Source organism: Heterocephalus glaber, unplaced genomic scaffold (genome assembly GCF_053883595.1).
Source record: "Heterocephalus glaber isolate CG9 unplaced genomic scaffold, H.glaber_assembly_v1.0 deba00001773, whole genome shotgun sequence".
NCBI lineage: Eukaryota > Metazoa > Chordata > Mammalia > Rodentia > Bathyergidae > Heterocephalus > Heterocephalus glaber.
In genome coordinates, this window is record NW_028258463.1 from 6,626,595 (window position 1) to 6,696,931 (window position 70,337).

At 49.8% G+C, this 70,337-nt stretch overlaps 1 protein-coding gene, 1 long non-coding RNA gene and 2 pseudogenes across 3 annotated transcripts; 1 reads left to right on the plus strand and 3 right to left on the minus strand.

Moving 5' to 3' along the window:
- The first annotated feature begins 5,286 nt into the window (after positions 1 to 5,286).
- Positions 5,287 to 19,829, plus strand: LOC110344843 (uncharacterized). 2 transcript variants are annotated; one of them, XR_002387724.2, is made up of 3 exons: positions 5,293 to 10,096; positions 14,005 to 15,137; positions 17,169 to 19,829. It is a non-coding gene; the product is annotated as an uncharacterized LOC110344843 (long non-coding RNA). The 2 variants fall into 2 exon arrangements; XR_015447695.1 differs by having other exon boundaries at positions 5,287 to 10,096; positions 14,005 to 19,829.
- Positions 19,830 to 22,521: 2,692 nt separating this feature from the next.
- LOC147821025 (glyceraldehyde-3-phosphate dehydrogenase pseudogene) lies at positions 22,522 to 22,854 on the minus strand (annotated as a pseudogene).
- Positions 22,855 to 23,109: 255 nt separating this feature from the next.
- On the minus strand, positions 23,110 to 23,499 carry LOC101703533 (glyceraldehyde-3-phosphate dehydrogenase pseudogene; annotated as a pseudogene).
- A 13,597-nt stretch (positions 23,500 to 37,096) lies between these two features.
- On the minus strand, positions 37,097 to 41,203 carry Tmem92 (transmembrane protein 92). Its single transcript, XM_004859866.3, has 5 exons — positions 41,023 to 41,203; positions 38,723 to 38,748; positions 38,090 to 38,164; positions 37,780 to 37,981; positions 37,097 to 37,643 (listed from the first exon to the last, which is right to left on the minus strand). The coding sequence occupies exons 1-5, from the start codon at positions 41,104 to 41,106 to the stop codon at positions 37,512 to 37,514; spliced, it is 519 nt and encodes a 172-aa protein (XP_004859923.2). The 5' UTR covers positions 41,107 to 41,203; the 3' UTR covers positions 37,097 to 37,511.
- Positions 41,204 to 70,337: the final 29,134 nt, after the last annotated feature.

Sequence of the window (70,337 nt, forward strand, 5' to 3'; positions counted from 1 at the left end):
AAGCGAGAGGTCCTGAGTTTGATTCTGAATACTTAAAGGTGAGCCTGGCGTGGTGGTGCATGCCTGTCATCCCAGCACTCAGGAGGCCGAGGCAACAGGAATGTCACAAGCTTGTGGCCAGTCTGGGCTACATAGTGAGTTTAAGTCCAGCCTGGACTACATAGTGAGACCTTGTCTCAAACAAACAAAACAAACAAACAAAAAGGTCATCATTTCATCACGGACATTTTTCCAGTTTCATTTTATCAGACTTTACTCTGGGTTAATCTATACAGAGGTAATTTCTTTCAGATAGCTACGTGCGTGATGTTTATGATGTTAATATAATGCGCCGGATTTACTACACCGTGATCCTGTCACTGGCCACATGGGCCCTTGCTGGCTCTTTTGACACAGCAGGGACTGCTGCAAGAGTCAGCTTAGTCCGCGGAGCCTGGTGTACCGGTGTCCTGCTTTTCCCATGATGTATCTCTGAGAGGGACGTGTGAGCGTACATTTCAGTTTTAAAAGACGTTCCCAGAAGCCTGCAAAAAAGGTGCCAGCAACTCACAGTCTTTTGAGAATTGAGGAAGTTTCTCTCCCCTAAGCCTCCTCTCAGGTCCTTCAAGCTGGATTTCTCCTCCTTCTTGAGTTTTTGCATCTGACTTCATCCCTGGGGTCCTTGCACCCATCTTCAAGCAATGTATTCAAGAAGAGTCCTCAGGAGGGGTTCATTTTTAAACAACTTCCGTAGCTGAGGTTTTCGGGTGCCTTCACACATGAATGACAATTCTGCTTTTCCTTTCTGTTCTTCCGGAACTGTGTATTTCTGACTGCAGGTCACAGCTCGCTCAATTTAATGGATTGTGACTGCATTTTAAAAACACAGAGTAGGTAGACAAGAATAGGAGACATCAGAGTGTGCTGAACGTGGTTAGAATAGTTACTACCTTATCAGTGTCTGCAGATACAAGGAGGAGGGAGATTTAAAAGTTTTTTATACCCTTTATTTTGTTTAAGAAAATGTACAAGTAGAAAACATACAAGTAGGTTACAAATTAAAATGTATTTCTAGTGATGAACTATATAATGATGAAATAAACTGATATTTATATTTTCGGATATTATGAGACGTCTAAGATCATTTTGATTTAAGGTCTTTGGTTTTTTTTTTTTCTATTTGCCTATAAAACTTTCATCATCCCTGACCCTATTTAAACCTGTTTTTAAAATTATAAAAGAAGCTGGGGTGGTGCATGCCTGTAATCCTAGTACTCTAGGAGGCTGAGGCAGGAGGATCAAAAGTTTAACCCCAGCCCGGGCAATTTAGGAATTTATTGAGAGCTGATTTCAAAATAAAAAATGCCAAGCTGGGGCTGGGGATTTAGCTCAGTGGTTCTGGCACTTGCCTCGAAAAAGCAAGTTCCCAAGTTCGATCCCCAGTACCAAAAAAAAAAAATGCCAAGCTGGGTATGGTGGCACATGCCTGTAATCCCAGCACGTGGGAGGCTGAGGCAGGAGGATCAACACAAGTTCGAGGCCAGCCTGGGCTACATAGTGAGCTCAAGGCCAGCCTGCACTGCAAAGTGAGACCCTGTTTAAAAAAAAAACCAAACAAACCCCAAAATAAAAAAAATTTAAAATGCCTGGGAGAGGTTCATGGCAAAGGCCCTGGGTTCAATCCCCAGTACCACAAAAAATTAGAATAGAATAGAATAGAATAGAACAATATCCAGCAGAACAAAAAGTATAAAAAGAAAAGTAGTCTTCCCCTTCAGTTTACTACTTTAAGAATGTGTGTGTGTTCCAACTTTTCTTTTCTTTAGAATTTTTTTTTAATTTCTGGGAATTGAACTCAGGGCCTTACACATGGTAGGAAAGCACTCCGTCATGGGGTATGTCCCCAGACCTTTCTTAACCTTTGACCTTTGAGAATGACGCCATCACGAATCTACATGTGACCTCTTTTCATTAATGTTGCTCCAAGCCAGAACCTACTCACAGTGTCCAACTGAGAGCTTTGTATCTGAAGTTTTCTTCTTGCATATCTTTGAGTACTGTTTTTCCCGCATCTCTCTCCCCTGCAGGAAATCCCTGTTCTTCCCAGGCTACAGCTCTTGTCTCAGCCCCATCTGTCTCCCTTTCATCTCTTACCCTTGGCTTTGTAAATTTTCTCCTCTCTGTGTCTGCGATTTATGGCTGCATCCTGATTTTGTAAGCGGCCTATCATTGCTTCTGACTCCACCCTCTACTTCTTGGTCTCAGATGTCTTTTTCCTTTATTACCTTTTCTCAAGTCTAAATCTTTTCAGTGTAGAATCTCATTGCTCATTTGAGTCAGGTATTCAGATGCCTTTATAAAACCCATGCTGCAGGAAATCACAACCTTTCACGTGGGAGTGTTTATGTTCCTGGCTGCAGTCTGTCCCTAGGTGCCGTGAGCATTGCCTTGCCCATCCTGGTGCTGGAATCCTGAGCCTTCCGGATGCTGCTGGGGGTACAGTAGTCACCTGCATGATGTCATCTTTCCATGTGACCATGGGTGGCTGAATAGGTTTTGGTCTTTCTCTCCTAGAAGGGTGTTTTCTGGACTGCCTGTGCCTGGCAAGAAGTGGCTGGAAACCTGGTGTCATGGTGCACCTGTCATCCCAGCACTTGGGAGGCTGAGGCAGGAGGATTGCTGCAAGAAAACAGACAAACAAAAAACCCCAAGTGGCTTGGCCCTGCAGGAGGCAATGTGTCAGGGGCTGATCTGGAAGTCTAATTCAGTGTGGACCACTAGGGAGCCCCTTTGTCTAAGGAGCCACTTTCTCTGATTCCTTTGTCAGTGACAAACCTGATAGCTGGATCTCAGCCACCTAATTCTGGCCTGTTGCTCATGTGACCCCACCTTCAGGAGCAGAAGAAAGAAGTAGATACCATTTGTAGGCCAGACTGGCCTTGAACTCTCTACGGAGCTCAGGCTGGCCTAGAACTTGCAGGATCCCCCGGGGATTACAGGAGTGGGGATTATAGGAGTCCACCCCTTGCCGGGCTAGGCCTTCCCTTTTTTCTGATGGCCATTTCAGGGGTGTTTTATTAGGGTAGGAGGAGATCAATACCCAGACAGCCGAGTCTATGGCACCCACGGGCCAGGAATCCACAGCCTCAGGTTAACAATTGTTCCCTACACTGCCCGAACAGGAGGCTGAGGCAGGGAGGCTGGGCGGGAGGGCACAGAGACCCCAGGAAGGTGGCTGGGCCCCCAGGTGCTGAGAGCTCCAGGCTTTGGGCGTCAGTGCCAACTCCACTCCTTGTGCCTCTCAGGCCAGGACCAGGGCACAGCTGGGTGCAGAGCCCCTCACACCAACCTTGCTCAGGAAGTGGATGGGGAGGGGCAGAAGTTTTGTCCCTAAAACTCCCACGTCCTGACATTAAAAGTGCGGGATTTATTGCATGTGTTTGTTACATCCTCTTTTCTGACCTGGACAGTGTATTGGGAGCCCTATTAAGAGGTTGAAATATTAGACAATGTAGCTGGGATGTAGCTCAGTGGCACTGCATCTGGCTGGCAAGAGCAAGGTCCTGAGTTCAATTCCTAGTACCAGAAAAAAAAAAATTAGACAACAAAATAAACAAGACAAATAAGGGACAGAGGCAATTTCAACTGAGCGCAGCTTCTGGTTTTTAAATTTCCACCACAGGGCATTGAGCACTCTGGCAGGAGCGGGGGTCATTTTTTACAGCATGTCCCTTATGTGTTATTTTTTTAAACTTTAAAATTATTGTTTTATTTATTTATTTTGGTTTTTTGAGACAGGATCTCCCTAGGTAGTTAGGGTGGGCTTGAACCTGTGGCAATCGTCTTGCCTCAGCCTCCCGGATGCTGGGATTGCAGGTGTGTGCCTGGACAAAGGACTCATCAGAGCTGTCAGATCGCCTGGGAAAACTTCACCTCTTCCTCTGAGCCCCGCCCAGGAGCATGAGGCCTTCTCTGGTTCTCCACCCATACTCCTCCTCCACCCAGCCTTGAGGCGTTTTACCCTTTGGCTTCCCTGTCCCAGGCTCTCAGCATGATTCCTTCTGGGTTTCCTCTCAGCAGATGTGGAGAGGGTGGCATATGATGGGAGGGTCCTGGATCCCTCCCAGTGAGACATTTGCCAGGCAAACCATTTTTTTGTACTGGGAATCGAACTCAGGACCTTGCACTTGACAGCAGGTGTGGCACCACTGAGCTACATTCCCTGCCCCAAACCATTCTTTCTCCTTCTAAAAGGACTCATTTTAGCTGGGCATGATTGTGCACATCTGCAATCCCAGCATTCTGGGAAGCTGAGGCAGGAGGTTCACAAGCTGGAGCCCAGTCTGAGGGATTTAGTGACTTAGTGAGACCTTGTCTCAAAAAAAAAGGCCCCCAAAATTTAAAAATAAATAAAAAGGTCATCAGTGTAACTCAGTGCAAAGGCCCTGGTTTCTCCATCAATTTTGAAAGATAGTTTTGCAGGGTACATCAATCTGGGTTGGAGGCTGTTTTCTTTTAGGGCTTGGAATATGTCACTCCAAGCTCTTCTTGCCTTGAGGGTTTGTATTGAGAAGTCTGCTGTGATTCTGAAGGGCTTTCCTTTGTATGTGATTTGTTTTTCTCTAACTGCTTCTAGAACTTTGTTCTTCTGTTGAGTTTCTGGAATCTTAACAATTATATGCCTATGTGTAGATTTTTTTTGACCAAGGCTATTTGGAGTCCTATATGCCTCACTTATCTGTATGTCAAGCTCTTTTCCCCTGCTTGGGACGTTTTCTGCCATTACTTCTGTGAAGAGTTTTTTTTATGTCATCTGCACTCTCTCCTGTTTCTTCATTGACTCCAATCAGTCTTATGTTATTCTTCTTTGCATTGTCTAGCAGCTGCTGGATTGATTTCTCGTGTTCCCTTATAATTTTGAAACAATTTTTCTTTTCCTGGTCACTAATTGCAATCTTATCTTCTATATCTGAAATTCTGTCCTCACATTGGCTCATTCTGCTGTGTAGACTTTCAATGGAGTTTTTCATCTCCTTGAAATCTATTTGCATCTGTTTTATGGATTTCATTTGTTTCCTATGTTGGGATTCCATCATGTTCCTCAGATCCTCTATAGATTTATTAATCATGTTTTGCACTAGGAGCACAGTTTCTCCTCTTATCTGAGAAATTATTTCTGATTTCATTTTTTCCAGATCCCCTTTTGTTGCCAGTTCAGTGGGTCCAGGTGGTTGAGTATCAGAGTGTTCCATCTCATTTCCCTTTGGGGTTGCTGTAGGTGATCTGGAAGTCTGGTTTTGAGGCTTATTTATGTGTTTTCTCATTTTGACCGGGGGTGGGGGGTCGGTGCTGTTGGCGCCCACGCGGCTCACTTCTTCTGAGCTGGGAGAGGTGAGACAGGGGCCGGGAGCAGCGGGATGGATGGTGGCCCAGAAGCCCTTTCCTGTGGACCAGGAGCAGTGGGATGGAAGGCAGCCCAGAAGCCCCTTCCTCTGGGCCAGGAGCAGTGGGATGGTGGCTCAGAAGCCCCTACCTCTGGGCAGGGATTCTTTAAATGCCGAGAACTTGATTAGCTCCAGTACAGCAGTCTGGTGGTCCAGTGTCCTCTGCGTCTTTGTAGTGTGGAAACAGGTGGCTGTACAGAGAAGTGGCCAAAGGAGTGTGGGGGGGTCCAGTGGATTGCTGCCGGAGTGCGGGCTGATTCAGTGTTTTCAGTGCGACTGGCGACCTTGGGACCCTGTCCGCAGACCTGCCTGTCTGCAGCGAAGGCCCTGGTTTCTATCTCCAGTACTGCCAGAAAGAAAAAAGATCCTGGGCGTGGTGATGCACACATGTAATCCCAGCACTTGGGAGGCTGAGGCAGGAGAATTGCCACAAGTTCAAGGCCAGCCTGGACTACACAGCGAGACCCCGTCTCAAGAGAAAAAAAAGGTCTTATGCAGCATAACTTTGTTAGATGACTCTGCTAACAAAGTGTCTGTCACTTATCATCTGACCAAACCTGTCTTTTAGATCCTGGACTGACTTGGAGCCTGCAGACAGGGTGGAATTTGAGCCCTTCTCCATGGTGCCCAGACCTCAGGCTGTCACCGGGGGGGAACCTGCTCACCAATGGCAGCACCCTCAAGGACACAGGCCACCTTTGAAGTGTGAGCTTCTGGTTTGGGAAGTTCAAGTGCTGGCTCATTGTTTTCTGGTGAGCTTCTGGGCCAAATGGTCACCGTAGGGACTGAGGGCCATTTTCTTGGCTATTTCTTGAACATGTCATTTTCTTGGTCCTCCACTTCCGCCTCCCAGCATGCATTATTTCTTCTGTTGAAACTGTGGCTCCGTTTGTCTCTGGCCTGGGTGGCACTGCCTTGGCTCCAGCCCTGGGCGGTCCTCAGTGATCACCCTAACTCAACACAGAGTCCCCTGTCTACGCCTTCCTTTTCCCTAACCTTCCCAGGTGTCCCCAGGTCCCTGACCAACCAGCCGAGCCATTGGGCGACCCGAGTTCTGCACACTCCTGCCTGAGGCCCCTTCTACCCTCTCAGTCGATGGGAGACCGAGGGTACCATGTGAGGCAGGGCTGGCTCCCTTCCCTTCCAGCTACAGAGTGGCAGAAGTTGTTGGCAGCTTTTGCCCCCCTGGTTTCCCTCTGCCAGGTGGTTCTAAGTCCTCCTTGTCCCACCCTACGTCAGATATGTGATGGTTAAACTTAGTCAGTGGCCAATGGATGAGCTGATAAATGTACTCTGGGGGTAAATCTGTCAAGATGTTTCTGGCACAATTTAGCATTTGAATCAGGAGACTGAGTGAAAATGAATCAGTCACCAATGCGTGGGGGTGAGCCGGGTGCAGTAATCCCTGGAGAGGTTGAGGCAGGAGGATTGCTGAGAGTTCCAGGCCAGCCTAGGCCACATAGCACAATTCTGTCTTTAAATATATATATATTAAGGGCCGGGGATTTAGCTCAGTGGTTCTGCCGCCTGCCTCACAAGCACAAGGTCCCGAGTTTGATCCCCGGTTCCCCCCCCAAATATACATATCTATTAAAAATTAAAAATCAGAAGATTCAATTTATAAACTGGGAAATGTACCCAGATTTCTGTACAATGATTTTTTTTTTCTTGGTCCACAGTGCTACCCGAATATGGAGCAGGATTTGCTTATGAAAATATTTACAAGTCTGCTGCAGTGTAATTGGCACTTGTTTGAGCACTGCATTCATATTTAATTTTGTATCATTTCTGAACTAATTTATTGGCATATTTTCTGCATTCCACTGAGAGATGTAACATAAATTACATTAATAATAAATGGCATGAGGGCTTTTTATATTTCTTTTCTGAGCTATCATTTAAAGATAATTTTCTATGACAGGGAATTCTAAATGTACTGCTGAAGATAAGACTTCCTTAATGTCTGCTTCAGCAACCAGCAGGAAACCCGATGTGATTTTATTTATATTTATGTCCTGGGTTTTGACACAGTGTGCTTGTTATTGACTTTTGTGAAGGTTGTCACGTCATAGAGTATTTTCAGCCACCCGTGAAAGCACAGGGCATGTGCAGACAAGTATTGGAAGCTAAAGCAAAATGCAAAATCGAGTTTAGCATAGGAAGCAAGAAGTTTTCCTGAGGGAATGGGCAAGGTATATGGACCCCAATTCTTCAGGTGGCCAATCTTTCTGCGGTCTGACTGTCACCTCTTGTCCACAGCCTAAAAACTTTAAATTGAGCCAGATGCGGTAGCACACACCCGGAATCCCAGCACTCTGGGAAGCTGAGGCAGGAGGATCTCAAGTTTAAGCCCAGGCTGGGCAATTTAGTGACTGCCTCAAAATTTTAAAAAAGGTAAAAAAGAGCTGGGGATGTAGCTTAGAAAAAAGAATCAAATCTCCAGCACTGCAAAAACAAAGAGAGAGAGAGAGAGAGAAAGAAGAAGAAGAGAAGAGAAGAGAAAAAAGAAAGGAAGGAAGGAAGAAGGAAGGAAGGAAGGAAGGAAACAGATTCCTGAGCCCCCACAATGCTTCTAGCAGTCAGGATTCTTTTGATTGCAAGTGACAGAAATCCAACCTAGAGGGCCACGGGTGATTGAAAGGACCAGAAATGTCCGTTTTGTTACAAAGCAAGAAGGGATTCTGTCTCCCCTACCCCATCCCCTGGGACCTGATGCCGCCCTGCCTCTCCCCTGCCTGAATCTGCGGGGTCACAGTGGACAGAAAGCAGAACCGGCAGCCCCCCTGCTCAGCCCAGCTCTGCTCCCCACGCCCCACCATCTGCCCTGTGATTCATGCCTGGCTGGATACAAAGTCGGACTCCATTCGCATCTTTGGACTTGAATTCATTCCAAAATCAAAGGTTTTAAGCTTGGCGGCCTCAACGTCAGTTTGGGAAATGAAGGTGATATTTGCCTTTGTCTCCTATCTTCAGAAAAAGAAAAAAAAGTGAGAAGGTTTTAAGAGTTGTCGGGCTAGGGCCGGGGATGTAGCTCAGTGGTTTCACCGCCTGCTGCGTAAGGGCAAGGACCCAAGATCGATTCCTGGCACCAAAAAAAAAAAAGAAAAAGAGTTCCGGGCGACTCCTTACCATGTGGGACTGGGACCCATGCTCTCCCCTTGGGGACAGGCAGGAGAGGCTGCTGGCTTTCTGTTGCCCTCCCTGCATTTTCACACTTGGGGGATGGGGGGTCTGATGGAGTCCATCATCCTCCAGTTCATGGCGTTTCATCACCTGCATCCGCAAAGCCCTCCCTGGCCTAGACTCGCTTCATCACCTCCATCCACGCAGCCCAGCCAGCTCCCACCCCTCGACACCACAGGCACACATTCTATTATATGAATTTTTCTGGTTTTTTGACATAGGATCTCGCTATGTAGCCCAGGCTGCCTTGAGCCCTCAGCAATCCTCCCAAGGCAGGCTGCAGAAGTGCCATCCGGCAGGTGCTCTGGTCTTTCTGCTCAGCCAAAGCGGTCGCTCTGCGCCAGAGGTGTTTGGTGTGGCCAAGGCCAGCATTTGTTTCTCTGCTCTTCCGGGATTGTCCCTGTCCCTTCTGTGAACTCCATGGAAACTGTCACCAGGACCCAGAGGCTCTGGATGCCAGGGCTCAGAATCCCAGCCAAGCTCTGAGTTAGCAGCAGGTGGTAAGGATGCACGGGACCCCATTCAACCCTGAGCCAGAACTGCCCAGGCTGGGTGGCTTGAGGTTCAGAAGCAGAAGCGCTCCAGTGCCTTCTTGGGTGTGAGTCCCGAGGGCTGCTTCTCTGGGGCAGCCTTGAGAAAGGGTAAATTGGCCACATCACAATACCCGTGCAGGGCTAGGGATTGAGTTCAGTGGTGCCACGGCCGCCTTGTAAGCACAAGGTCCCGAGTTTGATCCCGGTACAAAAAAACAAAACAAAACAAAAACCCATGCAGCCAGGCATGGTGGGACATGCTTGTAATCCCAGCACTCAGGAGGCCGAGGCAGGAGGATTGTCAGGAGTCCGAGACCAGCCCAGGATACATAACAAGACCCTGTCTCAAAAAAAGGAAAAGAAAAAGAAAAAAAAGAATGCATTATTTGCTTACTCATTGACTCATGAACAGGGCAATCCCAGACAAAGCCATTCAGGGGCATGAAGGGGCAGCTGGAGGAAACCTTTATAAGTTAGTTATAGGTGTGACAGCAAGATGAAGACAACAATTTACCTTTTTTTAGACAGGGTCTCACTTTGCAGGTCGGGTTGGCCTTGAACTCACTGTGTAGCCCAGGCTGGCCTCCAACTCATGATCCTCCTGCCTCAGCCTCTCGAGTGCTGGGATGACAGGTGTGCGCCACCACGCCTGGCTGAAGCAAGTGGCTCTGACGCAGGCTGGGCCATGTTTAGACAGTGACAAGACAGGGGGAGAACAACTGGGGATCTCAAGAGCAACGGAGCCAAACTACAGGCAGGCGACCAAGGCTGGTCGGTGGGCTTGCAGGAGATTCCTTTGGAGCTGACAAGGGAGAGGCCTGAAGTCTTCCCTCCAGGACCGCTTTTGTCCTTCCAGGAGAGGAGGAAGATGGCGCCTTCGAATTCCGACCGCTCCACCTGCTGGCCACGCCCTCCTCTCCTCCTGAGGCCGGAGCCCAGACGCAATGTAGAAATAAGGTCAGTTCCTAACCCTACATGGGCCTCTCCTTGCACAAGCAAAAGGAAGCCCTCGTGAATGACTCTCTAATCAAAAGCCAGAGCCAGGCGGGTGTGGTGGTGCATGCCTGTCATCCCAGCACTCAGGAGGCTGAGGCAGGAGGGTTGCTGTGCATCTTGAACTACACAGTGAGACCTGTTCTCAAAAAACCAAACAAAAACTAGTATTCCTTGAAGTCTTTGCCTCTTTACTTAACTATAACCTGCACAGCATGCTATTTCAGGCCCCTTCCCCTTTTTGTTGTTTTTTTTGAGACAGGGTCCACCTGACTCAGCCTCCCGAGTACTGGGATTCCAGGCATGCAGAACCAAGGCTAATTTAAGAGTGGTTTCTGGGTAGCTGATGTCTATCGCGACTTTATTGAACCAGGTGATACCAGTTACAGTCTAATCTTTAATTTATTGCTCATCCCCTGGGGAGGCATACAGGCCTGGTGTTCCTCTTTATCCAAGGCCCGGCCTTTGACACGTGCGCCTCCAACCAGTCTGACTGCCTAGTTGTGTGTGTTCTCATCCCTCGAGGGCCTCCCCCTGTCTGACTGCCTAGACTATTTCTCCCTAACTCAGCTGTCTGTCATGTTAGAGAGGATGGACGATTTTGAAGGATGCTCTGCCGTGGGTGAAATGATACCAAATAGCATCGTGTGCTACAGAGAAATGTCCAGAAAGGTGGAATCGATCACCAGGGCAACCTGTGTTGTCATCTCATTTAAGAAACTGCCACAGCCACTTAGCCTTCGGGCACAGGCACTGGATCCAGCGGTGGCCCTCCACCTGGAGGCAAGAGCTGCCAGCAACAAGGTGCCTCTCGCTGGGGCCACAAATGACCACAGCGCTTTTTAGCAGTGATTTACTTTTCAGTACTGGGCACTGAACTCAGGGCTCACGCATGCCAGGCAGGCACTCTATCACTGAGCTCCACCATAGTGCTTTTTGGGTTTTTGTTTGTTTGTTTGTTTTTGGTACTGGGGATTGAACTTGGATCCTTGCACTTGCGAGGCGGGGGAACCACTGAGCGAAATCCCTGGCCCAGTGCTTTTTGTTTTTAAGACTCACTAAGTTACCCAGGCTCCGCTCAAACTTGCCATCCTCCTGCGTCAACCACCTGTGTAACTGGGATTAGAGACATGAGCCACAGCACCCGGTAATAAAACCTCCCTCTCCTCTTTTTTCCAGTGCTGGGATTGAACCCAGGGTCTTCACACTGAGCTATAGGGCCGGGGATTTAGCTCAGTGTTTCTGCTGCCTGCCTCTCGAGCTCAAGGACCCGAGTTTGATCCCTGGTACCAAAAAAACCCAAACAAACAAAACACTGAGCTACATCCCCAACCCTTTAAACATTTTTTTTTCTTTTGAGGTAGGTTCTCAATAAGTTGCTAAGCTGCCCAAGCTGGACTCATTTATTGTTTTTAAGTCAGGGTCTCACTATATAGTTCAGGTTAGCCTTGAACTCACAATGTAGCCAAGGCTGGCCTTGAACTCACAGCAATCCTCCTGCCTCAGCCTCCCAAGGGCTGGAACCACAGGTGAGTACCACCACGCCTGGCTAGGCTCAGACTTTTTGATTCTTCTACCTCCCAGAACGCAGAACTCCAGGCATTTACCACCCACCCAATCGCAGTATTTTAAAACTAAGAATTGTGTGTTGTTTTCTTAGACACAATGCTATTCCACCCTTAATATAGGTCGTGTAAACAAGGCTCTGTGTGCCCTGGGAAACCTGCAAAACTCCTGAGCTCCCAGTTGCCCTGGTCTCCTTCGGCTCAATCATCTCCAGCTCAGAATAATTCTCACACCAGAGGCACACATGGGGGGCCCTGTGGGCTCCTGCATTGTCCTGAATGGAGGATTGGCGTTTGCTCTCTTTTGCAGTTAAGCCTTCCCATGCTGGATAAATCTGACGCAGTTTGGGACTTGAAGGGACAGAGAAAGGAAGGCAGGCGTGGTGAGAGGCTGGCTGGCTTTTCAGGTGGGGAAGAACTGGCCTGGTAGGGTCGGGAGACCTCAGCCTTGCCTCTGTGTCCATGAAGCCCTGGATCAGAGTGTGCCCAGCCCTTGGCAGTAAACTGGAGCCAGCTGGAGCAGGCCCTCCCTACAAGACAGCTCCACTGAGCTGGGCGTAGTAGTGCATGCCTGTCGTCCCAGCACTTGGGAGGCTGAGACAGGAGGATCTCTGTGAGTTCAAGACCAGCCTGGGCTCCATAGTGAGTTCAAGGCCAGCCTGAACTACATAGCCAGATCCTGTCTCAAGGTAAGGGAAACCCATTTGGGACCCCTCCTACCTCCCGGGAGCTATTCCTATACCCACCCCCCAAATTTTCCTACTCTTAACAAGCAAACCAAACCAAACCAACAAACAAAAAAAGCAGATTTAGCAGGGGTTAGATGGGTAACCGTACCCTAAACAGGAAGAGGCATAAGAGGGGAGGAGAAGGTGGGAAGCCATCTGCATTTCTCTGTATTTGTGTACCTGGGAGGTAGCAGCCTCCTAGGCCAAGGCAAATCCCCAACAACCAAAGCTAAAAGGCGCAGTCAGGATCTCGGGTTCCTTGGAGATAAAGGCTGCCTAGAGCTTCCTTCTCAAAGGGCCAGGCCCGAGTCCTGCCGCTCCTGTGGCCTCTGCACTTCTCCTCAGGCTTCCGTTAGTTTGAGCTGGGCTTTGGTTGCTTCCAGCCAAGAGGGATCGCTGTGTGTGGCTGAGCTGAGTGGGGGCCAGGAGCCCTGAGGTGGGGCTGTGGGGGTGACCAGGGCCACGGCGACAGTGTAGATGACTTGTAGGCTTCCTGAGCAGCTCAGCATCTCCGGACCTCTCTTGACATGGTCAGTTTGGAGCTGTTTCGGCCGGCTTCCTACAGACTCTGTGTGTGTGTGTGTGTGTGTGTGTGTGTGTGTGTGTGCGTGTGTGTGCATGCCTGTGATTGGGAAGAACACAGTACAGCTTTTTTTCCTTTCCTTTCCTCTTGTTTTTTCGAAGAGGCCTCGAACTTGTAGGTATCCTCCTTCCTCAGCCTCCCAGGTGGTAGGGATTACAGGTGTGTGCCGCCACAACTGGCCCTTTCTCTCTCTTTTTCTTTCTTTCTTTTTCTTTTCCCAGTACTGGGGATCGAACTCAGGACCTTGTGCTTGCCAGGCATGGTGCCCCTGAGCTACATCACTGGCCCTCTTTCTTTTTTTTCTTCCTGCCTTTCCTTTAAAAACTTTTTTTTTTGTACTTGAAGATTGAACATCAGGGCCTTTGCTCTGAGCTAACTGCCTGGCCCTTTTACAATTTTTATTATGAGACAGTCTTGTTAACCTGCTATGTTGCTCGGGCTGGGCTCAAACTTGCAATTCACCTGCCTCAGCCTCCCAGAGTGCTGGGGTTACAGGCATGGACCACTACACTCTGTTCAATGTTTCTGCAAACCTAAATACTACTCTAAAACATAAAGTCTGCTGGGCATGATGGCGCCCACCTGTTGTCCCAGCACTCAGAGGGCTGAGGCATGAGGCTCACCGTGAGTTCGAGGCCAGCCTGGGGTCCATAGTGAGTTCAAGGCCAGCCTGAACTATATAGCGAGACCCTGTCTCAAAAAAAAAAAGTATTAATTAAAATCAAAGAAAGCAAATTTGTTAATTCAAGGTCTTATTTCTAGTCTCTTCCAATTAAAAATCACACGGCGTGTGATTACAACTGTATTTGCTGCAGGAAAAAGTCATTCAACACAGGGAGATGAATGCTGTTGAGTCCCAGTGTGGGCAGGTGTAAAATCAGTTGCATCGACACAAACTTGAGCTGATCCGGATCCCTGCACGAACATACTAAGGCTCTTCCAAAGTTCGCACTATGCTCATTCTCACAGTTTCAACAATTTCATTGTTTATCCTAGAGAATCGCCAGAGCCTTGGAAAAATAAGCTGTGGCAAGAGCTCAGAGACGCGAATTCCGGCTGGGCTTGTCTCTGGGCGGCCTCCTTCCGCGGGGAGAGTCTGCGCCAAGTAAGTCTCGATCTCAGCAGTGGGAGAGGAATTCAGACACCCCGGGCTCTGTCGGCGGCGCTGCTGCCAGGGACCTCCTGGTGGAGCTGTGGAGTCTGAGGCTCCGGCCACTGTCCCCAGGTCTGTCCCCGGTCCCCACCTCAAGTCCTCTCCACGTCGCTCCTCCAGGGTCCTGCTGCGAGGAAGGCAGCCCCGCTGCTGCCATGGTCCGGAGTGGACCCGTGCCCTCCTTGAGGAAGCCTCCCTCCCACTGCCGCTGTTCCCAGCACCCCACGACCCACTGGTCTTCCTGCCCCAGTCGCCGCGCTTCTTCCCCAAAGATGCTACACACTGGGGTCCCCCCACTCGTGCCTCTTGATGTCCACTCCAGGCCCCGATGCACCCACTGCCCCTCAGTCCGGGAGGACACAGGACGTCCTGGCCCCATCACGGGTTCTGGGGCCCCCAGGGTCTGAGCCCCGGGTCTTCGCTCTTAGAGCTGGGTGAACAGGGTGCTTCCCACTGCAAAGGGAGCATCAGAGTCATGTCTGGATCACAGAACTGCCAGGCACGTCGGGGCAAGCTGTAATCCTAGCTACTCAGGAGGCAGAGGCAGGAGGATCTCAAGTTGGGCAATTTAGCAACTTATTGAGACCTTTCAAAAAAATTTAAAAATTTTAACAAAAGAGCTGGGGATGTAGCGCAGTGGTTGAGTGCCCCTGAGTTCAATACCCAGCACCTAAAAAAATGTCAGTTCTCGGGTGCCTCCCACGGTGCCTGGCAAAAGGCAAGCTCGGCCCAGCTTTTCCTTAGAGAGTGCTGCGGGTCAACACCTTCTCCACCCATGGAGCAGGGAGCCTGCAGGGAACAGCAGCAGGCCATGGGCACTGCACTGGGACGCGCTCAGCCCTTGTGGGCCTTGCCCAGGGACCGCTTGGCTTGAGCCTCTGGAAGCTTCCAGGCATGCGCAGAAGACAGAACCCAGATGAAAGAGAGGCTGAGCGATCTCACTACATCAAAATGGAAAAACGCTGGAAATTGCCAGGTAGGGTGGTGCACATCTATAATCCCAGCCACTTGGGAGACTGAGGCAGGAGGATCACAAGTTTGAGGCCAGCCTGGGAAATTTAGTGAGATTCTGCCTCAAAAATAAAATAAGCCAGGCATGGTGGTATATGCCTGTAATCTCAGCACTTGGGAGGCTGAGGCAGGAGGATCACCACAAATTCGAGGCCAGCTGGGCTACATAGTGAGTTCCAGGCCAGTCTAAACTACATAACAAGACCCTGTCTCAAAAAAACCCAACAAAACAGGGCTAGGGGTTTAGCTCAGTGGCACCACACTTGCCTTGCAAGAGCAAGGTCCTGAGTTTGATCTCTAGTACCCAAGTGCACTCATATTTAAGAAATGACAAAACAAAACAAAACAAAAGGAATTGCAGGGTCAGATAGTAATTCTATGTTTTTGGGGGGTCTTGCTATGTAGTTCAAGCTGGTCTTGAACTCACTATGTAGCCCAGGCTGACCCTGAATTTGTAGAGATCATCCTGCCTCAGCCTCCCCAACACTGTGGTTATAGGCGTGGGCCACCATGCCCAGCCTGAGCTATCTGTAACAGGCATTCTGTCCCCACCCCTTCTGACGACCCAGTGTTGGCAGAGTCCCTGGCTCGTCAGTCGCTCTCAGAGTGTGTTTAGTGGGTGGCTAAATCTCCCTGTGACACCATGCCCTTGGCTGTGTTGGAATAAGACTGTCACGTGGGGCCTCTCTGGAAAGCAGTGAAGTCATCTGGAGGTGTCACACTGGGGTGTGAGGGGCTGAGGAGGCAGGAGGGTGTTCACATACCAGCAGGGCCACCAACAAGGCTGTGGCCATTGCCAAGTGCTTCCAGCCTGCTGGGTCCTGGGATCAGCTCTTCCCAGAGCCCTGGCCAGAAAGCCCTTGTGAGACAGTGTTTTGGGGACGGACTCGATGTCCCAGACATTTGTCCCCCAGCAGTTCCAGGTCAGAACCAGCCCACACCACCAAAGAGAAACCCAAGGGTACCCAAGGGCCCCCCACGTCTTCCCCCGCTGGTTTCTGTCACCAGGCATTTATTAACCACCTGCTGCATGTGCAGGCCCTGCGGGGGACAGAGGTGCCCCGATTTCGCAGCATGTTTAGTCTGATTGCTGAGAAGGGGATGTGTACCTGTTTATCCAAACAGAGATTGAATGCGTTTGTGAGAAGTGACGCCAAAGGAAAAGACACAGAGTGCTGGGGGAATAAGCACCCAGGGGACCCCGCCTAGTTGGTGCCCGCAGAGGCATCCCTGGGGGCTGCCGTTTCTGGAGCCACAGGGCCAGTTGGAGGGAGGTGAGAAGCGCACCTGGACAGGTGGAGGAGGTGGTCAAGGTCCTGAGGCCACTTGGTGGCCTAGGAAGCTGCAGTTGAGTGGATCTGAGGACAGGCCGTGAGCTGAGGCTGAAAGGCACTGGCCTCCAGAGAGCTGGTTGGAGCCTGTGGGCAGGCAGGAAGGGGCTGATCCCCGCTGTCCCCTTACCTGGGTCTCTGCAGTCCCTCTTGCCACCAGGGGGTGGCAGCAGAGGACCAGGAGTCCCAGAGCGGGCCGAGCTGAGTGACAGGCAGACCCCAGTGAGCCTTAACTCCTTTGATGTGCGGATTCAAATTCAGGTGGGATTTAGGCTCCAGCTTTCCCACCAGGAATCTTAGCATCATGCTGTGCTAGAGAAGTCAGGATCCAAAAGAGGTTCGAAACCACCCTGAGCTCTCATCTGGCAACTGCCCTCAGGTGCTGAAATTCCAGTTTCTCCTCCAGTAAAGCAAAAGGAGAATCAGGGACTGCCCGCCGGAGCCGGCTGAGGGTCAGGCTGCTGCTGGGGCTGTGTGTTTGAGTTTTATTCCCTTCACAGCCACGGGTGTCACCCCATTTGACAGATTTGGGGAGGCCACTTGGTAGCCACTGTCCCTCAGCTTAAGCAGCAGGGCAGGGACTCAAAGCCTCAGTCCTTTCCTCTGCCTCCTCTGGGGTCATGGTTTCCATCTTCTTCCTTTCCTTTCCTTTTTCCTTTTCTTAGAAAAAGAAATGGTTTCCAGGATGGTTGTCCAGGCTGCCAACCCAGCAACCACAAGGAGGTTTACCTTAAACCACATTCCAGGTTCAAGAAAGCAGGAAACCTGAGATTCAGAGAAAGACTTCAAGGCCTGTTTGCTTTCCCGGGATGTTTTCCTCCGATCCTGAGCCTCCTGAGTCCCTTGGACACGGCAGGCCAGGCCACACCTCCCAGCTCTACTTCCTCCTGTCCTTAAGGTGCATTTGTCACTGTCCACCTGTCCAGGCGGCCACCCTCCCATCCACTCTACCCTCACTGGGCCTCCCTCACTCTGCCCTGCGTTTCCACTGCACCCCGACTTCTAACGGAGATATAATTTGACACTTCTTGATTTATTCCTATGTGAGCTATATCATTGTTGTTATTATTATTACATTTATTGTCTTGATCGTAGGCTCTGTGATGACACTGTTTTTGCTGTTGTTGTTTTTGGTTTTATGAGACAGGGTTTCACTATGTAGGCCAAGCTAGCCTTGAACTCACAGTCCTCCTGCCTCAGCCTCCTAAGATTATAGGCACGTGTTACCTCACCTCATCCTGGCATTAGTTTGTTTTTGTTTTTGTTTTTTGAGGTAGAATTCCACTATGTAGTTCATGTTGGCCTTGATCTCACTAGAAGCCCAGGCTGGGTTTGAGCTCATGGCAATCCTCCTGCCTCAGTCTCCTGAGGGCTGGGATTATAGGTGTGTGCCACCATGCTTGGTCTAGCCTGTTTTTTGACTGTTTTATCCACAGACCCTAAAACAAAGTGACTGTCACACTGTCACAAAGTAGGAACTCAAATGTGTGAATGAGTGAGTGAACATGTAAGCTACCCTAATGGTTACTCACTAAACATACTAGACTTATGAGGGAAGTATCAGCCCATGGACAAATGCAGTGGTGATGAATTTCATTTGTGGACATGCAGCCGACATGCAGGGGCTGCATGACCAACCATGACAGGCATCCGGGCACAGCGCACACGTAGATACACTGAGTGACAGAGCGCACACAACCTGAGATGCTAACATGGAGGCTCAGGCTTCGAACCTGAAGAACCCACTTCACATCCCAGGGCAGTGGGCGTGGTGGCATATGTCTGTCATCTCAGTACTGGGGAGGCTGAGGCAGGAGGATCCTGGGGAGGTGTGTGGGGAATCTGTTCAGTCCACCCTGGACTTCCTAGGAGAGTTCTGACCTCCAGGACTCTGTGTCACCATTGGGTCCTAAGTCCCAGTTGGGCGAGGGGAATAGAGGAGTCACACTCGAGGACGAAGTCTGTGTTTTGGAGATGGAGCCCATTTCTCGCTATTTAAGAACCTGTGCTAGGTTCACGAATTACACTTTTGGTTTTCGAATCAGGCAGAATTGCTTTGAAGGACATAGAAGGCAAGAACTCATGGAAACGGAAAGGAGAGAAATGCTGGCAGAGGAGCTGCTCCAGTGACCTCGGGGGCTGGAGGACTTGGGGACCCCCCCAGCAGCAGGTTGGAGCAGGTCTCTGGCCCTTCTATTCTCTCATTTTGGCCCAGATTAGGCAATAGTTCCTGGCTTTGTTTAATCTGAATCCTGTGTGAGTTTTTCGAGACATGAAGACCTGCTTTGAATCTTTTTTTTTTTTTTTCTTTTTGATACCGGGGATCGAACTCCGGTACTTGCACTTGAGCAGCAGGCGGTGAAACCACTGAGCTAAATCCCCAGCCCATGAAGACCTGCTTTGATGTCCCTGGCCACGGCCAGGCCCAGCGTGGGGCTGATGAGCTTCCACCTCCGCCAGCTGACTTCGCCCCTTCCAGCTTGGGTTCCAGCCACCGGGTTTCCAGTTATGCTCTGAAGTCCCTGTATTTGTGTCCCCTCTCTCTGTTTTATAGGTAGAAAGAGGTGCTGAAGCATTTCCCAAGGTGGAGGGCCTTCGGAAGTGTCCCACCGGGAAACTTGGATTAAAGCCTGGCCTAGGCTGTCACAGACCTCAGCCTTCCGGAGGCCACAGCTTGCCCCAGGCTCTGTTTCTCTGGCTGTAAAGTGAAGGAGTTGGTATGGTTGGGCACTCTGAGGTCTGTGGGTTGCAAGGGACAATGAACCACCTCAGCACAGCTTGAGCAACATGGGGGGTCTATTAGCTTTTCGTAGCCAATTGTATCAGTTGGCTTTCCCGTTGGTGGACACAATTCAGAGGGGAGAGTTAAGACAGGGTGTCAATATGAAGGTCAGGCTGGTCTTAATCTCGCTGTGTAGCGCAGGCTGCCACTGAATTCCAGGCGATCCTGCCTCAGCCGCCCAAGTGCTGGGATCATAGGCGTGTGCCACCCCACCAGTTTGATTTTTTTTATTGGTACATGTTGGATATACATAGGATAATGTTCACCACAGGGAATTTGTACTGGTACATGATGTATCTTGCTTCTTTGTCTCCCATTCCCCTCCCCTCCCTGCAACCCCTCTTCCCCTCGTGTACAAAAGCTTTGTTTCCTTTTTCCCTTCTGTTCTCTTTTTCTCTTGTCCCTTCCTTCCTTTCTCCCTTCCCTCCCTTTTTCCCCTTCCCATTTGAACACTTTCTTCCATTTCCCAATATCTATTATTCATTTTGGTCCTTATTTCCACTTTTGGTTTCTCCCTCCAGAGAAACAATGTGGTATTTAAACACGTGTGTCTGATTTATTTCACTTCAGAGTGTGGACTTGCCGGGGATTTAGCTCAGTGGTCCCGAGTTGGATAGCAGGTACCAAAGAAAAAAGAAAGAAAAAAAGAGTGTGTTCTCGGGGTCCATCCGTTTAACCAGAAATGCCTCCGACTCGTCCTGCTTTGCACATGCCCAGCTGGAGAGGAGGAGAGAATCAGTGTGGTCACCGGTTAGGTCCTCACTGGCTGCTCGAGGAGCCTCTTGGAAGGGTGGGGCACTGGGGAGCTGCTCAGTTCATGGCTTGGGGACACAGAGCAGGGACACCGAGCTGGAGAGGGAGGGGTGAGGGAGTGGATTCAGCCCCAGAGGCCACGAGTCCCTGCCTCACCCAGACACAGAGAGCTTGCCAAGCTGGTCAGCCAGGTGTTTCTTAATCCAGTGAAGTTGATTTATCCGGATTGACGGCCACGCCCTGAGAGGATGGAGGCCTGGGAAGGTAGGCAGGAGGTGGGAAGCCATGGGGACTTTCTCTCTGTCCCCGGCTGTCATGCCTGACCTAAGTGAATCCTTCACAAACAAACAGGACAAAGCAAACAGGCTGCTTTCAGCAAACAACAGCAGCTTCTCAGTCAATAGGGCGAATGGACTCAAAGCGGGGTATACAACCCCCCTGGTGCGGAGAAGTCCAGTGATTGTCTACACACGTGTGCAGACCGCCCTTGGATTCAATCACAAACCTTTCACCCCAAATTCCTTAGCCCCTTCAATACCTATATAAGCCTAATTCCTTTCCCAGTTAGCTGCTGATATCTCTCTCCTGGTGTTAGCCCGTCCACTCGAGGGTGAAATCTCCCCGAGCCAGCTGCTGGTATCTCTCTATCCAGATGTCAGCCCATCCACACTCGGATATCATAGACTCAGCTTTTCCTTTTCCCAGCCAGCTGCTAGAACCCCCTGATTTTAGTCCCTGTTCACTGGAATAAACTTTTCTTTTTCACAAAAAGCCTATTTTTGACAAGTGGATTCATGTGCGCTGTCTATAACACTGGCTTCCCCTTCCTCTGAGTGCCAGCTTCGTCCTCCCAAAGCCACTGTCTCCATGTAATGGCCAACAGGGCCACCGCTGCTCCGGGGCTCCACCCCCCAGCTCAGTTGCCTGGCAGCCTGGAGTTGGCTGGACTGGTCATACTGGATCTGAACCAGTCAGCTGTGGCCAGAGATGCCAAAGCGCATCGTGCAGAGTGGCTGTCCTAAGTCCCGGCATGTACAAGTGAACCTCCAGAAAGCCAGTGGTCTGGGCGTACGCAACTGTGTGAGCAATGTGTCAGGCTCCCAGTCGGGTTGCAGGTGAAAGTTCTGCTACTGCTGTGTTAAAACTTGCAACTGGAGCCGCTCGTGGTGGTGCACACCTGTGATCCCAGCATTCAGGAAGCTGAGGCAGGAGGACTGCAATTTGAACCGAGCCTGGGGTAGGTCTATAGCGAGAACTTGTCTCAAAAAAACAAGACAAACAAACAAAAACCAAGCCAAAATTGTCTCCTTGAGACTTGGATCAAAGTCCTTGACATCTTTCATTCCATGACGATGGTGGCAGGAAACACAAGCAAATGTTGAGTCGTTGGCCAAATATCAGCTACCACAGTTGAATTTTCTCAAACGGATAAAATTAAAATATAACCCTGCCCCACGGTGGTCCTGCTAGGTGGCAGAGAAAGTGTCTGTCATCCCTGAGGCTGAGTCCTCCTCCTGTCCCCGTGACCTGTGATGTGAGCCAGGGCGACTCAGCAACAGGGAACCTGTCTTTTCCCTTCACCATGGCAGGAAGGTCTGCAAATTCCTGTCCTCCACTCCCAAAGGACTGCAGTATAAACAGCTCCAACTTATAAAAAGCCATAAACGATGGCTTTTATTGAACACTAACAGCACAACCCTACACATGACCTAATGAACCTGGAAGCAGAAAACTGATTTTTTAAAATGTTTAGAAAAAATATTTTCAAAATTTGAAGTCAATATAGAGGCCAGGCATGGTGGTACATGCTTATGATCTCAGTACTTAGGAGGCTGAGGCAGGAGGATCACTGCGAGTTCAAAGCCAGCCTGGGCTACATAGTGATACTCTGTCTCAAAAAAACAAAAAAATTAATATAGAGCCCGGGAAGTTATGAAGATGGGACAAAGAAGTCCTAAGTTCATTTTGTCCATTTTCCCCAAGGGCTATACCTTTTATGGCTCCAGATGATTATGTCTTTATATAGTTTCAAAACCAGGAAATTGACATGGGCAGTGTGTGTATCCTTCTATGTCATTTTAACTCATGTGTAAATTTGTGTACCTACGACAGAATTAAGATTCAAACTAACTGGGGGTGGTGGCACAAACCTGTAATCTCAGAAGTCTGGGTGGTTAAAACAGGAGGATTGCAAGCTCGAGCCCTTCCTAGGAACACAGAAAGACTCTGTCTCCAAATTTATCTTGTCAGAGAGTCTTTTTTTTTTTTTCTGGGTGCTGGGAATTGAACTCAGAATCTTTTTTGGGGGGGGGCATGCAGCAGGCTTTATTGATGTTGTGATAAGCCGGGCTCTCTGGGCCTCCTGGGGCCTGGGATAGAAGCTGTGGGGAGATTCTCAGCGTGCTGGGGTTGGCTGAGTGGGGTGGGGACTCGGCAGCGAGGCCTCCCCCCCGCCCGCCTTGCTGGGGCAGTGGTTGGGGTGCTCACTCCTTGGAGGCCATGTGAACCATGAGGTCCACCACCCAGTTGCTGTAGCCAAATTCATTGTCGTACCAGGAAATGAGCTTGACAAAGTGGTCGTTGAGGGTGATGCCAGCCCCAGCATCAAAGGTGGAAGAGTGGGCATCACTGTTGAAGTCGCAGGAGACAACCTGGTCCTCGGTGTAGCCCAGGATGCCCTTCAGGGGGCCCTCTGACGCCTGCTTCACCACCTTCTTGATGTCGTCGTATTTGGCTGCTTTCTCTGGGCGGCAGGTCAGGTCCGTCACTGACACGCTGGGCTTGGGCACGCGGAAGGCCATGCCGGTGAGCTTCCCACTCAGCTCCGGGATGACCTCGCCCACGGCCTTGGCTGCACCGGTGGATGTGGGGATGATGTTCTGGGCAGCCCCTCGGCTGTCATTCCACTGCTTCCCCGAGGGGCTGTCACTGTCTTCTGGGCGGCGGTGATGGCGTGGACCATGGTCATGAGCCCCTCCATGATGCCGAAGTTGTCAAGTTGTCATTGGTGGTGCAGGAAGCATTGCTGACAATCTTGAGGGAGTTGTCCTACTTCTCGTGGTTCACGCCCATCACAAACATGGAGGCATCGCTGATGGGGTGGACATGATGACCCTTTTGGCTCCACCCTTCAGGTGAGCCCCGGCCTTCTCCATGGTGGTGAACATGCCAGTGGACTCCACCACGTACTCGGCGCCAGCACCGCCCCACTTGATGTTGGCAGGATCTCGCTCCTGGAAGATGGAGATGGCCTTGCGGATGATGACGGGCTTCCCCTTCTCCGCCTTCATGGTGCCCTGGAACTTGCTGTGGGTGGAGCCATACTGGAACACGTAGACCATGTAGTTGAGGTCAATGAACGGGTCATTGATGGCCACAATATCCACCTTGCCAGAGTTGAAAGCAGCCCTGGTGACCAGGCGGCCAATGCAGCCAAATCTGTTCACTCCAACCTTCACCATCATCTCAGGTCACGGCGGGCGCTGCACAGGAAGGGGCGAAGTCGTGGGCGAGCAGGAGCAGAGAGCCTGAACTCAGAATCTTGCACTTGCAAGGCAGATACGGTGCCACTGAGCTAAATCCCTAGCCCTTGTCTCAAAAATTAAAAAGAGCTGGGAATATAGCTCAGTGCAAAGGCTCAGGGTTTTTTGCTTGTTTTGTTTTTTGAGTAAGGGTCTTGCTCTGTAATTCAGGCTGTCTTTGAACCTACTATGTGCCAGGGATCGAACTCAGGACCTTGTGCTTTCGAGGCAGGCGGCGGCAGGACCACTGAGCTAAATCCCCGGTCCCATTTTTTTTTTGATTTTTTGAGACAAGGTCTCACTATGTAGTCCAAGCTGTCCTTGAACTCGAAGTGATCCTCCTGCCTCAGCCTGCCCAGGGTGTGGATTACAGATGTGCATCACCATGCCCAGCTAAGGCTTAGGGTTTAATCTCTAATACTGAAAAACAAAAATGAAACTGTTCCACCTCTACAGATCTCTCCTCTCCTACATCAATATTAATGTGTCTCCATCTCTGTCATTTTGAGGACACTGAGCTTTTTACAAAGTTATTTATTTATTTGTTTGTTTATTTATTTATTTAGTGGTACCTGGGGCCTTGTCACAAGGAAGTCACATTTCTTTCCTGGGCTCTTGTCTGTAAGACAAAGTTGGACTGCATCAACCTTTCTCCCACATTCCCATGGGATGGTGTGATCTCAGAATTCCACAGGGATTCTGAGAAGGGAAATGAGGTTCTATGGTGAAATAAAATCAGGAAATTCTGTTTCAAATAATGATAAGGTGGCTGCTTTGTTGTGAATTCTCAGCCCTTTATGTACTTGGGGGAATTGTGAGTCTTCTAGCATGAGATGTTTGTGCCACATTTCCCAAATTTGAACACAGAATGCTACTCTTGCTCCTTTCAAAATATGTATGCTATTTTTATTCATTCATTTTGGTTTTTTGAGACAAGGTCTCTCTCACTATGTAGTTCAGGCTGGCCACAAACTCACAGCAATCCTCCTGCCTCAGCTTCCCGAGTGCTGGACCGATAGGCATGCACCATCACGCCCAGCAAAAATATATTCTAGAACGAGCATTTTGGGAAGATACTCTGAGAGGTGCTGCTGCAGATGATCTCTGGGGTCCCTTTGTGGTGCGATTGTCTGGGATGTACCCTCTGTCTGAGCTGAATTGTGTTTCCTGGAGGGAATGTCCACCAGGAACCTGGAGGGCGAGCTCGTTTGGGATAAGAGTCTGTGGATGTATGAGAGGCTCAAGATGGGATTGTGCTGGCTTAGGACCAGCCCTACATCTGGTGCAGTGTCCTTTCCAGACAGAAAAGCAGAACCCACACAAACAGGAGGAAGAGGCTATGTGCAGCTGAAGTCAGGGATTGGAGGGCAACCGCCAAGCCAAGGGACACCGAGCATTGCCAGCAGCCACCAGCAGCTAGCAGGATTTTGTTAGTTTGATTTTTGTGTTTTGAGACAGGGTCTCATTATGCAGTTCATGTTAGCCATGAGCTCACTATGTAGCCCAGGCTGGCCTCAAACTCAAGGTGATCCTCCTGCCTCAGCCTCCCAAGTGCAGGAATCCCAGGTGTCCACCATCTGGCAGCCACCAGAAGCCAGGACAGAGCATGGAATGGATTCTCCCCCACAGCTTCCAGAAGGAAGCAAACAGCCAGCCTGCAAGCCTCCAGTGCTAGAAGAGAGGAAATTTCTGTTGTTTTACGCCACCCAACTTACAGTTGTTTGTTGCTGGGCCCTGTGTTAAGAATCTGGGGGATTTTGAAGCAAGGAGGCGTCTCCTAAACCCCCTCGCCCCTGTGTGTCTCTAGAAGCTCACATGAGCCACAGGCCCACGCGTGGGGCTGTTGGGTGGATGCGGGGTATTTGCTGTGCCCCCTTCCCTGGCCCTGGGACAGCACTAAGTGTTTACTCAAAAAGGAAGGAGGAAGGAGGAGAAAGGGAGAGAGAAGGAAAGAGCAAAGAAATTCCTTTTGGACTGAGGGCCTGGCATTTGAAGGATGGTTCGGGATGTTTGTTGGGCCTGCAGGCTCCTTTCCTGGGGATTTGTTTTGCAGGACCTTTTGGGCTTTTCTTTTGAGGCCACAGGGGCCAGCCAGTCAGCAGCGTGATGCCCGAGGGAGCATGGTCCAGAGAGGGCATGGACCAGAAACCCGTAGGAACAGGCACACGGTGCTGTCAGAGGTGCTGCTGTCTGTGGGGTGGTCAGGGGGGGCTTCCTATAGGAGGTGACAGCTGACCTGAAGCCTAGGTGATGAAAAATGGCAGCCCCATGAAGGCCCGAGGGGGCAAGGAAGAAGTGTGTGTGTGTGTGTGTGTGTGCGCGCACAAGCATGTGTGTGCATGTGGGTGCATGTGTGGTCTCAAGCCAAAAAGGCATCGAAGCCCCTGAGCCAGGCTAAGGCCTAGGACAGTCAAGGCAGGATGTCGACTCAGGGATGCAGTACGAAGGGAGAAGTTGGGTGCAGTGGCACACACCTTTAGTCCCAGCACTTTGGGAGGCTGTGGCTGCTGCATCGCTACGAGTTCAAGGCCAGCCTCCACCGTGTTGTAAGACCTTGTCTCAAAAAATAAGATCAAAAGAGCTCCCTGAGCACATTTCCATGGGTGAGCTGCAGGGCCAGGGTGACACAGAGACCAGAGTGAAGGTGGAAACCCACTGGGGGTTTGCTGGGACAGAGATGGCTAGAGGTGGGTGGCTTGGTGTTGACTGTGACCATGAAATGACAAAAGGTGGACAGGGGTCTGTCTTGGAGGTGGGGCGGGCAGGCTGGGGAGAGGCAGCAAGAAATCAGAGCCCAGTAACGCCTTGGGGTTAGGTCTGTCTGTCTGGTAGGTGGCCTCACGTGTCTATGGTGGCCATCAGTGAGCTTCCTGTCGCTGGAACTAAACATCCGGCACTCATGGGGGAAGGGGAAGAGTTTACTTAGGCTCACGGTTTCAAAGGCTTCAGTCCCTGGTGCCTGGCTACCAGGCAGAGCATGGAGGTGGAGGAGCATGGCAGGTGAAGCTGCTCACCTCCTGGTAGCTGGAAGCAGAGGGGTGAAAGAGCTGGAGAGGAAGAGGCAGTGACAAAAGTCCCTAAGACCATGGCCCTCGACACACCCAGAAATGTGCATCTCTGATGTCAGTCAAGGTGACATGGATGATGGAGATTAACCAGTCAGGATGTGGGGAGGAGAGGGCTGACACCGGAAGGACTGGATGGGAGAGGGGAAGAGGGGGCTGGGTGGGTCAATCTATGAGGAGGCCTGAGGTAGAGATTTGGGGTCTCTGTGAAGCCACAGCACTGGATGCCAGCCACGAGTGGGTGCGAGTGGAGATCAGTGCAAGGGTCAGAGACACAGCCGGGTCACCCATGGCTCAGAGGTGGTGGAGAGGAGGGATGAAGGAGAGGCCAGCACTGGGAGGAAGCCAGGGCAAGAGCAGCAGAGAGGCTGGACAGGAAGCTTATCAGGGACAGTGGCCAGCAGGTGAGATGCCCGTGAGAGGTGAGGCTGGAGGATGGGTCTGTGGCTTCCACTGCGGTGGCTGATGTGGGCCTTGGCGATGTGGCCAGAGGAGGCCCCACTGGAGACTCGAGTCCAGCCACAGGGCTGTGCTGCTTCTCGACAAACAGATCCAACCTGGGTCTGCAGCTTCACCAGGTGAGGCTAATGGGGCAGAGGACAGGGCTGAGGCACTGCGCTTGGGGCAGTGATTGTCACAAAGGCTCAAGGAGGTGGATGAGGGCGTGCAGAGGTCTTGGGGTGGGTGTGGCAGAGCAGTGCAGTGGGGAGGTCACAGCCAGGGTGTGTGTGATGTTATCAGGGTGTAGCGGGGACTGGAAAGGCTCTTGAAGTTCAGCAGTCTTCCGGGATCCTCTCAGCGCTCCCCAGCTCAGAGACCGAGAGTTCTAGCCCACCTCTTTACTATGCCAGTAGAGAAAATGAGGTCTGGAAGTGGCCCCCACAGGAAGTAGTGTTGGAAGCTGGAGCTCTGAATCTGAATCCCAGCTGGAGGGGAAGATCCCAGCTGCTGTCACCAACCCCTCCCCCTCCCCCCTCCCCCCTCCCCCCCGCCCCCCTGTCCCTGGAGCCCCCCTCGTCTTTCCTGTGCTCTCCATTACTTGGGAAGCCCGTGGGATAGGAGGTCCATCTGCAGCCCCATGAGGCGGCGCCATTTGCTACAAACACCAGGGGGAGAGCTCATTCATTGGCTCATTCCATTGTGTACTCATTTTTCCTCCCTCCCTCCTGTCCTCTCTTCCATCTTTTTTTTTTTTTTTTTTTGGTACTGGGGATCAAACTCGGGACCTTGGGCTTTTGAGGCAGGCGCCAGAACCACTGAGCTAAATCCCCCGCCCAACACCCACTGGGTTTGAACTGCTTAACCAACCTCTCTCCCTGGGAAACTCTCCCCCACTCCCCCAGCCAGCCAGCACCTCTCAGTTTCTCCAGTTCTGTCGGTACCCAGTGCCCATCCCAAGCCCTGCACAGGCCTGGCCCACAGCTTCACATGTTCCTCACATGTCTGGCAGGTGTCCTGGCTTCTCAAGTGAGCCCATCACTGGCCTAACCCCTTCGCCACACACATGTCATGTGCATTGTACATATCTAGGTCCTTGTAGCCTCTTCCTTCCCAATAGGGCTGAAAATGACCAATTGCCATCCATCAAAGTTCACAAGATAAATCTTCATAAACTTCTAAAGCTAGTATAAGCAAATCCCAGTAAATAAATCTCTCAAAGTGGCAAAAGCAACACTTACTCATTGAAAAAAAAAATGGCAAAGCCCATAAAATCAAAAGCTCCAAGGGCTGGGGATTTAGCTCAGTGGTTCCACAGCCTGCCTCGCAAGCGCAAGGATCCAAGTTCGATCCCCAGTACTAAAAAAAAAAAAAATCAAAAGCTCCGCTTGGGAGGCTGAAACAGGAAGATCACAAGTTTGAGGCCATCTTGGGCCACATAGGGAGTTCAAGGCCAGCTTCGGCTATACAGAGAGACTGCCTATAAAATAACAAACAAACAAAAAGCAAAAAAACACAAAAAATTAAAAGCGGCCCTTACCAGCTGAGCATGATGGCACATGCCTGTAATCCCAGCGCTTAAGAGGCTGAGGCAGGAAAATCGAAGCGAGTTCAAGGCCAGCCTGGACTACACCGTGAGAGCCAGTTTCAAAAAAATTTTTTTTTTTTTTTTTTGGTACCAGGGATTGAACTCGGGTCCTTGCGCTTTCAAGGCAGGCGACAGAACCACTGAGCTAAATCCTCGGCCCTCAAAAAAAAATTTTAAAAGCTGCCCTTACAAGTGGGCCCCCCATCTCATTCCCTGGTGCCAAACTGTTCTGTGTAATGAGCATTGTTTGATTCATATCCATTTAGATCTTATCTCTATATTTCTTTTCTTTTTTTTTTTTGTACCAGGGATTGAACTCAGGACCTTCTGATTTTGAGGCAGGCAGCAGAACCACTGAGCTAAATCCCCGGCCCTTATCTCTATATTTTGAAAGAAAACATAAGTATGTAAAATTAAAAGTGGAATGATGGAGTATATATTTACAAACTGAGACTACTCTTCTGCCACTTATTTTCTCTTGGGGACAATAAATGATGCTACACTCTGAGATTTGGTGCCCAGATGCTAGAATACAGCAATGTGAGGAAGAGGAGAAAAGTGGGTCCCTAGGACCCAGCAAAGATCTGAAGCAAGAATTGAAGCCCACAGGGAGAGCGAAGAGAGACCTCAACACTGGAAAGCAGTGCTTTCTCCCTGAGCCCTGACTCACTTGAGAGGGGGAGTTTGAACCTGCAGAAGCATGGTGACTGCTGGCAACCAGAGAAACACACTAGTGGAAGAGCAGTGGATGCAGAGGACGGCAGTGGCTGGTGAGTATTTGGGTTCAGATGTCCCCCAGGAGAGGGCAATTGATCAGTTGCCATCTTGGAGAGGGGCCAGCTGAGATCAGAACTCAGAGCACCTGTGGGCCAGCTTCATCTAGCAGCTCCCAGTGTCAGGGTGAGGCAGAACCAAGTTCAAATTAGCAGGAGGTCAAGGAACCAAGTTCAAGCTGGCAGGGAGCCAAGTTCAAGCCAGCAAGAGGTGCACAGGGTGTTGCAGGCTGAACAAATTGGGTTCCAGCCTCACAGCCAGAAAACAGCATGAACTTCAGTGGAACTAAAGGACAAGTTTGCTGGGATTATCCACTACTCTGCTGTAAATCTACAGCTGGTTTGCTGGGATTAATCAACATGGATCTGGGCTCTGTCTGCCCACTCTGTCTACCAGTGACAGCAGAGACACACCCTGATGTGGACTTTTTTTTTTCTTATTTTCTTTTTGTTTTGTTTTTTGAGACAGCGTCTCACTTTGTAGTTCAGGCTGGCCTCACGGCAATTCTCCTGCCTCGGGCTCCCATGTGCCATCATGCCTGGCTCTTATTTTCTTTTTCATTTTGTTTTAGTTTTTGTGGATTGTTTGTTCTTGTTTTCTCTCTCTCTTTTTTTTTTTTTGGTACCAGGGATTGAACTGGGGTTCTTGTACTTGCGCAGCGGGTGGCAAAACCACTGAGCTAAATCCCCGGCCCTTGTTTGTTCTTGTTTTTATATGAGTGTGAACATTGTTTTTAGGTTTTTGTTGTTGTTCTGTTTTGTTCTTGTTTTTATTTCTTCCTTCTCTCTTTACCCCCAGTAATTAAACAAAACAAAAAAAAAATTAGAAAAATAAGAAGACTCTTAAGCAAGATGCAACCCCAGACTTTCACTCACCAAAGACAAACCCAGAGAGTAATGAAGTGGAATAATTCAAAAGCCTCCCACCTGGACTCTCTGAAGTGGTAACAGCGGAAGTAACAAAGCAGATGAATTAGACTCTAGAAAACGCAAAGCAGAAATAGTTTCTCAGATAACTACAAAGATAGTGACCATAATGAGAGACATAATTAGTGATTCTAGAGCAGGTGCAGATAAAAAAAAATAGAGGAGTTTAGGAAAATGATAGAATCCATGAACATCCAACATGGGAAAGAAATAGAATCCATGAAAGAGATTCAAACAAATATCCAGGAGATTCAAATTTCCATTGAAAGTACATGCAGCACCATGAGGCAATGTGAGGACAGAATATCAGATATAGAAGATAGGATTGCAGTTAGTGATCATGAATTTCTCTCTTTTTTTTTAGGTATTGGGAATTGAACTCAGGGCCTTGCACTTGCCAGGCAGACTCTGTGCTGCTGAGCTACATTCCCAGCCCAAGATTTCTTAAAAAATAGGAAGGAACCATGAAAAATCAATGCAATAGCTGCTAGATGGTGCAAAGATGAATAACAAGATTGACTGGAGTCCATAAAAAAGCAAGAGATAGTGCAAATGACATAAAAAGCCTGCTCACAAATCAGGCATGGTGTTACACACCTTGTAATCCCAGCACTTGGGAGGCAGGAGGATCGCCTTGAGTTTGAGGCCAGCCTGAGCTACATACATAGTGAGTTCAAAGCCAGCTGAAGTACATAGTGAGACCCTGTCTTAAAAAACAAAAACAAACAAATAAAAAACCAGCACCAACAACAAAACCTGTTCACAGAAGTAATGGCAGAAAACTTCCCAAGCATGGAAAAAGAATTTGACCAGATAATTGAGGCATATAGAACTCCGATTAGCCATGATGAAGAAAAATCTACATCAAAGCATAAAATAGTCAAGATTCCAGAAATTCAACACAAGAGCAGAATATTAAAAGGTGTTAGAGAAAAGAAACAAATCACCTCTAAAGGAAAGCCCATCAGAATCACAGCAGACTTCTCAACACAAATCCTCAAGTCAAGGAGAGCTAGGAGTGAAGTATTTCAAGTCCTAAAAGAAAACAACCTCCAACCCAGATTTCTGTACCCTGCAAAACTATCTTTCAAAATTGATGAAGAAATAAGATACTTCCATGACAAAGAACACTTTAAGAGAGCAGGGGATGTAGCTCAGTGACACTGCACCTGCCTGGCAAGCACAAGGTTCTGAATTCAATTTCTGGTACCGGGGGCGGGGGAGAGAAAACTTGAAGAAATTCATGACCACCACAACAGAATCCAAAATGTTCTGAAGGACATGCCACAAAGAGATAGTGAGGACTATAACTCCATAAACTCTAACAGAATGAGTCCACTAAGCAGGGAAAGTGATTAAATGCGGGGGGGGGGGACAGGAAAATAACATGACAAAGATAAATCAATACATATCAGTTATAACCATCAATTAAATGGTCTTAATTCACCAATCAAAAGAAACAGACTGACAGAATGGATCAAGAAGCAAGATCCAGGGCCGGAGATTTAGCTCAGTGGTGCTGCTGCCTGCCTCGCAAGTGCAAGGTCCTGAGTTTGACCCCTGGTACCAAAAAAAAAAAAAAAAAAAAAGAAGAAGCAAGATCTGAAAATACCCTGCAGGGGCCAGGGATTTAGCTCAGTGGTTCTGGTGTCTGCCTAGCAAGTGTAAGGTCCCAAGTTCAATCCCTGGTACCAAAATAAAATAAAATAAAATAAAAATATCCTGCATATAAGAAACACATTTAATTAAAAAAAGAAATTCATAAACTGAAAGACAAATGATGGAAAACAATACTCCATATGACAGGAACTTGAAAAAAACCCATGGGTTAAAAAAAAAAAAAGCATGGGTAGTCTATTTGCAGACAAAGTGAATTTCATGCCAAGACTGATTAAGAGAGGCAAAGAAGGTCACTACAACCTTGTAAAGGGAACAATCCAAGAAGAGATAAAATCATAAATATATATGCACCAAATACTAGCACATCCAGCTATATAAGACAAATATTAACAGACATGGAAAATCAAATAAGCACTAATACAGTTGTAATAGAGGACCTCAATACCCCACTGTGACAAACAGACAGATCAACTAGACAGAAAAATCAACAAATGAGTACCAAAATTGAACCAAGCTTTTGAACAAATGGACTTAGTAGATGTCTACATGGGGTTTCTCTCTACAACATCAGAATACACATTCTTCTCAGCTGCACACGGAAATTCTCCAGAATAGACCACATACTAGCTCATAGAACATGCTTAAGTAAATGCAAAGGAGGTGAAATTGTCCCATGTATATTATCAGACCATAATGCATTGAAATTGGAAATCAATGGCAAAAGAAACCACAAGAACTTTATAAACACATGGAAATTAAATAATACCCTCCTGAACAACCAATGAGTCCCAGATGAAATTAAAGAAGAAATTAGACAGTTTCTACAATTAAATGATAAAACCAATACAACATACCGGAACTTATGGGACACAATGAAAGCAGTCCTATGAGGGAAATTTATAGCAGTGAATTCCCATATCAGAAAAACAGAATGAGCTCAAATAAACAACCTAATATTGAACCTCAATCTTCTAGAAAAAGAAGAGCAACTCAAGCTCAAGGCTCATATGAGGGAGGAAATTATAAAGATCAGAGCAGACATTTTAAAAAAAGAAATTAATGCGATGGAGACTAAGAAAACAATACAAAGAATCAATCAATCAAAGAATTGGTTCTTGGGCTGAGGATTTAGCTCAGTGGTCCTGATTCAGCACAAGGTCCTGAGTTCGACCCCCATGAGCAGGGAGAAAAAACAGTCACAACAACAAAAAACAAAGAGTTGTTTCTTTGCAAGATTAAATAAAATTAACAAATGTAATACACCGTATTAACAGAGCCAAGGACAAAAACCATATGATTCATCTCAATAGATGCAGAAAAAGCATTTGACAATCCAACACCCATGCATGATAAAAATCCAACAGAAAATTGGAACAGATGGTCTTTATCTCACTCTGATAAAAGCCATTTATGACAAACCAACAGCCACCATCATACTAAATGGACAAAAACTGAAAGCTTTCACTCTAAAATCAAGAACAAGACAAGGATGTCCACTATCACCCCTCCTATTTAATACAGTTCTAGAAACATTAGCCAGAGAAATTAGACAAGAGAAAGAAATCCAAGTAATAAGGATAGTAAAGGAAGAAATTAAATTATCATTATTTGTGGATGACATGATCTTCTACATAGATGACCCTAAAAACTCCCATCAAAAGATTTCTAGATTTAATAACCAAATTCAGTAGCATAGCTGAATACAAACTCAACACTCAAAAATCAATAGCCTTCCTGTACACAAATAACAAACTCACTGAGAGAGAAATTAGGGAAACAACACTTATCACAATAACATCCAAAAAAACAAAAACAAAAAACAAAAAACCTAGGAATCAATCTAATGAAGGAAGTAAAAGACCCTTACATTGAAAACTACAGTACTCTGAAAAAGGAGATTAAAGAGGATATTAGGAAATGGGAAGATATCCCTTGTTCTTGGATAGGCAGAACCAATATAGTGAAAATGGCCACACTTCCAAAAGTGTTATACAGATTTATTGCAGTCCCAATCAAAATACCAATAGCACAGCTGAGCATGGTGGCACAGGGCTATAATCCCAGCACTCGGAGGCTGAGGAAAGAGGATCGCATGGGCAACATAGTGAGTTCAAGGCCAGTCTGAGGGACATAGCAAGACCTTGTCTAAAAAACAAAACAAAACCCCAAAAATAAAAACCAATAGCATATCTCACAGAATTAGAGAAAACAGTCCTAAAATTCATTTGGAACCAGAAGAGACCTAGACTAGCAAAAGCAATTCTTGGCAACAAAGGCAAGGCATGGGGCATCAGAATCCCTGACTTGAAATTATATTACAAAGCTACTGTGATAAAAACAGCATGGTATTGGCAAAAAAAACAGACCTGAAGATCAATGAAACAGATTAGAAGATGCAGAAACAACTTCAAAAAACCTTCCCTAGAAGAAGGATAGCCTGTTTAATAAATAGCGCTGAAAAATGGCTTTCCATATATTGAAGACTGAAACAAGACCCATGTCTTTCATCATCACTAAACTAAAATAGAGGTGGATCAAAGATCTAAATATTAAAACAGGAACATTAAATTTTCTGGAAATAGGCTAGGTAGACCTCCTGAAGCATTGGTGTAGGCAAAGACTTTATGAACAAAACCCTGATCACATAGGAAGTATTACAGAGAATCACCAATTGGGATCTCATCTTATTAAAAAGCTTTTCCACAGCAAAAGAAATCACCAACAGAGTGAAGAAACAGCCCACAGTATGGGAAAAATTTTTTCCAGCTGTTCCTCAGACAAAGGACTAATATCTAGAATATATAAAGAACTCAAAAAAAATCAGACCTCCCAAATTTAAAGACCTAATCCAAAAATGGGCATCTGACAGGAATAGACATTTCTCAGATGAAGAAGTAGAAACATGGGGCTGGGGATTTAGCTCAGTGGTTCCGGCGTCTGCCTTGCAAGCGCAAGGTCCCAAGTTCGATCCCCAGTACCAAAAAAAAAAAAAAAAAGGAGAAGTAGAAACAGCAAATAAATACATGAAAAAAATTTCAGCATCACTGGTCATTCGAGAAATGCATATTAAAATACTGAGATTCCACCGGACTCCAGAAAGAATGGCTATTATGAAGAAAGGAACCAATAACATGCTGGAGGGGCTGGAGGGAAAAAAGGAATCCTTCTCACTGTTATGAACATGTAGACTGGTGCAACCACTGTGGAAATCAGTGTGCAGATTCCTCAAGAAACTTGGACTAGAGGTTCCATTTGACTCAGCTATCCTCCTCCTCAGTATCTTCCTGAAAGAATTAAAAGCATCCTACCACAATAATATATGCACATCCATGTTTATAGCAGCACAGTTTGCAATAGCTAAATTCTGGAAACAGCCTAAATGCCCATAAACTGGATAAAGAAATAGATAAACAAGAAGTGGGTTTTTTTTTTTTTTTTACAAGGGAGTACTACTCTGCCACAACGAAGGATAAATTTGTGACATTTAGAGCTAAATGGATGGACCTTGAGACCATACTCTTAAGTGAAATAAATCAGACACACGTGTTAAATACTGCATTGTTTCTCTGGTGTGAGAAACCAAAAGTGGAAATAAGGACCGAGATGTGTAATGGATGCTGGGAAATGGGAAGAAAATGTTCAAATGGGAAGGGGAACAAAGGGGGAGGGAGGGGGAAAGGAAAGAAGAGACAAGAAAAAAAAAAGTGAAAATAGAAGGAAAAAATGGAAACAAAGCTTTTGTAAATAAGGTGAGTTGAAGGGAGGGGAGAGGAATGGGAAATAGAGAAGAAGCAAGATATATCATGTATGGATACAAATTTCCTATGACGAATGTTATCATTGTGAGTATCTAAAATGTACCAATATGCCGGGCTTGGTAGTACACGCCTGTAATCCTAGCACTTGGGAGGGTGAGGCAGGAGGTTCACCATGAGTTTGAGTCCAGCCTGGGCTACACAGTGAGTTCAAGGCTAGCCTGAACCACATAGTGAGACTCTGTATATAAAAAAAAAAAGTGCGGGGGATTTAGCTCAGTGGTGCTGCCGCCTGCCTTGCAAGCGCAAGGTCCTGAGTTTGATCCCCGGTACCAAAAGAAAGTACCAATAAAAAAAAATAGTTGAAAGAAAAAAATTAATGCTGCTGCTTCAGGATAGCCCCTCCTCATGCAGGGGAGAAGTCTGAGGTCCTATGCCACCTTCCACGTCAGGCCCTCAAAGCCATTAGAGTGGGTCCTTGCCTTGGGGGCAATGCCAGCCAGGCAACCTCACGGGCACAAGTCCCCACATGCGTCCCTTCTGCTCCTCTGACCCACTCGGAAACCAGGAAACTTCTACTCATGGCTCAGTCTCCTCCTGGAGCCTCTGGTTCTATCTGTATCAGGTCCTGCTGGAGCCTGAGACACAGACACTGGACTCTTCCTCTCTGTGGCCCAGACAAGGCCCCCAGCTCAGAGACCCAGGGGCCTAAGCCCCAGGAATCTCCCTACTCCAGGACAAGGTTCCTCCTGAGGGTTTAACTCCTGCAGGTGGTGCTGACCGCAGTGGCCATGAGCCAGGCGGGGCTGGAGATCTAAATGTCCCCCAGGTTCATGTATCTGGAAGGGGACTGGATCATGGAGCACAGATGATGGGTACATAGCTGACTTGCTGTCGGGAGGGTGGCTCTGGTTAGAAGCAGGTGGCTGTGGTGTGACCTGGAAGCATGCACAGCCTTCTTGTTCCCGGCTCCTCCCTTCTCTACTTCCTGACCACCATGAGGTGAGAAGCTCCTCTCGGCCAGGCCTGTCTACCATGCAGTTTCTGCCCTGGAGCGGCCGACCATGGACTGAACCCACTGAAACTGTGAAATAAACCTTTCCTCCTTCAAGTGGCAAGTGTCAGGTGCTTTATCCCAGGGACAGGAAAGGGACTGTTACACATAGTGTAACAGTCGTGTGTTGTCTGAACTCTGTATCACAAGACCACCACTCCAGCCCATTTCTAGCGTGTTAGCACACAGATGGACTGTCCCCACTGGGCAGGTGGCCAACCCTCTCACAGCAGTCAGCATGGGTGAGTTTGGCACAGTGCCACTTCGCACATACCAGCAGAGCCTGAGCTCAGCCCTTACCTCCCACACAACCAGAGGCAGACTCAGCAGCACTCAGTGAAGATTTAGTGAAGACTTGTGCTGGAGGTTACAACGGGGTTTCTCCATTCAGGTAGAGTTGGACGGTGGCTCAGAACTGCCTGGTCAGTCCTCCATGGGTAGAGAAAGCCCCCATAATATCCCAGGGCTAGCTGAACACCTCAGTGAAGGGCCGCTCTACTCCGCCAAGTAGCCCATACCACTGCAGGTGCCTCCAGCAGCCAGACCTTTTCCCCAGCGGCCTTTAACTTGGAGGAAGGACAGACACAGTTGCTCCATTCCTGCCCAGGACAAAACGGGGCTGGGAGGAACAGGGCTAGGAAAAGCAATAAGTTAAATCCAGGCAGGAAGAGCCATGGCAGGGTGTCACGGGCCAGTATGGGAGTCCCAGCTGTCCCTGGCTTGCTCCGGGTGTCACCGGGGAGGCGGCAGGTCAGAGGCCGGGCTGTCGATGCCCCTCTGTGTGCCAGCGTTGTCTTCAGGATAGAGGCTGTAGGGAGGTGGAGGCTCCACGGGAGGCAGAGACAGGGTGGGCTTCAGAACCACCTGCAGGGAAGGGGACACCTGGTCTCCCAGGGCCTGGCCCGCCGGCCACCAGGCCCCGTGCCGCCCCCCTACCCCATTACCCGCCAGGAGAGGGTGCCCTGCTGCTGGCGGCAGGGACTGGGACGGGCAGACTCACCTCGTTGTAGGGTGGTGGGGGCTCGATAGTGGTTGCCTGGACCTCCTCTTCGGGGGCAGTGTGGGCCGGGTTTTGGGGCTCCTGGGGATGTCTCGCGGGGCCCTGCTGTAACCTACTGTGATGGCAGTTGAAGCAGTAGTGTTTAACGATCCCGCAACAGCACAGGATGGGCAGGATGATGGAGACGCAGATAATGAAAGCCCTGCAGCAGGGACAGCAATGTCACGCTGAGTGCCCAGGCCCCCAGCCCCAACACGACGCCCCCCACCCCTCACGTGGTCTGTGCCTGGAGAAGCCGGCCCTGGCTCACCTCAAGGGGCCACTGAACAAATCATCTTCCAGACAGCATCTGTCGTCACAGCATTTGAGTCCTGGGGGACAGGTTCTGGACAGGGGCAGGAAAGGTTGCTGGCACCAGAGGGGGAGGACACGGGCTGGGACCCGGGAGCTGGGCTTGGCGTTTGTGCCAAGTTACTTGGTGGCGCGAGCACCCCACCCACCACCCTGGGCAGGCGGGGCTGGGGGCTGCAGTGGCTCTGATGTGGCTCGTTTGGCTCAAACGGACAGAGAAAGAGGCAATGCCGGGAGCCAGGAGCCCAGAGCAGGAGAAGGGAGCGCCTGATGGTACCCAGAGCTCGGGGTGGGCAGGGAAAGGGGAGCCCAGGTCACCCGGAGCCAACTCCACAGACTCGCTGCTCTGCACGAGACTCCCCCCAGCCACTTCTTGCTGTGCTCAGCTTCTAGGGATTTATTTATATGTTAGCATCATCGGCACACACTTCTGCCCACTGCCCTCTTGGGGACCCTCAGGGGAGCTGGTCTGGGCCTGCAGATGGGAGGGCCTCTGCTGGGGTGGGGGGTGAGGAGGTGGATGAGTGCCCATCCCCCGACCCAGGCCCCCCACCACCCCGAGTGGAGGTCTCAGCCATGACCCCCGACTTACACAAACTGAGCACACTTGGGCGAAGTCTGCGGAAGGAGAGGCAGAGGTCTCGGCTCATAACCTGAAGGTGGGGACTCCATCCAAGGTCACCCAGGTGTAGCACAGCCAGGACCGCCGGCCTCCATCCACCAGGTCCCCAAATCCATGACTGGAGCCCAGCTGATCCTCGGCTGGCTCTCCCTCCTCCCACCACCCCAGTGCGTTCCCCTTCCCAAGTCTGGAAGCTCCCAGCCACCCATTCAATTTCTTGCCCAAGACAGCTGCAGCCCAGGGATCAGCAACTTTGCAGGTCCCTGCGCCTCCCACTCGGGACACCGCAGTCATGCTCCCATGCTCAGCGGGTGCTCTGCCACTGAGCTGCATCCCAACCCCTTTTATTTATTTTGAGACAGGGTCTCACTAGGTTGTCCAGCCTGGCCCTGAACTTTCGATCTTCCTGTCTCAGCCCTCCTTTCTTTCTCTTCTGTACCAGTTCTGCAGGGCATTCAGGGCACCCAGCCAGAAGCACACAATGTTTGTGGCATTTATGGCCCAAGTGTTTTCTCTCAGGTGTCTGCAAGGCTGTAAAGCACCTTCCTCTCCAACCGTGTTGGTCACACCATGTCTGCAAGCTCCCCTTCCCTTTCGGTTTAACTGTTCTCTGCAGCTCCTATCAACATCCAGCAGTCTATGTAGTTTATATCCTTAAATGCCTGCCTGGTAGAATGTATTGTTTGTTTGTTTGGTACTGGGGATCCAATTTGGGACCTTGTTCTTTCTAGGCAGGTGGCAGAACTACTGAGCTGAATCCCTGGCCCTGCCTGGTAGAACGTAAACTCCTTGCAGGCTGGGAGCTTTCCGTTTTGATAGCTGGTGAAAACCTAACAGTCCAGGCTGTGGTGGCGCATGCCTGCAATCCCAGCACACCAGAGGCTGAGGCAGGAGGATTGCTGTGAGTTCGAGGTCCAATTTCATCCTGGCTGCTTCTAGCCAGGAAGGGAATGATACAGGTGCAGGGACATGGGAAATGACAGGGCTATTGGTCACCCCACCTTAGCCACTTGAGCCAAACAACCAGGGCTCAAGAATAGGAAGACAAGCCAGCACGCTGGAGGGCAGTTGTAATCCCAGCACTCTGGGAGGCTGAGGTGGCAGGAGGGTCACAAACGCAAACCCAGCCTGAGCAATTTAGGGACCCTATCTCAAAATAAAAAGAGCTGCAGATGTAGGCCCTGGGTGTAACTCCCAGTACCCTCCCTCCAAAACCGTCCCCTTTATCTTTTCCTTGAAATAACTAAAATAGCATTTCATTTGCTAATCACAACAGTAAAGATAAGAGCATCAAGGACAGTCAGTTGGGTGATTCCCCTTTTCCACTTGCTCAGTCTCAGGCCCAGCACCTTTTTACAAGCTCTGCCTTTTAGGGGGGACAGGGACAAGAGGGGAGTCCCCCTAGCCCTCGCAGGCTGGAGGTGTGAGCCTCCCAAAGCACACAGCACACAGGGGCGACTACAGACAAAGGGGTCCTGGCCCTAGGCAGCTGCACCCCTCCTCTCAGATCCCTGACCCTCCTTCTTCCTCTAGACCCCAACCGTAGCGATGGATAATTAACAGGTTTCTACACTAGTCCCACTTGGGAAGGGGGCGTCTTCACGTGGAGTCTCAGAAGCCGGATGATGCCAGGGACTGCAGCTTCCTTGCTCGGAATGGTGGAGACAGCCACCATCCCCTGGAGGTGTTGGACGCCCCAGGATGTGGAAAGCGGCCAGCACTCTCCCTAGCTAACCCAGTCCAGGCATCCTCAGACCGGGCCTCTCTCCCAGAACCACCCCTGTCCCCCAAGTCACAACCGAGGGGTCAGGCCGCAGGTCAGAGGTCACGCAGGCTGGAATGCAGTCCTGACTCTCAGCAGAGGCCCTGGAGCCTCCCCTCCTGCAGAGCACAAGCAAAGAAACCGTCCCAGAGAGAGCTGCGATTGCCCCAAGGTCACCCAGCGCTGGAGGAGCGGGGCTGGGGAGTCGCCAGGCCCAGACGTTCAGACCTCAAGATCGAGACGGAGCTGGAAAGCAGGCCAGGCGGGTCAAAGTCCCCACAAGGAGGCAGGCCCAGGTATCAGACGGGCTGTCGCGGGCAGGTCCCCTTGACTCTACCCCGCAAGGCGAGGGAGGCCCAAGAGGGAGGGTCCCCACCTCCTCCGCAGAAAGAGAAAGTAAGTTACTAATTGCGCGAGGTCAGGAGGAAACCCCAGGATGGAAGGTGAGGACTGGGCTCCAGAGAGCGCACCTGCCCCTCCGGTAGGGCCCCAAGCGCAGCAGCCTTACCTCCCGGGCGCTCGCCCAGAGCAGGCCCGACAACAGGCCGAGCAGCACGGGAAGCCCGAGGCCCGGGACCCTGGCGTCCGACATCCTGACCCCGGGTCTACTGATCTTCCTCGGGGAAGGGCGGCGGGGAGGCCGGGCCGCGACCCCTCCCACCGCTCTCCACCTGTGGGCCTCTCCCGGGGCGAGGGCGGGGCCGGGACACCTGGGTGGGGCTGGACAGGGCGGGGGAGGGGAGAGGGGGGAGGGGAGAGGAAGGCGAGGGGAGGTAGAGGAAGAGCAGGGCCGGGCCGGGCAGGGAGGAGGTCTGTTTGGGGTTTTGGGAATTGGGAGGTACAAGAGATCGATTGTTTTTATTTTTATATTTTTTCTTTTTGAGATCGATTGTTTTTAAATTGTGGCTTCAACTTGAGACTGCTGAGTGACTCCTTGCAGCCCACGCCCCCAATTGACTGCCTTCGAGTTGCAGATTTCGGGGCGCTGTGCCTCGTAAGGGGCGGAGGGCGGCGCAGACAGAGGGGTCCGGCCGCTGGGAGCCCCTCCTCATTGCGAGTCTAGGGTGAGGGACAGGGGGGTGGAGTGCGGCGGGGTGCATGGAGTGGGGGTGTGGGGAGCGGCGTCACCCCAGGAAGGAGGTAGGGCGGCCAGGTGGACTTCAGACTGTTGAGATGTGTCCCCCAGCCTCCTCCTGAGCCCCGGGGACGTGTGTGGACGCGAAGGCGTGTCCGCCACCAGGCGAGCGGGCGCGGCCGGGCTTCCCGAGACTCTGGGGTGCGCGGTGCGGTCCAGTCCGGCCGCCAGGGGGCAACATTGCCTGGGAGGCGGGCGGGACCGCGGGAGAGGGCCAAACCTGGGGCCGGGATCTCAGGCGCGCGGCCAGTTCTTAGGCTTGGCGGGGTCCCCTCTGGGACTTTGGTCCCGAAAAACACCAACTTCTTAGATTCATTCTCTGCTTCTCTGACCCAGTCATGTCATCTGTTATACGGATGGCCCCCCATCTCCCCTTTTTGCCCAGTCTCCGATCTCCCCACCTCCCTGAGCATTTACTTTCTCCCAACATCATCATCATCATTATTAGTATTAGTATTAGTATTAGTATTAGTATGGGAGGAGGTGAGACGGGGTCTCATGTAGTGTAGGCTGCTGGCCTTAAACTCACTACGATCCTCCTGCCTCAGCCTCCCGAGTGATCTCCCAATTTTGTGTGTCTGATTTCCCCTGCAGTATCCTGTCAGTCTCAGTGGAAGAGTTTGTTTTCTGTCTGCCTGTATTTCCCTGCACTGCCTTGGTCCTACCCCGCCCCCTGTCTCGGAGTCTTTTTCAGGGCTTTCCTGGTCTCCTCCAGCACCTCGTATCTCTCCCTGGCCTCTATCTCCCTCTCTTACCCTGTCTCTGTTTCTCATTATCTCTTGGCCCCTTTTGGCCCTTAAAACCAGAAACTTCCAATTTCCCCAGCCAAGTACGACTGTGAGCTGAGGGGGGCGCACCTCTGGCCTCCTGTCCTTGCTGTTGGCATCAGACCCTAAACTTCCCTGCCCAGGGGGCCCCAGTCTGGAGACTGCTGCAACCCTCTCCCAGTGCCACCCACGATTCTGGGCTCCTGGCATACACTTACACCCCCTCCACACCCCACCTGAGCTGGACCCCTGCACGGACAAGGCCCAGGGGAGAAGAGGGCCTCCGGGGGGAGGGAGAAGAGAGGTGAGGGGAAGCTGTGGTGGGAGGCTGGGCAGGCTGGGGAGGGACCAGGCAGGCAGTGGAGTACTAGGAGGGGCTGGAGAATGGAGGGCATGGTAGTGTTGCTTCCCCTGGGTTTCCAGCAGCCACCTTATCCACATCTAGGGTGGCCAGGAAAAAGACAGGACACCTATCCCAGCACTCAGGAGGCAGAGGCAGGAAGATCTCCAGTTCAAGCAATTTAGCAACCTAATGAGACACTGACTCAAAGTAAAAAATGAAAAGGGCTGGGGTGGAGCTCAGGACAGGACATTAATTAAATTTGAATTTCAGATAAACAACAAATAAATTTTACTGTATTACATGGGATATACTTATAGTGAAAGAACATTATTCGTTGTTTATCTGAAACTCAAAGTTGCTCGAGTGTCCTGTATTTTTGTTTGTGAAATCTGGTGGCCCTACCCATATCCCTGAAAGGTCTGGACTCCACCTCCCCCCCACAGCTTTCCAGAGGGGAAAAGGAGGTCCCAAGCTCTTGACTCTGGGGGCAGAGATCCAAGTCCCCAAACTGCCCCTCTCTGTGTTCCTGCCTGAGACGGGCGGGGGTGGGGGGCTGGAAGTGGGCAGTGCCCACGCCGCCTGGGCGCCAGCCCCCCAGCAAGCTTGGAAGGCGAGATCTGGCGTTGGGGGTTCACAGGGGGCCCCCAGGCTGGGCAGGAGAGATCCATCCCTGGTGGCGCTGTGTCCCACCCGGGCTGGGGCTGCGGGGGTGAGGGACCCAGGGCCCTCTTGGAGTCAGGGATCCCCCTGGATTCCATGCCACGTTCCATCTGGGATTCCCGAGAGGTCGGAGTCAGATGTCTTCAGAGGCCCTGGCTTTCTCCCTGCCACATCCGCGAAAGAACGGGCTGATTGTCTCATCCTCCGGGGCCCAGCGGGGAGGGCCTGGAAGTCAGCGGGCCCACGCACTCTCTCCGGGACGACGGCTGGCGCCCCAAGGGACACTACGGGCTGGGCTGAGTCAGGACCAGCGCCAAGCACGCCCGAGACCCCACACCCAGCTTAGGGAGCCACTGCCCCAAGGGGGCACCTACTGGGGTGGGGGTGCCAGGACCCGCCCAGCCCGGGGGGAGAGCCAAGCTGGGTTCTGTCTCTCTTAGTGTGGCCCCCCTTCCCCCCTGCAGGGGACACTAATCCCTGTAACAGCTCGGTTTAGGGCTGGGATCTGCTCGGAGCTGGCTGAACGCGGGATCCGCCGGCAGGGGCGGTATTGTGTCGCGTTAGAGTGTGGCTTTCGGGGCCGTACTGTGTGGCCTTGGACAAGAAGCTGACCTCTCTGTGCCTCTCCAAACGCGTCTGAGAATGGAGGGAGGGATGTGAGTAGCCAGATGTGCTCACAGAGGTTGTTGCGAGGGTGAAATAAGCCGCCTAATGCCTGGCGCGCAGCGGAGGCAGAGAAACCCGCCAGGCGGAACGGGGCGGTGTTTGCGAGCCGCAGAGGCGGGGGCCGGAAGTGGGGTCCTCAGGGACCTCCAGCCTGGACTCCTGGTGCCTCTATTGGGACAGGTGTCTCTCTCGCTCCCTAACCTTCAGCGGCTCCTTACTGCCACCCGGGTAAGTCCATCTCCGGGATAACGCCAGGGTCCACATCCCCCTCCCTTCCGGGGGGCTCTCCCTGCCCGCCCGGCCCTGCCTCTTCTCTCCCCTCCCTGCCTCTGTCCGGCAGTTTCCCCACATCCCTCTCTGAAACCTAACAAACCCCGACCCATGCTTCAAGGCCCCGCCCCGGGACCGCCTCCTTCAGATAGCCTTCCTGCAAGAGCGAATGTCTCCTCCTGCTGGCTCCCGCCCAGGCCCTGACTGTCTGAGTCCCTGGCCCGTATTCCCTGGTGACGTGTGGCCATGTCCTCATGTTCCTACCAGGCGGTGGGGCAGGCCAGTGTGGATTCAGCTTTTTGTTTTTATATTGGGGATTGAACCCAAGGGCTTTGCCCTGAGCTCCAACCCCAGCCCTTTCTTTATGCTGCATTTTACTTTAAGACAGGGTCTCTCTAAGGTACTTAATTGGTCAGGATGGGCTCCACCTTGTGATCCTCCTGCCTCAGCCTCCCAGCGTGCTGGGATCACAGGTGTGTGTCAGCAAGCCCGCTGGATTCAGCTTTGGGGCCAGGGATTTAGCTCAGTGGTTCTGCCGCCTGCCTCAAAAGCTCAAGGTCCCAAGTTTGATCCCTGGTACCAAAAAAAGAAAAAAAAAGGAAAAAGACTGATTCAGCTTTCATCCCCAGGTGCTCTGTTCCAAGTGAACCCCGGCTCTGAGCCCAGCTGGTTAGGGGTCTCTGGAGGTCAGGGGCCAGATTGCTCCCAGGACATAGGGAATTCATTTCCCAAGTCCTGGTGAGGGGCTCTGACTGGGGGAGTCCAGACTGACTGACTGTGCCCTGCATCCCTGCTATGTGTTTGGGGGATGCTTCCTGCCCCTCAAGTATGCTGGCCCTGGGGACTGAGCAGCCCCTGGAAGGCACTGCACAGAATGTCAGCTTCCTACCCAGGAACGGGCAGGGCAGCCAGGGCTCACCCTGGCCTTGGGACCAAATGCTTCTTTGGAAATGGAGGCTGTAGGTCTCCTTGGGGTGACGGGGGGGAGGGGGTGATGGCAGAGATGCCTGGTGGAGATGACCCGGGTCTGAGCCGTCAACCTGTGGTCGAGAGCCGGGAGGGTGGGCAGGGCCACCTGACAATTAGTGGTGCAGGGAGCTCATTACCCTAAGGAGCGGGTTGGGGGGAGCCGGGATAATGCTCACCTTCCTCCCGGCGGACAAAAATGGCATTTGGGAACCATTATTCTTTCAAAGTGTAGGTTTCCGGGGCCCAGGCCAGGGCTGGAGAGGGAAGCAGCCCAGGGAGGTGGGGGGTCAGGGGAGTGGGGGTGGCGACAGGAGGGGAGGCCGAGCTAAGGAGCTGCTGTGACACAGGCGAGGGGCTGGGCCGAGGGGGGGTCGGGGCTCAACATCCCTGGCCTGCGCCCCCTGAGGCCCCTCCCCCTCACCACTTACTGTTTGAGATAGGACCCTGCAACCAGAGAGAAGAGAGGGACTTGGGACCCCCCAGAACCCCGAATTTCCAGTTCTGCTGTTACTGCCCCTACCCTTTTTTCTGTTTCTGTTTGTTTGTTTTGGTTTTTTGAGACAGGGCCTTGCTGTGTCATCCAGGCTGGCCTTGGACTAATGGTGATCCTCCTGCCTCAGCCTCCCGAAGGCTGGTACTACAAGTGTGCGCCACCACACTCCTCGTGGCCCCTCGGAAGAGGACTCAACTGCGCTGTTTGTGGGTTCCTCTTGGATCCGAATGCTGTGCCTCGCCTCGGGGGAAGAAGCTGGGCGCCTTGAAGGGAGGGTCTCTCATGGGTGAGGGGCTCAGAGAAGGTGGGTCAGGTCCGCTGGAGCAGCCTAGGTGCGGAGGGCCGGGGCGGGAAGCGGCAGTGACCGGTTCTTCCTCAGATCGAGGCTCCCCCAGCAGCCGCATCCTCTGGCGCCCAGCTGAGGACAGACTCTGCTCCAGGTGCGCGCGCTCACACGCAGGCATGTGCCGCCGTGTGCGTTCGAGCATATGGGTGTGCGTGGACGGACGCCCCGAGCCCCTGTGGCCCGGCCTCCTGCCCCGCCCCGCCTCCTTATCTCCAGGCGCAGCGCTGGGGTCCCCTCCCTCTCCCTCGCCGCGGTGGCCCTGTTAGCGCCTCCTCCCTCCCTTGTTAGCGCCTTACAGCTCCCCTCCCCCTGCCCCTGCATCCCCGAGAGGCCCCGTGGCCGGCAGCCCAGTTCTCGCCTTCTCATTCAACCCCTGGACTTCGGCTTCTCCTTTTCGAGGCTTGGTTCTCCGCCCAGCCCCGCAGCCCCCCGCCCTCTCCTCCCACCCCCCTACCCTGTGTCCACGTGGACGGTGGAAGGGGCTGGGGGAGGCGGCCCTGTGCTAGGGTCAAAGCTAAGACCCCCCCCCCCCCCCGCACTAAAGTGCTCCTGTAGATCCGTCCTCTGCTGCCCGCCGCCCTCCAGGGCTACTGTTCCCAGGCTGAGCCCCGGCTGCGGGGACACAGGGTGGTCTTGTGCCCGGGGCCAGGCTGCCAGGCCTCCGGGACTACCAGCTTCCTCTATCGAAGGGCTCCTTCCCCTCGGGCTTTGAAGTGTCTTTGAGGTTCGTAGAGGATGTTTGGCTTCGGGGCCGAATGCCAGGATAAACTCCTTCTGCCTGCCCAGCCAAACCTCGGTCTCCTCACGGCCAGGCTCGCCCGCCTCCCCCAGCCCTGGACCCGGCCTCCTCCAGGCTGGCACTGCCCGGCCTGCCCAGGAGGCGGGCACCAAGGCGGCTGTTATGTCACCAGGGAGAGCCCCTCAAGGCAGTGGGCATCCTAGTCCCGAGCTGAGCTGGCACTGGGCACCTGTAGGTCAGGTGACCCGTGGGGCCGCTGTGGGTGCGGGTGCGGGTGGGGGAGGGGTGTCCACGTGGAGCTGCCTGCAGAGGCCGAGTGGCTCCAGATGCGGATGACTCATCTGGAATGGGAAAGGGTGGGCGGCCGTGGGGGGATGTGGGCCTGGCACCTCTGCCAGCAGCTGCTCCCCATCCTCTGGAGCCCCTCAGACCCCAGGGCAGGTGACAGAGGAGCTGTTCCGATGTGGGGCTTGCTGGGGTGCAGAGAGGAAGGAGGAGAGGAGCCCTCAGGGTGAGGGCCAGGCGGGGAGAGGGAGGAGAGGGTGGGGAGCACAGTGAGAAGCCCAGCACCCACCCTCTGTGTGTGGGTGCGTTGGCCTCAGTGCTGGCGTGCAGTGCACACACGGGGTGAGGCCCTGCTTCGTGTCTGACAGGTGGAAGGTGGGTTTTGGAGCTGGGGGCCCTGGACACGGCATCTGCATTGTCATTGGCTCTGGGGGACAGGAGGCTGCTTCGAGATGTGCATAAGCTAAGTCCCTGGAGCCAGGGCCCCAAAGGTGCTGGCTTCCTGTAACCCCTCTAGGTCCTAGTGATCTCTCCTGCCCCAGGGGCCAGGGCGTGGGCTGGTGCCTGTGAGCAGCAGTGCGGCAGCTCTGGCCTCCAGGTGGCTTGGCTGGCAGGGCCGCAGCCACTCCCTGGAGGGACCCACCTGTGCCAGCCGCACCGGCCAGGGTAAACAGGGCAGTAAGTGTCTGGGCGTGTGCCTGGCCAGCTGGGCGCCGCTCCACACACGGGCTCAGGTCGGCCCGGCCCGCCTCCACCAGCCCCACGCCAGGGCTGAGCCCTGAGCCTGGAAACAGTGTCAGGGGCCAGGGGGCCTTGAGCAGATGAACAATCAAGGTTACTTTGCAGATGACCTGTCACCTCTTCCAAGGTGGGGAGCGAGAAGGCGTCCGTCCCCTCGTGGCAGGGCTCTGACCTCTGCTAAGTGGCCATGGCAAATCGTTGTCATCCGTCACACACATGCACATGTGCTCACCTTGCTGTTGCGTTTCCGCCTGTTCACAGTCCAGAGAGAACGAGCCCCATCCCTGAAACCCCCTGAAGGACGCAGGAACTGGATGTGTCCCTGTCCTCCAAACTGCGATGTGACCATCCAGCCCTGTGGACCCCTGGGTGTCTCTGGCCCTCCTGGGACGCAGGCTCCTGGGGCCCCCTGTCCTCTCCCCTCTGCTCCCCTGGGGCGCTGATTTCCCAGCTCCCCCCTGGGCCAGGCTGCTATGTCCCCAGCCCACAGGACAGTCCCTCAGGGAGGACAGGACACTGAGGGTGGAAGGAGGGCACCCAGAAGACTGGCAAAGAGCCGGAGGAAGCCCTGCCACTCCTCAGCCTGGAAAGATGGGCAGCAGGTACCCCTCCTGTCCTGGGCAGCAGGCACAACAGAGCGGGAAGAGAGGTGTCCCGAGACTGCCCACAGGCAGAGGCCCTTCACTCCTGTGGGTGAGGGGACAGGGCGTGGCCACAGAGCCAGCAGGCAGCTTGCAGGTAACGTGGCCTGTGGGTCCCCCGTGGAGGGGGAGGGGCGGCCAGGCCAGGGCTCGGACAGTCCAGATTAACTGGGAGACAACGCATCACCTCCTGCAGGTGGGGAGGCCTGCTGCCACTGCCTCCTGGCTGCTGGAGCCCCGGCCCCGGGCAGCGCCCACCCCACCCCACCCCACCTCCCTGTCTCCTCTTTCTGTGACCCTCATCCTCTCTCCATTTTCCTCTGTGTGGCATGTCTTTCCACCTCTGCCCTCTTCCCTCATTCCTTCTATTTTGCCTTTCCTCCTTCCCTTCTCTCTACTCCTTAGGGTGGCAGGGGCTGGCTTTCCAGAACGCCAGGCGACTTCATCCGGAGAGGCCTTGGCCCAAGTTCATGATCTCAAAATAGCCCTCTCAGGTCCCCATTTTCTTTGCCTGGGCCTCCCCTGGGAAGCCCCCTGCCTGGGGTTCCTGAGCCTGGCATTGCCAGGTGGTGTGGATTCTCTCTCTGTCTCTCTCCTCCCTCTTCCTCTCCTTTCCTCTCCATCTCCCTGGAGAAGGCAGTGCCCGGGAGCCTAGAATCTGGCCTCCATCTCTGGATGACCAGATGCTCACTGTGCCCAGGACCATCCAAACCTATGCCATGGCTTGGCTGTGATTTTTAACAGTGCCCCAAAGTAAATGGCTTTGGACCTCAAATTATGCCCGGGCCCAGCCTCCCCCATGCCCCATGGGTCCTGGAAGAGCTGGAGGCCCTGTCTGGGCCTCGCCCAGGCACAGTAGAGCCAGACAGCACAGAGGGGAGCTAGAGCTATACAAATCGTCCCGCTTGGGGGCCCCCAGCTTTGGGCAGGGCGGGCCTGCTTGCTGGTGAGGGCAGAAGGAGAATTGTGGTTGCCCCCAAGCAGAATGTAATTTAGGATTTATTTTGGGGCACTCTCTCCAGCTTTGGGTGGGGCTGAGGTCAATGTAAGGGTTTAACGGGGTGAGGGGTTTGGTAGGACTGGAGAGAGGGGGAGTCCTCTCACCCCACCCTGTTTGGAAGGGGGGCCCTCCCCAAGACCCCTGACCTCCAGGGTCCCTCCGGTCCCTCTGTCCCCTCCACTTTTAGCAAGGGCAGCAGTGCACTGTCCCCTCTGAGGCTCGGGGGTCTGGTCGAAGGCCCCAGCTTCTGGCAGCCTTCTGGGAGGTTGGGGGATCCCTCAGCTCAGGTCAGGGTGTCCACCTCCTGTCCCTCCCAGAGCTGCAGGGGCGTCAGGCTGGAGGGAGAAGGCAGACACTGCCTGGTCTGATGGGGGTGGCACAAGCTCTGTCTCCAGGGAGACCTGGGTCTGAGGGGAGCCAGGACCCAGGCCCTGCCTTCAAAGGGAGGCCGGTCCTCATTGTCAGTCTTCGTTTATGTCTGGAACTTAATCCCAGTCACGACAGGGACTCCCTTCTGTCTCCAGCACTGGCCTGGTTCGTCTGTCCTGGAATAATGAGCTGGGAGACAGCACCAGATCCAAAGGCCTGGGCTGAGAGGCGGCGGTGGACGTCTGAAGTCCTCTGCCTGATGTGGCCACTTACCTTGACCCTGCCTCCCTCTGCCCATCCTCCCGGGTTACCTGCTGTCCACTGCTATGTGCTGCTGCCCAGTCTGGACCCCTTCCACCCCACACCTTCCTGAACCACACTTTCCTCCCGCACTTGCCCGGTGGTGGATTCCACTGGGGACCTCCAGGTCCACACAGAGGCGCCTCCTCCAGGAAGCCCCCAGCTCCTTCTGACGGGCCTGGCTGTCACTTCTCATGGGCCTTGGGGCTCTTGGCTGCTCTCTCCTTTAGCCATAAGCCCCCAGGTGCCCGGATGCCCTGGAGCTGTCCTGAGCCTGGCAACTCGTGGGGGCTCATTTGGAGGAAGGAGGTGCTTGGGGACAGGGTGGTGGTGTTGCTCCTCTCAGGGTGAGTCTGGCGAGAGGCAAGTGTCAAGTGTCGTGGTTGAGGGGAGGGAGGTCTCAGGGGCCATTCCTAAGGGCAGCCAGGAGCCGAGTAGGGAGGGGATGGACCGTGTCCCTTGCTCAATGGCAGAGAGAAAGCATAATGTAAGAGAGGCTGGGAAGGGTGAGGGGACATCGGAGCCAAGGGAGGCAGGGGCTTCTAGGTCACTAGACCATGTGTCCCTCCTCTGGCCCTGGCCTGTGTCACCCTGGCCTTTGACACTGCTGGCTGTGCCTCCCCTTCTCCTGGGGGCCTCAGTGGCTCTGATCAAGTCCTTCTCCAGCTCTTTACAGGCTGTTCCTTTGCCATCTTTCCCCAGATCTGGGCCCAGCCTCCTCTCTGGGGGTCATCAGGGCACCCCCGCTTATTCAGCCACCTCAGGTGCATCCCAGTTTGGATGCCACGGGGACAACGGAGCCACCCTGCTCCCTAGTGTGCTACCAGCAGCCAGCGTATGGGCCCCTGGACCTCAGCGTTCTGGCACCAGTCACCAGGTCTTGTGGCTTCTGTCTCTTCCATCTCTGTCCATCTGGCTGCCTCTTTCCCCCAGAGCAGAGACCACGATGGGCTGCAGCCAGGCCTGGGGCAGAGAGGTGAGGCACCATTTGTTGATGGAACATTCATCCCCGAGACTCGAAGGCAAGACAGGGGCAGCAGATGGCTTCCCTGCAGGCAGGACCTTGGAGAGGCAGAGGGGCGAGGCAGGTTCCAGGCCTGGGGAAGGGGCAGAACCTTGGTTGGGGTTGGTTAGGGTGGGGCCGCTCACTCTCCGGAAGTTTACCTCCCCCCAGGTGATGCAGAGAATTCCCAGAGCTCCAGCTCCGGGCCTTGGGGCAGAGAGAAGCTCTGAGCCCCTCTCCATTTTCAGTGGCAGCCTGGGCTCAGATGGGACATCGCTCCCAGGTTCCAAGCCATGCTGGGAGAAGAATGCTGCCCCCAAGTCTGTGGACAGCCTCCAAGTGGGGATCTTCTTGGAGAATTTGTTTTCTACCCCAAAATTCATAGACATATACTTCCTTCCCCTACTCTGTCCTTGTACTTTTTTTGTTGTTTGTTTGTTTTTGTTTTTGTTTTTGAGAGAGTCTCACTATGTAGCCCAGGCTGGCCTTGAACTCAAGGTGATCCTCCTGCCTCTGCCTCCTGAGTACTGGGATGACAGGGCTGTGCCACCATGCCTAGCTGTCCTCGTATGTTTTAATATCAAAATAATGCTCGCAATCACTTACCCTTGGAAAAAGCCAGCTGCTTTGGGGAGACAAGGCTAACGGTAGGCCTGGGCTGTCCTTGCCTGCTTCCTGGGTCTGGGTCTGGCCCTCCGTGCTAAAGCTGTCCAGGAAATGGGGTAGTGAGCCTGGGAGCCTCGCCTCGAGACAGTGGCCACTGAGACACAGTGTGGGATGTGAAGTCGTAATGATTCACACTTGGAACCTCAGGTTCCAGGCTGGATGCAGGCACAGGGCCCTCCCTAGGCTCCTCTGGGAAAGCAGAAGCAGGAGGAGGCAGCACCCCAACAGGGCCCCCATCAGCTTCCTGGGAGCAGGTCAGGGGTTGGGGTCCCGGGCGTGGCTGCCCCCTCCCAGGGAGAGGAAAGGGTGAGCTCATCCTCGGGCCCAGGCAGAGCCAGCGGGCAGGAGACATAATTAAAATGCCAGAGGTTAGGAGGTGAAGTTACAATGGAAAGAATGAAGCCCGCGCTGCTGCCGCTGCCGCTGCCGCTGCCGGCTGCCTCTCCCACCCGCTCCCGCTGCCAAGCCCACATTTGATTTTTATTTCGGGAGCCGCCAGCGCAGCACTTGGGAGGGAGCGCAGAAACCTCAGTCCGCATGGCCTGCCACGTCTGGAGCTGGGGCCTCGTGGGGGAGGCTCCTGGGGCCAGAGGAGGAGCTGGGGGGTCCTGGCCATGCCCGGGCAGGGGGCACCAGGGCAGGGTAGCTCGGGAGGCAAAGAACGAGGCTGGAAAGAACGAAGGCTGTTCTTCGGTGCCCATCAGCCTTGCCCTCTGCCTTATGCTTTCGGGGCTGTGGAGAAAAAGCTCAGCCTTTCCGCTCCCAGGTTCGGCTGGGTCTTCCGGTGCCCCCTGACACGCACATGTATGTGGGAGGCTTCTAACCGTGTTCTTGTTCTCCATGGCTTGCTGTGTGCCCCAGGGAAAGTCACTACGCCTCTCTGGACCCCAGTCATCTCCAGGAAATGGGAAGGTTGGTAAGATAAGCAGTTTCACCCAGCTCTGCAGAGGCGTCCCTTCCCGAGTCATCTTCTGGGCACATCTCGCAGCTGCCCCATCCCTCGAAGTGCTGGAGCCCCTTCTCGCAGACAGGAGCTGCAAGGCCAACTCTCGTTTTCCTGCTCTCGGCTTTCTCCCGGCCCATAATGCAGTCCAGATGGTTCGCCGCCATCGGAAAGCCGAGGCAGCAGATTCCAGGGAAAGTGGTTGGGCTCCTCTCTCTATGGTGGAGGGGCCGGGAAAACGGAGTATGGGGGTGTGTGGAGGGAGACCCCGGAGGCACCTCACTGCCAAATAAGGGGCTGGGGACAGCGGGAGAGACGGCAGGGCTGGGCCACAGAGGCAGAGCAGCCCAAGGACTTCTGGGATTCCTGCAAGGCTCTGCCTGACTGCTGGGGCCCGGGACCCTGGGCGGGGCGAGGGCTGCCATCCTGAGTGTCCAGCTTCAGAGAAAGAGCCAGATGCCCCTGGTTCAAATCCCGGCTCTGCCATTGTGTGGGGCGTTTGACTTCTGCGAGCCTCAGTTTCTTCACCTGTGAAATGGGTTGAAATCAGGCTGCTCTCAGATGGCTGTGAAGGAGACACGGGGTAGTGTAAAGGGCTCCCCACCCTGGGGTGTTTGGGAAGAGCCTTGCGGTGGCGGGGGACGCTTCTAGTACACAGCTTGCCTCCTCCTTAGGCCGCAGCCCTGTGCGCCCGGAGCCCCTGTCCTAGGTCAGCCTCCTGTCTCTCCTGTATAGCTTCCTGGGTTCTTCGAGGACTCCCAAGGGACTTGAAGTCACCCTTTGAGCCCGTTCTGGGGACAAGGCTGCAGGGAGGCGCTGTGAGCCCAGGCTGAAGCCATTGCCTCCGTTGGCCTCGACTCAGCCCAGGCCGAACAGCGGACTCCTGCCCCAGCCACGCTGAGAGAAGCTGGACGGCTGGTGAGGGGAGGGCTGGCAGTCTCCCCTCTACTCCCTGGCCCAGACAGCCTCCAGCCTTGCTTGCCACCCCGCCTCACTGTACAAGGGGAGCGCTTCGATTTTTCCAGCAGGCAGCCCAAGCGCCAAATGAGAAACAAATCCGGCTGGAGCTCAAGGCCTCCGCCTGCCCCTGTGCTGAGCCTCAGTTCCTCATCTTGTGCTCCAGGACTCAGTGTAGAGGCTGGGCTAGGGCGGAGGTCAGGGGGACCCTCACTCCCCATCCTCAACATTGGGGGCCAAATCTGGGCGCAGATCTGTGGCTCCCCACCCCAGCCCCACAAAAGCCTGGGCAGAGACAGCGCCTCCGGGTCCACACTCCCAGGCTTGCTGTGTGGGGGAGAGGGGCAGGCTGGGGTAGAGACACAGCCGCTGCTTTCCAAGGTCCCAGGCCAGACCCACCCGACACTGCACCCCACTCCTCCACCCCTCACACCTCATCTCCGGCCACTACCAGGACAGAGAAGCTGCACAGGGAGCCAGGCAGTTCCCCACCCACAAGCCTGTACACCTGACAGGGCGCCCCAGGCTTTGCTCCCCCGGCCTGTGCAGCAGTGTCCCCTCCTGTCCCAAGCCCACCTTCTGCCAGGGCCACGGTCCCTCCCTCCCGCCTCTGCCATCCACTTGTGGTTTCCCTGGGCAGCCCACGCCTCCCACTCTCTGAACTTCCATCCCTCTGACCTGCAAATTCACACTGGGGTCCTCCACCTCCTTGCACACGGGAACCTCTGAGTCACCCTCTGGCTCTCTCCCTTCCCCTCCCAGCCACACTCTGGATAAGAGTGGTCTCTATTTCTGTCCTCAGCAGGCCCCTGTCTGGCTCACATTGGTGCCCTGGGAGGAACCACACCCAATAATAAGGGCAAATCACACCTAGGCCAGCTCCATTGTGTGGAGATAATTACCTGTGCTCTGGCTGCCGGAAGGAATTAAACGGTCTGAAAGAACAAGACACGGACCAGAGCCTGTAGGACCCACCCCACATAATGGCCAGCACCGGGTAAAAAATTGCCAGACAGCTTTTTCTCTTCTTCCTCCTCTTTCTTCTCCTGCCTTCCTCTTCTCCTTTTTCTTCCCCTTCTCCATCTCTTCTTCCTCCTCTTTCCTTCTCATTCTTTTCTTCTCTCTCTTTCCCTTTCCTGTCCTTCCTCCCTCTCCCTTCTCTCCAGAATCAGTTCAGTACAGAAGCCCTTGGTGTGGAGACTGAGGCATGGTGCCCTGGAGCCTGCCCAGAATTGGGGCTCCATGTGGCGGGTGCCCCAGGGCCACCCCAGGAGCCAGGCAAGGTCTGTATGACATGGGGTCGGTGGCAGGGGGACATTGGCTAAATAAGCTAGGACTGACCGTGTATGCAAATACGATCCTCTCAGCACAAGTATGCTGGGGTTTTTACAGTTGATGGTGAGTTATAAATATGGAGAAGGAGAAAACAGGAGTGAACTTTTCAGTGTTCCTGTCTGCAGTCTTACCCATTGCATCTGAATTGGAGGTCTTGGGGAGAATTTGCATGTATTTCCTTGCCTCGTCCATGGAAAAGAACTGGCCACAGTGACGTCTTAACGTAACAAGCCACAGCTACCATGCCAGCCTTCATTTCTCAATGCCATTGTCCACTGAGGGAACCAGGGCTCCTTGGGAGATGGCTGATTACATGGTTAGGGCCAGAAAAGTACATGATAAGCCTGCATCATCTTGTGACAGAAAGTAAAGAAATGCTTGGATATGATTAAACAGAATTACCATATGACTCAGCAGTTGCATCCCTGAGTATACCCAAGGGAAGTGAAACCATGCATCCACACAAAAACTTGTACATGAATGTGTGTAACTCTATTTATATTAGTGAAAGGGTAGAAACAAGTCAAATGTTCAGCAACTGATAAACGAAAAAATGTGATCTAGGGCTGGGGATTTAGCTCAGTGGTGCTGCCACCTGCCTCGAAAGTGCAAGGTCCTGAGTTTGATCCCTGGTACCAGAAAAAAAAAGTGATCTAGCCATACAATGGAATGCTATTCAGCCATGAAAAAGGAATGGCATACTTGTACATTAAGCAGTGAAGTAATATGTAATATTAAGAGGTACTTATACAATCTGTATAGGCCTCAAAAACATATAACTAAAAGAAGTTAACCGCAAAAGCCCATCAATTATATGGTTCCATTTATATAAAATAGCAAGAATGCAATACTTCATAGAGACAGACAGTAACTTAGTGATGTTAGGGGCCAAAGTGGGCACAGAAGGGTGGGGAGATGATACGTAAAGGTTATGAGGCTTATTTTTGAGATGATGAAAGTGTTCTAAAATTAGCTGGTGTGCATTCTTGTAATCGCAAAACTCAGGAGGCTGAGACAGGACGATCACAAGATTGAGGCCAGCCTAGGATACACAGGGAGTCTGAGGTCAGCCTGGACTACATAGTAAGACCCTGTCTCAACGAGTGCTTTAAAACTGTGGTGAATGGCACACGTCTCTGAATGTGCTTTGCTAGGGTTTATATCTGGATGTCCCCCACAGCCTGATGGGATCATAGCCAGGACCTTTGGAAGATGATTGGATGATGGGATGGTGTAGCTGGCTTTCTGTTAGGAGATAGGAACAGGCAGGTCACTTTGGGAATGACTCAGAAAGTTAGGTCTCCCTTCCTCAACCCTCCCTTGACTCTCTGCTTCCTGTCCCCCACGCCATGAGCAGCTATACTCCACTATGCTCCTCTGCCATGCTGCCTGACTCGGAGCAGCTGACCAGACTAAAACCTCCACAAACTGTGAGCCAAAATAAACACTTTCTCCTTTAAGCTGTGGGTGTCAGATATTATGTCTCAGCAACAAGAAAATGATTAAGATATACTTAAAACCATTGACTTGTATACCTGGATGATCTGCATGGTATATCTCATGGTATATCTGTTTAGTATATATATATATTTTTTGTATCAGAGATAGAACTTGGGACCTTGTGGTTTCGAGGCAGGTGGCGGAACCACTGAGCTAAATCCCCAGTCCATGTTTAGTATTATTTTTTTAAAGAAGTACTCAAGGAATGATAGAGACCTGTCAAAAGAATACAGAGGCCAGCTAGTAAGGGCTTCCATTGGCCGGATCTGGACACATCAGCGGCATAGCTTCAGTAAAAGACTGAGGTGGAGCCAGAGGACTACAGAATGCTCCCATCTGGTCCCCATACAAACACCAGAGCACTAAAGGCCACCATACTGCAGTTTCCTTTACCCAGTATACCATGTCTGGCCATCAATTTAAAAAAAATTACAAGGGACACTAAAAGGCAAGAAACACTATTTGAAGAGAAAAAGCAAGCACCAGAACCAGGCTCAGACATGAGAAGGATTTAGGGATTATCCCAGCCATGGTTAATGTTAATAGATGATATGCAAGGAAAGGTGGACAATGTACATAGAGAGATGAAAAGTCTAAGAGGAAAAAATAAAAAGAAACACTAAAGATAAAAAAGAAAGCCAGGCATGGTGGTGCCTGCCTGTAATCCCAGCACTCTGGAGGCTGAGACAGAAGGGTTGCTATGAGTTCAAGGCCAGCCTGAACAACATAGCAAGACCCTGTCTCAAAAAACCAAACCAACAAACAAACACCAACAACAGAAAACAGTGCAACAGCAATGATGTGACTGGTTTTGACGGGATAATAAGTAAATTAGACAAGTCCAGGGATGTAGCTCAGTGGAGCCACGCCTGCCTGGCAAGCACAAGGTCCTGAGTTCAATCCTGGATACTGGGGAAAAAAAAAAGATTAGACACAGTCAGGAGGGAATCTCTAGCTTGAGGATCTGTGAATAGAAACTCCCCAAATAGAAAAGAGCAAAGAGAAAAAGACTGCAAGGGCCGGGGATTTAGCTCAGTGCTTCTGCCGCCTGCCTCGAAAGCGCAAGGTCCTGAGTTTGATTCCTGGTACCAAAAAAAGAGTTTTTTCAAGAGAAGGGAGCTCAGGCCTACATAAAGGAAGAGCTCTGTAAGGAAAACATGAAGATAACATGAAGGTTTTTCTTTTTTGCACTACTAGAGAGTAAACCCAAGGTCTTCTGAGCTACATCACCTGTCCTTTTGTTTATTTATTTATTTTTTTTCTGAGACAGGATTCCACTAAGGCACTAAGTTGTCCAGGTTGGGCTGGAACTTGCAATCCTCCAGCCTCAGCCTCCCAGGGGACTGGGATTTCAGGTGTGCACCATTATACTCAGTTTATTTAAAAAAAATTTTCTTTTGAGACAAGTTCTCATTATGTAGCCCAGGCTGGGCTTGAACTTGAGACAATTCTCCTCCCTCAGCCTCCCAGATATTGGGATTACAGGTGTGCACCACCACACCCGGCTACACAGTTTATTTTTCTTATTTCTTATTCTTTTTATTTTGGTACCGGGGATTGAACTTGGGACCTTGTGCTTGCGAGGCAGGTGCCAGAACCACTAAGCTAAATCCCCGGCCCTTATTTTTCTTATTCCTAATCGATCTAAAAGATAAGAGTTTGTCGGGGCCGGGGATTTAGCTCAGTGGTTTCGCCACCTGTTGCGCAAGTGCAAGGACCAGAGTTCAATCCCTAGCATCAAAAAAAAAAAAAAAAGAGTTTGTTCAAATAATAATAGCAACAATGCACTCAATTTTGTATATGTGTGTATACTTATGTATATGTGAGATAAATCAGTGACAGCAATGTGAGAAGAGAGATAAATCAGCATTACTTGTGAAGTGATATAGTGTTTTTTAAAAGTGAGAATAGATTAGCCATAAATATTTTTTTTCAATTTTTTGACACGGAAGTGTACCACTACAGCCAGCCCAATAGCCATGAACATATATAGCAAACTTTTGACAACCACTGGAAAAAAAAGTACAACTGAGGAGCTAAAAAAAGAGAAAATGAAACCATACCAAATGCTCAGTGAGCTAGGTGTGGTGGCGCACAGTTGTCATCCCAGCGCTCAGGAGGCTGAGGCAGGAAGATTGCCACCAGTTCGAGGCCAGCCTGGGCTACATAATGAGTTCAGGGCCAGCCTGAACTACAAGAGGAGACCCTGCCTCCAAACAAAAATCAAACAAACAAAAAACCAAAATAAAACAAAACTAAAAAACTCAACCAACCAAACAAAAAGGAGTCAGTTAAAACCACAAAAAACAGAAAAGGAGTAAAAGACAAAGAAGTGGAAATAAAGAACAAGGGTAACAACTGAAAAAGCAAGAAATATGGCAGATATTAATCCAACCAGATTGAGAGTCACTTTAAACCTCTGTAGCCTCAATGCACCAAGTAAAAGACAGAAGTTGTCAAAATTGTTCAAAACACGTAACCAATCATACCGTTTGCAAGAAAACTGCTGTAATAATAGAGAGAGATAGATGCTAAAAGTAAATTGATGGAGAAAGCTCCATCACGCTAATGCTAATTAAACTAAAGTGGCAGTAGCTGTATTTATTTCTGAGAGAGCAGATTTCAGGGTAATGAAAATGATTGAGATAAAGAGGAGCCGGGCATGGTGGTGCACGCCTGCAATCCCAGCACTTGGGAGGCTGAAGCAGGAGGATCGCCTCGAGTTGGAGGCCAGCCTGGGTTACATAGAGTTCACAGCCAGCTTGAACTGTCTCAGAAAGGACAAAAAAAAAAAAAAAGATAAAGATAAAGAAGAGCGTTACATAGGAGAGAAAAATATCAGTTCCTCAAGAAAGCATAAAAATTTTTCAAGTGGGTTATGGTTTATATCTAAAATGTCCCCCTCCCAAGAGTCTCACATTTAGGGGCAGGGCCTGGTAGTAAGGGGGGGGCTCACTGAGGTGTGGCTTGGAAGGGTACATTCTCAGCCCTGGCTCCTCCCTTCTCTCTCTGGTTTTTGGTTACGCTGACCCTGCCCATGCCCTCTGCCCTGCCATTTCTGTCCTCGAACCAGCCACCCACGGACTGACACCACTGAACTGTGAGCCAAAATAAACCTTTCCGCCTTTAAGTTGCCAGTGGGGTGTTTTGTGCCAACAGTGGGTAAGTGACTACTACAACATGTATGCATGTAATACGAGCATCAAAATAAGTGCAGCAAAACCCCAGACCACTGCAAGGAGAAACAGATAAATCACAATTCGAGCTGGAGACTTCACACCCTTCCATCAGCAATGGGCAGACCCAGCAGCTGGAAAATCTGTATGGGCTTAGTTGCATTCAACAGCACCATCCATCAGCTGGATATCATGAGCATTTGTAGACTGCTTTATTCAACACAGCATAAGAAACTTTCCTCTCAAACTCATATGGAACATTCACCAAGACGGACCACATCTTGAGGCCTTCAATATACTCCACAAATCTAGTAGAATTAATCATACAATATCTGCTCTAAGACGAAATGGAATTAAGCTAAATATCAATAAAATAAAGATAGCTCGTGCTCCCTGCAGCAGCACATATACTAAAATAAAGATCGCTAGGAAATCCAAAAATACCCAGAGATTAAACAGCACTTGTCCGAATAATGCAAGTCAAAGAATAAATCTTAATGGAAATTTAAAAATATTTTAATTAGGGCCAGGGATTTAGCTCAGTGGTTCCACTGCTTGCCTCAAAAGCGCAAGGTCCCGAGTTTGATCCCCGGTACCAAAAAAAAAAGTTTTAATTAAATTAAAATACAGCTCATCCAATTATATGGGATGCAATGAAAACAAAAGCTGTGAGTGTTTTGTAACATCGAATACATACGTTAGAAAAGAAGAAAGATCTAAAATCAGTAATCTAGAATTAGGACCAAACTAATTCCAAAGTAAGCACAAGGAAAGAAATCATAAAAATTAGAGCAGAAATCAATGGAATTGAAAACAAGAAATCAAGCACAAAAACTGGTGCTTTGAAAACTTGAAAAAATATAATCCATTAGCATCTAGCCTGCTAAGCTGAGAAAAAGAAGGCAGACACAAATTACCGAAGTCAGAAATGAAAGAGAGGACTTCACTATGACCCCATTGACATTAAAAGTATAATAAAGAAATACAGCAACACCTTGGATTGCGAGTAACTTGTTCTGCGTGTTCCACAAGAGGAGCAAACGTTTCTAATACATTTTAACTTGATAAACAAGTGATGTCCTGCAACACAAGTAGTACATGATGCTGACAATCACATGATCACAACTCAGCCAATGGTTCTTCTCTCCCTGGTAGCAGGATTGTAAGCAATGTCACATTTCCACAAAATCCTCAAAAGGAGGCAAAACCAAGTCTCACTGGATAGGTTCCTTGTAAAAGTTGCACAAAAAGAAAAAGATTCCGTTGAGCCAATAGATAGCAGCGATTCTGTCAGTCATTGTGAAAATTGTTCTATATAATAACCTTCTTCTTTCTTGTCTCCCACACACCAGCCACAAAGGATTTCAAAGGCAAATGCAGGTTAATTTGTTTTTCTTTATATTTTGTATTTTCTTTGTTATTTTGTATTATATTACAGTAATGTAATCATTTTATATGTATATTTTTGCGGAACAAATCATCTGAGTTTCTGTCATGTCTTATGGGGAAATTTGCTTTGATTTACAAGTGCTTTGGATTGCAAGCATGTTTCTGAAACAAATTATACTTACAAACCAAGGTTTTACTGTATTACGAACAACTCTATGCCTACAAATTTGATAACCTAATCACAGTGGACAAATTTCTTGAAAGACATACTCTGCCAAAACACACAAGAAGAAATAAACCACTTGAATAGGGCTGTATTTATTAAATAAATTGAATCAACATTTAATAACCATCCCAAACTTAAAAATCAGACTGAGAAGGTTCACAGACAAGCTCTGCCAAACATCTAGAGGAGAAATCGTACCTATTCTTTACAATCTCTTTCCGAAGTAGAAGCAGAGAGAATACTTCCTAACTCAGCCTATGAGGCCATCATTAACTGAATACTAAAAACAAACAAGAACATTATAAGAGAAGGAAACTACAGACCAATATTCCTCATGAGTACAGATTTTAAAAACTTATAACAAAATATTGGCGAATCAAATCTGACAATGTATGAAAGAATTATAAACCACCACCAAGTGGGATTTATCCAAAGTACACAAATCTGGTCCAGTATGTGAAAAATCAATTCATATAATCTAATTCACTGTATCAATGGACTAAAAAGGAAAAATCACCTGACCATATCAGGAGATGCAGAAAAAGCCTTTGATACAATCCGGCACCCATTTTTATTGACCTAAAATTAAAAACTCTCAGCAAACCACAATAGAGGGGAAGTACCTCAACTTTTTTTTTTTTTTGAAACAGGGTCTCACTTTGTAGATTAGGCTAGCTTTGAACTCATTATGTAGCTCAGGCTGGCCTTGAACTTGTGGCAATTGGCCTGCCTCGAACTCCTGAGTGCTGGGATTACAGGCATGTGCCATCACACTAGGCTCTAACATCATTCTTAATGGTGAAAACTAGGAGCTTTCCCTCTAAGACCAAGATGTCTCCTCTCATCCATTTCCAACATCATACTGGCATTCCCAGGTAGTGCAAGAAGAAAAAAAAAAAAGATATTGATTGGGCAGGAAGAAATAAAACTATCTTTGTCTAGAAGACATGATTGCAGATTGATTGATTCTATGTAGAATATAGAAAATAACTGACAAAAAAAAGTCTGGAACTAATACAAAGTTAATTCACAAAAGTCCATTGCTTTCCTATAACTCAGTAACAAACAAATGGAATTTGAAGTAAAGAACACAATACTGTTTACATTAGAATCCCCCCTAATGAAATGCTTATATATGTCTAAAAAATTATGTACAATATTTATATAAAACCTGGATGAAAGCCATCTAGGTGTGGTCGTGCACCCCTGTAATTCCAGCACTTGGGAGGCTGAGGCAGGAGGATAGCTGTGAGTTCAAGGGCAGCCTGGGCTATGTAATGACTCCAAGGCCAGCCTGGACTGCATAGCAAGACCCTGTGTCAAAAAACAAAACAAAACAGAAAAATCTTGGATGAAAGAAATAAAAAAACTAAATAACTGGAGAGTTATCCCATGTTCATGGGTAGGAAGACTCAATCAATATGTATTGCCAAGATATCAGTTCTCCCCTAGTTGACTTATAGATTCAATGAAATGCCAATAAAATTCCCAGTAAGTTGTTTTCGTGATATCCCTTTTTAGGGGCAGTACTGGGGACCAAACCCAGGGCTAGAAAAGCAGTCTACCACTGAGCTACATCCCCAGCTGTTGTTGATGTTGACAAACAGATTCTAACGTTTACGTGGAGAAGCAAAAGATCCAGAACTGCCAACACAATTTTGGAGGAGAACGAAGTCAGAGGACTAACACTATACAACCTCACGAGCTGCTATCAAACTACACTAACCAAGATAATGTGGAATTGGCATACGAATAGATAATAGATCAACAGAACAGAATAGACGATCAAGAAGCAGCTCCACAAAAGCACGGTCAGGGTTGGGGATTTAGCTCAGTGGTGCTGCTGCCTGCCTCACAAGTGCAAGGACCTGAGTTCGATCCCCAGTACCATAAAAAAAAAAAAAAGGTCAACTTATTTTTGATAAAATAGTAAAGGAAATAAAATGTATCAAAGATAGTTTCTTCAACAGATGGTGCTGGAACAAAGTGGAAATCCACATGCAAAAGATAAATCTAGGCACAGACCTTCCACCTTCCACAAAAACAGTTCAAAACAGACCATAGACCTTAAATAAAAATAAAAATTTATATATTTTCTACACCTAGAGGTTAGCATAGAAGAAAATCTTGACCTTGGGTCTGGTAATCAGCTCTTAGATACAACTCCAGAGGTAGAAACCATGAAAGAAAGACTCTATAATCTGGATTCAATTAAATTTTAAAATACTCCTGCTTTGTGAAAGATACCATCAAGAGAATGAGTAGACAAGCCGCAGGCTGGGAGAAAAGTATTTGCCAAAGACATATCTGATAAAGGCTCTTATCCAAACCATACAAAGAACTCTGAAAAAATCAACAATAAGAAAACAAGTAATCCAATTTCGAAATGGGCAAAAGAGCCAAACAGACACCTCATCAAAGACAATGTACAGGTGTCAAATAACCATATGAAAAGATGCCAACATGGTGTGTCAGCAGGTAATTGTGGACATATTACTACACATTTATTAGAATGGCTAAAATCCAAAACACTTAAAATGCCAAATGTTGGCACGGATAAAGAACAGGATCTCTCATTCATTGCTGCTAGGAATGCAAAATGATACAGCTACTTTGGATGATAGTTTGCAGTTTCTTACAAAACTTAACATTCTGTTGTCAACACAATTCAGCAACATGGTCCTTATTTACCCAAGTGAATTGTAACGTTACTTCTACAGGAAAATCTGCCCATGAATGTTTACAGCAGCTTGCCAAAAGCTGGAAGCAGACAAAATGTCCTTCTGTAGATAAATGGATAAATAAATTGTGGTACATCCAGGCAATGGAAATAGTATTCAATGCCAAAAAAGAATGAACTGCCAAGCCATGAAGAGAATGAAGAAAACTTAAATGCACATTTCTAAGTGAAAGAAGTCAATCAGAAATAGCTGCATATGTCTGATTCCCACTATGGGATTGTCTTAGTCACCTTCTAATTGCTGACACACAACTTAAAGCAGAAGTTTATTTTGACTCAAAGTTTGTACAAGTTTCAGTCTATAGTTAGCTGGTTCAAAGACAGGACCACAAGGCAGAGGGGCATGGCAGACAGGAAGCAGAGAAAGGTCAAGGGAGAAGTCAGAAAGGTGAGATAAATCCTTCCGGGTCACACAGTGACCTGCCTCTTCTAACCAGACCCCAACCCACCCCCATAGTGGAGATGGAACTCAGGACTTTTTACTTTGGAGGCAGGCCACTGAGCTAAATCCCCAGCCCCCCCCTCCCCTTTTTTTGGAGACAGGGTCTCACTCTGTAGTCCAAGCTGGCCTTGAAATCACTATGTCACCCAGGCTGGCCTTGACCTTGCAGTGATCCTCCTGCCTCAGCCTCCTGAGTGCTGAAATCACAAATGTGCACCACCACACCAGACTAGACCCCACCTCCTAAAAGCAATTCAGGTACAGTGCCCCCATAATCCAATCTACTTTCAAAAACCCCACCTTTGACCTCTTGAGGGTTTGAGGGGACAACCAGGTATAAACCATAATCAGGACATTCTGGAAAAGGCAAAACTAAGGAGAGGGTAAAAGGATCATTTTGCCAGAGGAGAGAGGGGAAGAGGTGAATAAGTAGAGAACAAAGGATTTTTCTACACTCTTTATGAAACCACAATGTTGATTTGCTATGTGTATTTATTTGTCAAACCCATAGGGAACACTAAGAGTGAACCCTAATGTGCCCCATGAACTTCAGGTGATAAAGATGTGTGGATGTAACTTCACCGTTTGCAGCCTGGTGTGGGATTTTGACAGTGGAAAGGCCTGTGTATTTAGGGGCAGGCGATATCCAGGAAATCTGTGTGTCTTCTGCTCGGGTTTACTGTGAACTTAAATAGCTCTAACATATGAAGTCAGTTTTTAAAAGACTAAAAGAGACTTAAGAGATATTATAGTCAATTTTTTTTTTTTGGTACTGGGGATCGAACTCAGGACCTTGCACTTGCAAGGCAGGTGGCAGAACCACTGAGCTAAATCCCCGGCCTACAATCAAATTTAGTGGACCATTCTTAGCAATATCTTTGGTGGGAAAATATAAAAACATTTTTGACACAAATGTGGGCATTTCGATCGGGTAATTGATAATGTGTAATTATTTTCGGTCTTGCTCAGTGATTATGATTATGGTACTGGGGTTATGAAGGAAAACATCTTTATGCTGAAGTGGTTCGTAATGAAATGTGATGTCTGCAGTTTACTTTGAAATGGTTTCAGCGCACACACATACACACACATAGTTGAAACAAATTCGGCAAAATCTTGACAGTTTTTGCATCTAGGTGAAGGGTATCTTAAGTATTCTTTATATTTTTTTTCCAGGTTTTATATATGTTTGGGAATCTTTGTGATAGAAAGTATGAGTTTTTAATGCTATGCCACACTTGAATTAGGGCATTAGGGCCAGGGATGTAGCTCAGTGGCACTGTACCTGCCTGGCAAGCTCAAGGTCCTGAGTTCGATTCTCTGTACCACCAAAAAAAGAAAAAGAAAAGAAATAGAGTATTTAATGATGGCTCACTGGATGCCTGCTTTGCAGTAGATAGTTTATAATTTAAGTATAGATAAGTCTAACTATAAAATGAAAATAATAGAGATGATTTCTTTTCTTTTTTCTTTTCAATGCTGGTGGTTGAACCTAGGCCCTTGAGCATGCCAGGAAGCTGCTCTACCTCTGAGCTAAACCCCCAGCTTGTGAGACATATTTTAAGACCAATCAAAGACTTGGAATGCAGCTCAGGGGTAGAGCACTAGCCCAGCGTGTGTAAGGTTGGGGAGTTAATTCACAGCTTCCCAAACAAACAAACAAACCAATCCCAACCGCTGAGAGAGTTCATCTTCAGGAAACCAGCATTCAAACCTCCACATGCTTGTAATCCCAGCACTCAGGATGCCAGCAGAGGAGGATCATGAGTTCGAGACCAGCCTGGGCAACTTAGCAAGTTCCAGGCCAGCCTAGGCTACACAGTGAGACCTTCTTAACAAGGAAAGAAATAGAGAAAGAAAGACGGACGCTTTCCAACCAAAAGGAAAGTGATCCCAGATAGAAGCAAGTAGAAATGAAAAGCATCAAAACCAGGAAGGTATACAGTGTGTAAGCAGCCTCCAAATTGGTCCCCATTGGTCCTGCCTCCCGGAATTCATGCTCTCCTGCATTCCCTTTTACAGTGCTCCACGATTAGTCTGTGTAGCCAGTAGAATATGGCAGAGGTTGCCACCCCTGTGCCTAATTCATAAAAGATACAGGGCTTCTTTCTTCTTCTCTCTCTCTCCCTTTCTCCCTCGACACCCTGGGGAAAGCCAGCCAGATCCAGAACGATGTCCAGATGAGGGACCCTGTGAGGAGAACCTGAGGCCTCTGGCCGACAGTCAGGGAAGAACAAAAGCCTCTTGCTAATGTGCAGGGGAGAGGACTTGGAAGTGGACCCTTCAGTGACATTTAGAGTTGTTAGATTATAAAAGATGGATGGCGTAAAATAAATTCTCTAAGCCACCACCCTAAGAAAGTATAAAAAGAAAAGTGAATGGAACCCAAGATATGTAGAAAAGAGGAAATGATGTCGGTAAAAGTGAAAAATCAATGAAATAGAAAGCACAGGAACAATACAAATAATGAAGAAACAATAAAACTAAGAGGTGGAACTTGGGAAAGATGAATAAAATTGATAAACATTTGCTTATTTATTTATTCATTTTGTTTTTTGAGACAGGGTCTTGTTATGTAGTTCAGGCTGGCCTCGAACTCATGGTGATCCTCCTGCCTCAGCCTTCTGAGTGCTGGGATTACAGGTATGTGATACCATGCCCAGCTGAGATGGTTAAGTTTTTGAAAAACACAGCAATTAAGGTTTTTAGGAGACAATGTATAGTCCAATATCTACTAGAAGAAATTGTATCAGTAACTAAACATCTTCCTACAAAGTAAACTTCAATGTCCAGACGGCTGGAATGTTGGATTCTTTCAAATATTAGAAAAAGAAATAACACAACTTTTACACAAACCCTTACAGAAAATAGAAAAAATGCCAGGGATTTGGCTCAGTCGTTTCACTGCCTGCTGCGCAAGCACAAGGACCCAAGTTCGATCCCCGGTACCAAAAAAAAGAAAATAGAAAAAAGAACAATTCCTAACTTTTTCGATGAGGGCAGCATAACCTTGCTATTAAAACCAAACTAGGACATTGTGAGAAAGGACAATTACAGAGCAATTTCTGTGAAGATATAGACAAACTCGCAAACAAAATGATAGCAAATAAAATTCAGGGTTATATAAAGTGATGAGGCATGACAAATTTGAATTAATCCCAGGAATGTGAGTTTGGCTTCACGTTTAAAATCCAATTACATAATTCACCACATTAAAAGTACAAGTGAGTAAAACCATATTTCAATAGTTCTTTAAAAGAATTGATAAAAATCCAACATTTATTTGTTACAGCAGTCATTAGCAAATTCCCATAAAAGGGAATTTTCTTAGACTGGAGATATATACATATATATATCACTACTTCTGGTTAATATTTCCTGGAAAGCCCTAGCCAGTGCAATAAGGCCAGAAAAAGAAATAAAATAAAATGTAGAAGATTTGAAAAGAAAAAAAAACCTGTAGCAATCTATTGATAACATGAAAAAATATGTAGGAAAAATTTGAAACTATAGATATGCTTCAGACTATTAAATTTAGTGAGATTGATGAAGCAAGATCAATATACAAAAATCACTTATGTTTCTATAGGTTGGCAATATCAATTACAAAATGTTTTTTCATCGACAATAGCATTTTCTAACATTAAAAAACACTAAAACCTAGGAGTAAATCTGACAAAATATGTTTGTAGTTCTACACAGAAAACTACAGACTATTAACCAAACATGGTGTCACAGATCTGTAATCCCAGCACTCTGGGAGGCTGAGTCAGGAGGACTGTAACTTCAAGCTCAGACTGGGCAATCTAGTGACTTAGCAAGACTTTGTCTCAAAATAAAAAATTAAAAGGGGTAGGGATGTACTTCAATGTGAAGGGCCTGGGTTCAATCCCAGTACTGCAAAACAAACAACTGAACAAGATTACAGAGCAAATATCACTGAGAGGAAAATAAAACTGTCACGGTTTGACTATAAAATATCCCCGAAAGGCTTATGTGTTGAGGCTTGGTCCTGGCTGCAGCAATCATTCTGGGGTGGGGGCTCCAGGGAAGTGATTAGATCAAGGGGGCTGTGACCTCCATAGATTCATATTTGATGAGCTAGGGCTGAGTATTCAGCTTAGTGGTTGCACTGCCTGCCTCACAAGTGCAAGGTCCCGAGTTCGATCCTTGGTACCAAAAAAAAAAAAATTACTTGATGGGCTAAAGGAGGTGATGGAAATGTAGGCACTGGTACCTAGTTGAAAGGAATGGCCCTTGAGGGCATGCCCCTGGGGGCTGCCTCCTCATGTCCCCTCTGCTGTGATGTTCTGTCTCATTTCAGGCCCAAAGTCATGGTGCCAGTGGACTATGAACTAAAACTTCTGAAATCATGAACCAACCTTTCCTCCTTTAAGTCATTTTTCTCAGGTACTTTGTCACAGTGATGGAAAACTAACACAAAGACCTTTAAACACGAACACGCAGAGATATGCTGTGTTCATGGATTGGTAGTGTTAATATTTTTTTTCCCAGTACTGTGTATCAAACTCAGGACCTTGTGCTTGCAAGGCAGGCACGGCACCACTGAGCTAAATCCCCAGCCCATTGGTGTTACTAATGTAAAGTGCTCATTTCTTTCCCCAACTGATCTCCAGTGCAGTAAAACCTCATTCACTGCTGGTGGGGATGTATATGTGCAATTGCTTCGGGAAACACTTTTATATTTCCTCCAGAGTATAAACATAATGTTACCGTGTGACTCAGCAATTCTAACCCTAGGTATATACTAGAGAGAAATGAAAACATAGGTCTGCATAAAAACCTGTACCTGAATATTCACAGTGGCATTATTAATTTTATTTAAAATGAGGCAACAGTGAATGAAAAGGTAAATAAATGTGGTCTATCCATACAACAAAATATTATTCAGCAACAGAAATGAGTGAAGTACAGTGGAGCCTCAAGTTACGACCAGCCTGACATCTGAAAATCTTGGGTTCATTAGGTTAATGGAAGATTCATCTGCCTCTTGCTATCTATGGTGTGTATCCAGGTAAACATCTAGATCTCAGCTGTACTGACTTACAACCAACTTGAGTTACATCCAGCCCTCGGGAACAGATCAAGTTCATAAGTTAAGGCACAGTCTGGATGAACCTTACAAACATCATGCTAACATGAAAGAAGCTGGTCACAAAAGACCTCATATTATAATCTCATTTGTATGAAATGTCCAAAACAGGCTCATCTATAAAGACAGGAATAATGTTTGTCTAGGGTTGGAGGTGGAGTGGGAAGAAACTGAATGAACACTGAGCGTGATCCTGTATGCTTGTAATCCCAGTACTCTGGGAGGCTGAAACAGGAGGATCATAGGTTTGAACTCAGCTTGGGCAATTTAGCAACATAGGGAGACTCTGTCTCAAAATTTTAAAAATAATATAAAGGGCTAAGGATGTAACTCAGTGTGAAGGCCCTGGATTTAATCCTCAGTACCACACACACACACACACACACACACACACACACACACACAATGAACTATGAATGGGCAAGGGGTTTTCTTGGAGGGTGTTGAAAATGTTATAAAATGGATTACAGTGATGGTTACACAACTCTGTGGATGGATTAAAATGCATTGAGGGGCCAGGGATTTAGCTCAGTGGTTCCATCACCTGCCTCGCAAATGCAAGGTCCCAAGTTCGATGCCTGGTACCAAAAAAAAAAAAATGCATTCAAT

Excerpts from the sequence above, each read along its gene's own strand:
- Tmem92 (XM_004859866.3), bottom strand. The coding sequence starts at position 41,106 with ATGTCGGACGCCAGGGTCCCGGGCCTCGGGCTTCCCGTGCTGCTCGGC. Across the intron at positions 38,165-38,722 it reads CCCAAGTGTGCTCAGTTTGT|AACCTGTCCCCCAGGACTCA; the intron begins GTAAGTCGGGGG and ends GCCCCTGTCCAG. Across the intron at positions 37,982-38,089 it reads TTGTTCAGTGGCCCCTTGAG|GGCTTTCATTATCTGCGTCT; the intron begins GTGAGCCAGGGC and ends TCCCTGCTGCAG.